Below are 72,089 nucleotides of genomic sequence, written 5' to 3'. Positions count from 1 at the left end.
TAATAATGTATATATGCTACCTATTATTATATTATAGCTTTATTATTATTATTATTATCTCCCAACATCAGATGAATGAGGCCTCTAAATGAATGATAATACCCCTAACAAATTGAAATAAGACCTAAGTTGTTCTCTGAGTGTATGGTGCCCCCTGTCGGCAGTATGTTTGAGGATAAAATTCAAGTTTTTCAGCCCAGTATTTCTCTAGTTCTTTGTCAGTGATTATTGTGTAACCAATTCAGACGAAATATTACATTATACCATCTTGAAAAGGAAAATTCCTTTATTGTAGGTTTCTGTTCATAAGAACAATGTAGAATGTATAACTGTCAGTTTATTCTCATAACAATTAGGCCTATAATTGTCATATTTACATTGCGATGCCGTTGAATAGAGGAGCGTCAGTGATGACATGCAAGCCATCTCTTTTTAAACTGAGCTACTGTTCGTGTTTCTATCAGTGTTTCCTGTAGTATTGTCTGTATTCTACTATTAATAGAACGAATAGTAATATAGGAGTATTTATAGGAGGGCGCGACACGGAACTTCCGTCTCCCCTTCTCCACTTCAACCGCACATTTCCTCTGCACGTTCAGTAGCACTTGGCCTATAGACGCAGTTAACTGTTTGAGTGAATGAGAAAAACTGTATGACACACACATACAGTAGCCTAGGGTAGTCCATAGGTCTACTAAAATCAACAAGAATTGACATTTAAGGAGGGTCAAATGAATAATAATTTTCCTTAAGAAATTTGCCACAAATTAAATTGAACAGTAGCGCCCAACATGTCATAGGACTTACACGCTTTTTTGTTGACGAATGGCTAACAGAAACTGAAGGCATAACTTTCCATAAATTACGCAAATATTGTCTTCACACGAGCTAGTACAGATGAACACTTTGTTATTGTATGGACATATTTTATGCGTGAGAGAGATGCCTTGGTTGGGGACAAATTGTCCCGTATCACCGTGAAAGGGTTAATTAAACACCACAGCTCAGGCTGGGAAGTTTGGGAGGATGGGTGCTTGGACGCCAAATCCCTTTGGCAGCAGACAGCCCTTTGTCCAGCAACCGGCGCCTGTCGCCTGCCTGCCGGCCACACAGCCTCCCCACACCCGCGCACAATGGCAGGGGGAGCAGGGGGAGATCCCGCGAGCCACGGTTCTTCTAATTAGAGCACTCCTTCTTGTTTCTTTTCTTTTCTTTCTGCAGCAATAATCACAAAACTCTCATTCTATTATGGGGCCATTGTTGCCCACTCTGTTATCTTCAATTAAAAGAGTGAGCTACTCGACCTCGCACTCTCGGATAACAAACTATTTGTCTAAATCAATCAGTCAATGACTGATCAATAGGCTCATTTAGCAGACTCATGGATCGCAACTAATGATTGTTGGCAGTTCGGGGTAAAAAGGCCAAGACTATTCACAACTTTGTTCACTGATCAGTGTAGGCTACTATTTTTCTATTGTTTCTACAAAATACATGAACGGAATCTCTACCGGGCCTGGTGTAACGAAATTAAATAATATGTGTGCACGAGTTAATTAAAAGTGTGTGCCTGATTCAAAAGAGCACAAGAGAAGCCTAAACCGAGATAACTCAAAATCTCTTGCTCATCTTAATTAGGGTACAATTATGTATACGGTTATATACGGTTATTCATGTCATGTTTTTGCTTTGTAAAAAAACAACAAAAAAACAGCTACAGTAATTGAATATTCAGTTTTGACCACATTTTCACATGCATTCCCATGGGTATGAGCAATTGTCGTTCTTCCTGATATCAACCAATCAACCCAGCATGACTCATGATGTTTAGACAGACTCCTTTCACTAAAAGCAGGGCCAGACAATGACATGATGATGCTAATCTATTTGTCCATCACAGTTGAGATATGTGTTCTGTGTGCTTCTGTAGATTCACTGATGTTTACCCAGAGGCGGCTGGTGCCACCTTAATTGGGGAGGAGAGGCTCATAGTAATGGCTGGAACAGAATAAATTGAATGGTATCCAACACATCAAACACATGGTTTCCATGGTTTTGATGCCATAGCCTATAGAATAGCTTTAGTGTATCAACAAAAAAATGCATTGGTCTCGTTCCCCGCTCAGACATTGCATGCATCAACCAATGTTTGCGTGGGATTGCCATAACAAAACGATGTGATTAGCAGATACTTAAAATACCTATCCAGGCGTTGTAAGATCTGGCATGTGTCAGCAACACCTGGGCATAGGAAAGCACCCATTATCTGTTGTCTGTTCCACTGAATAGCAGATAATTAGGGGAGACTGGTCACAAAGTAACATGTTCAGTCTTTAGCATAATTATGAAAAGATCATTTGAGTTAGATTCATAATATTTTTATACAAACAACATATACCATTTAACACTGTAACTGCAAGGTGCATGTGTAAACAACAGGCCATAGATATAGAGGACTAATCTTTGTATCTGTGCCATTGGACAGCGCCATTTTAAAGTAATACATCTTCTTTTGCTGATTGCTCCCAACTCAACTTTCCACAACTGATATAATCTGAATTATATTATGTTACAGAACTAGTAGCCTATTCACTTCTAGCCACTGGTGATTAGCTGGTGATTTTCTGGTGATTAGCGGTCTGTTACACAGACAACAGACAAGTTATTGATTAACTTGCAAAAGTAAACTTAAAAACTTTTTTTTAACAAACATCAAGATTCCAATCAGTTTAAATTAAGTACACAAGCTGGTAATTATCTTGGGGGCAAGAGGAGTCCCTCCTCCATCCTATCTCGTGCCCCATGCCTTGGCTATCTCAGAACGTGAGCTGGGTGAGAAACAGGACAACCCACCACTGGAGGAGTGGAGACAGATCTCCTGGCAGAGATAAAAAGCAAGGAAGCAGATATCAGCCCAGAATAGACCAGCAAGGAGGGAGAGAGCCTTCGCTGTAAGCTACTAAACATTTCCTTGGAAGCTCTCACCTACTCTGCGGTCTGAAAAGACACATGCCATGACCTTTCACTATATATATATATACACACAGTACCAGTCAACATTTTGGGCACACCTACTCATTCAAGGGTTTTTCATTATTTTTGCTATTTTCTACATTGTAGAATAATAGTGAAGACATCAAAACTATGAAATAACACATATGGAATCATGTAGTAAGCAAAAAAGTGTTTAACAAATCAAAATATCTTTTATTTTTGAGATTCTTCAAAGTAGCCACCCTTTGCCTTGATGACGGCATTCACACTCTTGGCATTCTCTCAACCAGCTTCATGAAGTAGTCACCTGGAATGCATTTCAATTAACAGGTGGCCTTGTTAAAATTAATTTGTGGAATTTCTTACCTTAATGTGTTTGAGTCAATCAGTTGTGTTGTGACAAGGTAGAGGTGGTATACAGAAGATAGCCCTATTTGGTAAAATACTAAGTCCATATTAGGACCTCTCTCCGGTCAGGAGACTGAAGCAGCACCTCATGGCAGAGGTGTAATGCCCATTCTGTGACTCATGGGATGTGGTATTTTGTATTGACCAGGGACAGTTTAAAGGAGACTGCGTGAATCAGTCCTTCATGGTCAAATTGCTGCAAAGAAACCACTACTAAAGGACACAAATAAGAAATAGAGACTTGCTTGGGCCAAGAAACACGAGCAATGGATATTAGACCGGTGGAAATCTGACCTTTGGTTTGATTTTTGGTTCTGACAGCCATGTCTTTGTGAGACGCAGAGTAGGTGAACGGATGATCTCCACATGTGTGGTTCCCACCGTGAAGCATGGAGGAGGAGGTGTGATGGTGTGGGGTGGTGACACTCTCTGTGATTTTTAGCTACCACAGCATTCTGAAGCGATACACAATCCCATCTGGTTTGTGCTTAGTGGGATTATCATTTGTTTTTCAACAGGACAAATAGACAAGGGCTATTTGACCAAGGAGAGTGATGGAGTGCTGTGTCAGATGACCTGGCCTCCACAATCACCCAACCTCAGCCCAACTGAGATGGTTTGGGATGAGTTGGACCGCAGAGTTAAGGAAAAGCAGCCAACAGGTGCTCAGCATATGTGGGAACTCATTCAAGACTGTTGGAAAAGCATTCCTCATGAAGCTAGATGAGAGAATGTCAAGGGTGTGCAAAGCTGTCATCAAGGCAAAGGGTGGCTACTTTGAAAAATCTCAAATATAAAATATATTTTGGTTTGTTTAACACTTTTTTGGTTACTACATTATTCCATATGTGTTATTTCATAGTTTTGAAGTCTTCACTAATATTCTACAATGTAGAAAATAGTAAAAATAAAGAAAAACACTTGAATGAGTAAGTGTGTCTAAAATTTTGACTGGTACTGTATATTTTTTCTCTAATTGATAATAGCATATATGCCTGCTATTTACGCATGGAACACATGCTATTTTACGCAAGGCAAATACTTTTTAAGCCTGGCACAAATGCTTGGATTTCAACGTTCTTGGTAGTACAGAACTTCATGCCTGCCTCACAGTCAGTAAAGTTTGTAGAGAATGAGGGAAGTAGAATTGTTTGTTTACTCTACTGGTCAATGTTTGACAGGCACTGTTTCACAATAGAAAGGTGCCTGTCTCTCTCTAAGTTACAACTGTTTTATTTCTGCTTCTAGGGCTTCACAGTTGAATAGAAAGCAAATAAGGCCCCATGGAGAGTGCATTCGCAAGCCATCTCCCCCTCCTGGCCACAGATTTATGAAATTAAGTAAACTCCACAGAAACTTCAAAATGGAATTTGCTATATTTCTGTCCTTTGTAGGTCCCCTGTAATTCTTACACCATTACCACTATGTTTATTGGCATAAAATATAATCACATCTTAATATAACCATAAATATCCTATACACTTCATTATTATCACCTGCGTACACATAATGTGGTCTGGAGCTGCCTCTGGCTCTGGCTTTCTGCTTGTTCTTGGCCTTCTGAGTGGACCTGCGCAAAACACTTTTAAAGTACCACTATTCACCACTAGATGTCACAACTACTTACCTTTGAAAAACAACCAGTTTTTTGGGGAAATATCAGTATGAGATCAAATAATTATTTTACCTCCTAGTGAAGCATTCTTCCTTGATATGTCACAAAAGCTAAAAAAAAACAACAACAAAAGAAAACAAAAATAAGCATCTTAGGTACATGTTATAAATATTAATCAGAAGTTATGAATTCTAACACATTAGTGATGGGTCCAATTCATTCAAACTTTTCCAGTACTGAGAGTTAAAGCCTTGAAATTAAAGAAGAGTACATCGACCTAATAATGTGTCTGTGTGTGTGTGTGTGTGTGTGTGTGTGTGTGTGTGTGTGTGTGTGTGTGTGTGTGTGTGTGTGTGTGTGTGTGTGTGTGTGTGTGTGTGTGTGTGTGTGTGTGTGTGTGTGTGTGTGTGTGTGTGTGTGTGTGTGTGTGTGTGTGTGTGGCCTTCAGATTGAGGGCCTGACAAAAACTAGGGAAAAGCAATTGGCTAGGTAGTGCTCTGTTTCAGCTGTCGTGGGCAGCCTATCTGTTTGGAGGAGGTGCTTTCCTTGAGTGCCATGCATACAGGGACCTTTGAAATGTTTGGATCCTTTTTTTGTAAATTTAATTGGTGGATTCAAATTTAAAATGTGTGTGTGTGTATGCACCCAACAGTATGTATAGCCATACTTATTGACAAGGATGCCTGAAGGAGGCCCTGAGCAAAGACTACCTGCCATGTTTTGTTATGTAACACCTGCTACGTTGTTAATGTACAGACAACTATACTTGAAAAGGACAGTGGTGAAAAAACTACTCAACTGTCATACTTGAGTAAAAATAAAAGTCACCCAGTAAAATACTACCTGAGTAAAAGTCTAAAAGTATCTGGTATTAATGTAGTAAAAAGTACTAAATGTTCAAATTTGAGTAAAAGTAAATTCCTTATATTATGCAATCCATACCTCACACATTTTTTTTACGGACAGAGGTGCACATCCCAGTCGTTAGTGAGTCGTTAGTGAGTCGTTAGTGAGTCCGCCAGATAAGAGGCAGTAGGGATGACAATGCTCTATATTGATACCGTAATTCTGTCCTGCCTCAGCATTCAAAATGTAACAAGCACTTTTTGGTGTCAGGGAAAATGTATGGGAGTAAAAAGTACATATTTTCTATTACTAGGCAAGTCAGTTAAGAACAAATTCTTCTTTTCAATGTCAGCCTAGGAACAGTGCCTTGTTCAGGGGCAGAATGACAGATTTGTACCTTATCAGCTCAGGGATTTGATCTTGCGAACTTTTGGTTACTAGCCCAACACTCTAACCACTAGGCTACGCTGCCACCCCAAAGTAAAACAGTAAACTAAAGTACAGGAACCCAAACAAACGACTTATGTAGTACTTTAAAGTATTTTTACTTAAGTATTTTACACCACTGGAAAAATATGTGTATAAACTAAAATATTACAATAGGGAAACCAGTAAATCAATGATAAATCAAACAATGTTATAAAGATATGTGAGCTTTGAACCCAAGGTTGTGTCCCAAATGGCACCCTATTCCCTACATTGTGACTATGGGCCATGGTCTAAAGAAGTGCACTATATAGGGAATAGGGTGCCACTTGGGACGCAAGTCCAACTCTCAGACACATGCTCCATGCATCCTGTAGGACCTGTAGGGTAGACAGAGTAGACGTCCAAAGCGTCCTTTGATCTCCTGGGTCCTCGAGGACATATTTAAGAAGACACTGCAGAAGAGGGTTGAGGGATTTTCAGATCTGACCCGGGAGAAATCATTTGCTCCTAGCACGCAGCGCCCCTGGTCCTGACACAGAGATGAACATAGGAGATTCATTTAGACTAACAGAGTTTGTCATGATGAACGGAGGGAGCGCAGGGCCTAGCTGACTAAACCAGACAGCTCTTCTAAAAACATACAATCCTCTCACACAACCCCGGGTTAAGCAAAGAGAGAAACAGTCACAACGGCTGACGGGGAGATAGTTCACACGCAGACACAGACATAGGGCTTGATTCAATCAGATTCACGCTAGCCAACACCCACATAGCTGGTGTTTTGACGGGTTAGAGGTGGAACCGCGTTAGAGCTGTCAAATCCACAAGCGGCTCCCGGCATAGCTATCGCGGACATTGGCTGCACGGTCGCATTAGTACACCCTTAGAACAAGAGGTGCTATCTAGAACCTAAAAGGATTCTTTGGCTGTTCCCATTTTGAGAACCCTTTAAAGAACCATTTTGGGTTCCATGTAGATCCCTTTCCCCAGAGGGTTCTACATGGAACCTAAACGACTTTTACCTGGAACCAAAAAGGGTTCTACCTGGAACTAAAAACGGTTCTCCTATGGGGACAGTCAAAGAACCCTTTTGGAACCCTTTTTTCAGAGGTGGAAAAAGTAGCCAATTGTCATACTAGAAAATGACTTAAGTATAAGTGAAAGTCACCCAGTAAAATACTACTTGAGAATAAGTCTAAAAGTATTTGGTTTTAAATATACTTAAGTATAAAAAATACATGTAATTGCTAAAATATACTTAAATATCAAAAGTAAAAGTGTAAATCATTTATAATTCCTTATATTAAGAACATTTACAGATAGCCAGGAGCACACTCCAAGACTCAGACATAATTTACAAATTAAGCATTTGTGCTTAGTGAGTCCGCCAGATCAGAGGCAGTAGGGAGGACCGGGGATGTTCTCTTGATAAGTGTGTGAATTGGACCATTTTCCTGTCCTGCTAAGCACTCAAAATGTAACAAGTTTTTGGGTGTCAGGGAAAATGTATTGAGTAAAAGCACATTATTTTATTTTGGAATGCAGTAAAGTAAAAGTAAAAGTAGTCAAAAAAATAAATAGTAAAGTACAGATACCCCAAAAAATTTGTTAAGAAGTACTTTAAAGTATTTTTACTAAAGTACTTTACACCATTGACTTTTTTTGGAATTCCATGCAGCTGTGTTTAAAAGTTCGAACACTGGAATGTGTGATATAATCTAGGCCTACACCTTGATTAGGTTGATAGAAATCCTCATTATTTTGTTTAATGATTTTCAATTTGAGCATAATTATTTATATATAGCCTAGGCCTATTATTTATATATATTATTCATATACATTCTTTATATATAGCCTACACTTTATATATAGTCTAGGCCTCACCACGATAAATCCACGATAATTGATCATTTCAATAAGCATTTTTCTACGGCTGGCCATGCTTTCCACCTGGCTACCCCTACCCTGGTCAACAGCTCTGCACCCCCCACAGCAACTTGCCCAAGCCTCCCCATTTCTCCTTCACCCAAATCCAGATAGCTGATGTTCTGAAACAGTTGCAAAATCTGGACCCCTACAAATCAGCTGGGCTAGACAATCTGGACCCTCTCTTTCTAAAATTATCTGCCGAAATTGTTGCAACCCCTATTACTTGCCTGTTCAACCTCTCTTTCGTATCGTCTGAGTTCCCCAAAGATTGGAAAGCTGCCGTGGTCATCCCCCTCTTCAAAGGGGGAGACACTCTAGACCCAAACTGTTACAGACCTATATCTATCCTACCCTGCCTTCCAAGATCTTCGAAAGCCAAGTTAACAAACAGATCACCGACCATTTCGAATCCCACCGTACCTTCTCCGACTCTGTCAATCACTGCATTCTTATCGGCAGACTCGACAGCCTTGGGTTCTCAAATGACTGCCTCGCCTGGTTCACCAACTATTTCTCAGACAGAGTTAAGTGTGTCAAATCGGAGGGCCTGTTGTCCGGACCTCTGGCAGTCTCTATGGGGGTGCCACAGGGTTCAATTCTCGGGCCGACTCTTTTCTCTGTATACATCAATGATGTCGCTCTTGCTGCTGGTGATTCCCTGATCCACCTCTACGCAGACGACACCCTTCTGCATACTTCCGGCCCTTCTTTGGACACTGTGTTAACAAACCTCCAGCCAAACTTCAATGCCATACAATACTCCTTCCGTGGCCTCCAACTGTTTTTAAATGCAAGTAAAACTAAATGCATGCTCCTCAACCGATCGCTGCCCGCACCTGCCTACCCATCTAGCATCACTACTCTGGACGGTTCTGACTTAGTATATGTGGACAACTACAAATACCTAGGTGTCTGGTTAGACTCTAAACTCTCCTTCCAGACTCACATTAAGCATCTCCAATCCAAAATTAAATCTAGAATCAGCTTCCTATTTCGCAACAAAGCATCCTTCACTCATGCTGCCAAACATACCCTCGTAAAACTGACTATCCTACCGATCCTTGACTTCGGCGATGTCATTTACAAAATAGCCTCCAACACTCTACTCAGCAAATTGGATGCAGTCTATCACAGTGCCATCCATTTTGTCACCAAAGCCCCATATACTACCCACCACTGTCACGTCCTGACCAGTATAAGGGTTATTTGTTATTGTAGTTTGGTCAGGACGAGGCAGAGGGTATTTGTTTTATGTGGTTCGGGGTGGTGGTTTTGTAGAAGGGTATTTGATTTATGTATTCCGGGGTTTTTGGGCACTGTTCTATATTAATGTATTTCTATGTTTAGTCTAGTTAGTTGTATTTCTATGTTTAGGTTAATGGGGGTTTGGACTCTCAATTGGAGGCAGGTGCTTTCTCGTTGCCTCTGATTGAGAGTCCTATATATGGGTATGTGTTTGGTTTAGTGTTTTGTGGGAGATTGTCTCTTGTTTTGCGTGTCTATGCCTGACAAGACTGTTTTGTTGATCGGTCGTTCTTTTGTTTGTTATTTTGGTGTTCTCTTTGATTTAAAATAAACTACAAGATGAGCATCCACATTCCTGCTGCGTTTTGGTCCTCCATTCCAGACGACAACCGTGACAACCACTGCGACCTGTATGCTCTCATTGGCTGGCCCTCGCTTCATATTCGTCGCCAAACCCACTGGCTCCAGGTCATCTATAAGTCTATGCTAGGTAAAGCCCCACCTTATCTCAGCTCGCTGGTCACCATAGCAGCACCCAGCCGTAGCACGCGCTCCAGCAGGTATATCTCACTGGTCACCCCCAAAGCCAACTCCCTCTTTGGCCACCTTTCCTTCCAGTTCTCTGCTGCCAATGACTGGAACAAATTGCAAAAATCCCTGAAGCTGGAGACTCATATCTCCCTCACTAACTTTAAGCATCAGCTGTCAGAGCAGCTTACAGATCATTGCACCTGTACATAGCCCATCTGTAAATTTCCCACCCAACTACCTCATCCCCATATTGTTATTTTGTTGTTGCTCTTTTGCACCCCAGTATCTCTACTTGCACATTCATCTTCTGCAGATCTATCACTCCAGTGTTTAATTGCTCAATTGTAATTATTTCGCCACTATGGCCTATTTATTGCCTTACCTCCCTAATCTTACTTCATTTGCACACACTGCATATAGACTCTTCTATTGTGTTATTGACTGTACGTTTGTTTATCCTATGTGTAACTCTGTTTTGTTTGTGTCACACTGCTTTGCTTTATCTTTTCCAGGTCGCAGTTGTAAATGAGAACTTGTTCTCAACTGGCCTATCTGGTTAAATAAAGGTGAAATAAAACAATTAAAATACTTTCTCGTTCTGAACTTCTAACGCAAGTGGAACTGGTATTACTTCGTTACAATCACAAGAGCAGCTGCTCACCAATGTGACAGCTCCAATGCAGTTACACCTCTGACACCGCCAAAACATCAGCTCTGTGGGTGTTGGCTATCACCGGTTAATGCTTTATCTGATTGAATCCGGGCCATATACAGAACGACAGAAGTTTAAAAAGATATTGGTTCACTGTGTTAGTACATAAACATACACACATAGTTCTATTCAATAGCTTGCATGTTGTCATGCACTTATATGCACCCATGCAAACGCACATTCACGTGTTCACACACATCTCACAACACGTCATCCCTGCACACTGATGGGGTATCAATGTCACCAGTACGCTTACAGTGTGGGCGTCCCATGTTGCTTTCTTCCCTGTCTAGTGTCTGTCTCCTCTAGTCCAGGTGTTTCTGTGTATCGACGACTCTCAACGCTTCTCTTCCCTCGAGAACAAAGGCTAAGTACCCGGGAAGTCTTTTGACATACATTTTAGATGACCACTGACAAGTTAATCGCACCTAATAAAAATGGAGGGAACCAGCTAAGTGTTGCATGACAAATGGCCTCCCTTATGCCATGTATATAGAGCAGAGAGCAACACAAAGAAGAGAGGGGTTAGGAAAGTAGTCCCATCACCCAAAGGCTAACCAGAACCAAACCATATTCAATTACTATACTAAAAGAAATGCAGGGTGCGTCCCAAATCACACCCAATTCCCTATTTAGCCCCCATAGAATGACAATGCCCCCATCCACAGGGCACGAGTGGTCACTGAATGGTTTGATGAGCATGAAAATGATGTAAACCAAATGCCATGGCTGGCATATGGGAGATTCTCGAGCGATGCCTGAGACAGCGTTTTCCACCACCATCAACAAAACACCAAATTATGGAATTTCTGGTGGAAGAATGGTGTCACATCTCTCCAATAGAGTTCCAGACACTAGTAGAATCTATGACAAGGCGCATTGAAGCTGTTCTGGCTCGTGGTGGCCCAATGATGTTAAGGAAAAGGACAAGGAAGATGTGTGTTTTAAAAGGAGTCTAAGGAAGGGGCCGTCAAGTTAAAGGGGGATTCTGGGATGCTGGAGGCTCCCTGGGAGGTCCAAGCAGCACGGCACGCACACACAGCGTGTGGAGCTGGCCTAGCCCCACAGCTTCTGTAATGTCGGACGGCCAAACTAGGTCCCATGTCTCCCCTGTCACATGGCTGGGGATCAGAGAGCGGTGGACAGGAGGAGGTGTTACAGTGTGTGTGTGTGTCACAGTGTGTGTGTTGTGTAAGTAAGTGTGTGTCGTGTTAGTGAGACTATGAGGCTTGCTTGACCGGATCCTGAATGGGACAGCACTTGATGTCTACATACTGACCACGAGTGAGAGCCGAGAGAGCTACTAAACTGGACTAAACACACCAATTAACCCTGACACTAATGTTTCGTAGCACTGCCATGAACTGAGCGCTAACAGTCCAAAACCCATCTCACGTCAAAGCTTGAAGGGCTTACCTCAGAAGAACAGAGGCCATGGCACTTTTGACTTTTCTAGTAATAACACTGGCTAAGGATCTTATGATGGTGATGTAATAGAGTACTGATGGCAATACCACCAAACGTGAATGGTTTCACAGAGACATGTACAGTTGTGCTTGTTTGTATAGCGGATTATATGAGTGGTTCTGTTGAGTGACCTTTCGCTTTTTCTCTCGCAGCTTAGATGTAGGCCTCTTTACACTTCAGAGACTACCTAACTAAAATCAGCTTCATGAGTTACGTGATCAGTCTGCTCATTCGGTTCACAATCAACATTGAGCTGCTCCAACTAGAACAAAGGATTGCAAGTAACAGGATACCAATATATTCAACATTTTCTCTCCCTACACAGATTGGCCATGATCAGAGCCATATATTTATTATTATAAACCGGGTGGCTTGAGCCCTGAATGCTGATTGGCTGAAAGCTATGGTATATCAGACCGTATACCACGAGTATGACCAAATATTACTTTTTACTGTTCGAATTCCGTGGGTAACCAGTTAATAGTAGCAATACGGAGCCTCAGGGTTTGGGGTGTACGGCCAATATACCACGGCTGACTGCTGTATCTAGGCACTCCGCGTTGCATCGTGCGTAAGAACAGCCCTTAGTCGTGGTATATTGGCCATATACCACACCCTTCGTGTCTTATTGCTTAAATATATATTGAATGAAATACATTGCGCTGGCAGAGATGTAACGTGGTCATTTGTACAAGTCCAGTACCTCCACATTCAGATAGGAATGTGAACCTTGCCTCTCCACTGCCTCTGCCTGAGTCTGAAGCTAAACAACCTAGTGGGTCTCAACTGAGATTTGTAGCACGACACCCTCGGCTAGCTGACAGCCAGGGCTCAGTGTTTCATTCGCTTTGGACAGCTCTGAACCACGTGTATAAACTGTCCATTTGCCTTGACAGAAGGCCAGAAGATGTCAACTGCACTTGAGTTACTTTCCCCATGTGGGGTGAGCCCCAGTTACTGCTCTTATCCAAATGTTTCCCCATACTGGTCGTCAATGGCTCTGTTTTGGTTTGTGATTTGTATGTAAGCAGGGCTATTCAGCGCCTGTGCAAATGTCAAGGCAGTAGCTTCATTATTAAATATTGTCAATGGGAATGACAACTTCTGAGAAGTATATGAAAACATAGGAATTATATGATGATTTATTATACAGCAGGGATCATCAACTAGATTAAGCTGTGGGACGATTATTTCCTGAGCGGATGGTCGGGGGGCCGGAACATAATTAAAAATAATTTGTAGACTGCAAATGAACCGCAAGAAGCCAAAACAGATTTAAAATTTGACTAAAACATCATAATTTCAAACCTTGCTTGCATTTGTATACGATCATTTGTCTTTTGTCTATTATGCGTGGGAATAATTGAGAACAAATTTCCAAAAAGTAAATCCCTTGGAACTGATTTCTTTCTTACCCCATAATTTACATAAGTATTCAGACCCTTTACTGAGTAATTTGTTGAAGCACCTTTGTGTCACGACTTCCGCCGAAGTCGGCTCCTCTACTTGTTGGGGCGGCGTGCGGCGATCGACGTCACCGGCTTTCTAGCCATCGCTGCTCCATTTTTCTATTATCCATTTGTCTTGTCTTGTTTCCATACACACCTGGTTATCATTTCCCCAATCAATCTACTTGTAATAAACCTTCTGTTTCCCATCAAGATTTGTGTGTAATTGTTTCATGTTTTTCGTGGTGTTTGATTTACGCGCTTTACTTTGGTTATGTTCTGTGGTTTTGAGCGCATTTTTATTTATGTAGTGCTCTCGTATTTTGGAACTATAATAAAGTGCGCTTGGTTACATTTCGCTTCTCTCCTGCACCTTCCGGACCTTGGCAGCCGGAGCAGGCTAGAACGACAAGGCCCTCATCGACCACTATCGATGCAGCCTACGAGAGGACGTCCGATGTGAGTTGGCCTGCAGGGATGCCACCATTTTCTTTGACCGACTGGTGAATTTGTCCATCCGGTTGGATAACCTGCTGGTCACCTGCGGACGTCCAGAGGGTGCTCTGTTGGTTCCATCATCCAGCACCCCCCCCTCCGGTGCCCATGGAGCTTGGAGGGGCTGCGCATAGGGAGACTGGAGGAGGATCCATCACGTGCGACATCTGTGGCCGCAGAGGACACACTGCCGGTCGGTGCCGTGTTGTTTCCTCTGGGAGTCGAGGCAACAGGCAGGGCACTCTGGCGTCACCCCAGGTGAGTTTGCACCACACTCATCCAGAGTCCTCTGTTGATCAACTGTTTGTGCCTGTTTGTTTCCCTGAGTTTTCCCCACATTCCCAGCACAAGGTGCTCCTCGATTCAGGCGCAGCTGGGAATTTTATAGACAGAGCATTAGCCATTAGGTTAGGGATCCCCATTTTTCCTATAGTTAGACCCTTCCGGGTACATGCTCTAGATAGTCGACCATTAGGGTCCGGGCTAATCAAGGAGGCCACCATCTCCTCGGCTATGGTTATGCAGGGGAGTCATGAGGAGAGAATTAGTTTCTTCCTCATTGACTCTCCTGCGTTTCCTGTGGTACTAGGCCTTCCTTGGTTGGCTCTGCATAACCCCACTATTTCCTGGCAACAGAGGGCTCTCACGGGGTGGTCGCGAGAGTGCCCAGGGAGGTGTATAGGGGTATCTGTTGGTGCTACCACGGTGGAAAGTCCAGACCAGGTCTCCACCGTGCACATCCCCACAGAATATGCCGATTTAGCTCTCGCCTTCTGTAAAAAGAAGGTGACTCAATTACCACCTCATTGACGGGGGGATTGTGCGATAAATCTCCTGGCAGACGCTGTGCTTCCCAGGAGTCACGTGTATCCCCTGTCGCAAGCAGAGACGGTGGCTATGGATACATATGTCTCTGAATCCCTGCGTCAGGGGTACATTCGGCCCTCTACTTCACCCGCCTCCTCGAGTTTCTTTTTCATGAAGAAGAAGGATGGAGGTTTACGCCCATGCATTGACTATAGAGGTCTCAATCAAATTACGGTGAGGTACAGTTACCCACTACCTCTTATCACCATGGCGATTGAGTCAATGCATGGGGCGCGCTTCTTCACAAAACTGGATCTCAGGAGTGCGTATAACCTGGTGCGTATCCGGGAGGGAGACGAGTGGAAGACAGCATTCAGTACCACCACAGGGCATTATGAGTACCTCGTCATGCCGTACGGGTTGATGAATGCTCCATCAGTTTTCCAATCCTTTGTAGACGAGATTTTTAGGGACCTGCACGGGCAGGGTGTAGTGGTGTATATCGATGACATTCTGATTTACTCCGCTACACGCGCCGAGCATGTGTCCCTGGTGTGCAGGGTGCTTCGACTGTTGGAGCATGACCTGTACCTCAAGACTGAGAAATGTCTGTTCTTTCAGCAGGCCGTCTCCTTCCTAGGGTATCACATTTCCACATCAGGTGTGGCGATGGAGACGGACCGCATTGCAGCCGTGCGTAATTGGCCGACTCCCACCACGGTAAAGGAGGTACAGCGATTTTTAGGGTTTTCCAATTATTACCGGAGATTTTTCCGGGGTTTTGGTCAGATTGCTGCGCCCATTACCTCACTGCTGAAGCAGGGTCCTGTAAGGTTGTGGTGGACGGCTGAGGCGGACAGGGCTTTTGGGCAACTAAGAGCTCTGTTTACTTCGGCTCCAGTGCTGGCCCATCCGGATCCCTCTTTGGCATTCATAGTGGAGGTGGACGCGTCCGAGGCTGGGATAGGAGCCGTGCTCTCACAGGATACGGGCACACCACCGAAACTCCGCCCCTGTGCTTTCTTCTCGAAGAAGCTCAGCCCAGCGGAGTGTAACTATGATGTGGGGGACCGGGAGTTGTTGGCTGTGGTTAAAGTGTTGAAAGCGTGGAGACATTGGCTCGAGGGGGCTAAACACCCTTTTCTCATCTGGACTGACCCCCGCAACCTGGAGTACATCCGGGCAGCGAGGAGACTGAATCCTCGTCAGGCAAAGTGGGCCATGTTCTTTACCCGTTTGGTGTTTACCCATCCTACAGACCAGGTTCCCAGAATAAGAAGGCAGACGCACTGTCCCGGCTGTATGACACAGAGAAGCGAGCCATGGATCAGACTCCCATACTCCCGGCTTCCTGCCTGGTAGCACCGGTCGTGTGGGATCTGGATGCGGACATTGAGCAGGCGTTGCGTCCAGAGCTCGCTCCCCTATAGTGTCCCGTTGGGCGTAAGTACGTTCCGTCTGCTGTCCGTGACCAGTTGATCTCTTGGGCCCACACATCTCCCTCCTCTGGTCATCCGGGGATCGGTCGGACGGTGCGCTGTCTGACTGGGAAGTACTGGTGGCCCACTTTGGCTAAGGACGTGAGGGTTTATGTCTCCTCCTGCTCGGTGTGTGCCCAGTGTAAGGCTCCGAGACACCTGCCCAGAGGTAAGCTACATCCCTTACCCGTTCCACAACGACCTTGGTCACATCTGTCCGTGGATTTCCGAACGGATCTTCCTCCCTCACAGGGAAATACCACGACCCTGGTCGTTGTGGATCGTTTTTCTAAGTCCTGTCGTCTCTTCCCTCTGCCTGGTCTCCCTATGGCCCTACAGACTGCGGAGGCCCTGTTTACACACGTCTTCCGGCACTACGGGGTGCCTTAGGATATATTGTCGGATCGGGGTCCCCAGTTCACATCAAGAGTTTGGAAGTCATTCATGGAACGTTTGGGGATCTCGATTAGCCTTACCTCAGGTTTTCACCCCGAGAGTAATGGGCAGGTAGAGAGAGTTAACCAGGATGTGGGCAGGTTTCTGCGGTCATATTGCCAGGACTGGCCGGGGGAGTGGGCAGTGTTTGTGCCCTGGGCCGAGATGGCACAGAACTCGCTTCGCCACTCCTCCATTAACCTCTCCCCCTTTCAGTGCGTACTGGGGTACCAGCCGGTTCTGGCACCGTGGCATCAGGGTCAGACCGAGACTCCTGCAGTGGATGACTGGTTTAGGCGCGCAGAGGAGACATGGGAGGCTGTCTGTGTCCATCTGCAGCGAGCCGCGTGTCGCCAGAAAGCCAGCGCAGACCGTCACTGCATTGAGAACCCGGTGTTTGCACCGGGGGACCGGGTCTGGCTGTTGACCTGTAACCTGCCCCTCCGCCTGCCCTGCCAGAAGCTGGGTCCGCGGTTTGTGGGGCCATTTAAAGTCCTGAGGAGGGTGAACGAGGTATGTTATAGATTACAGCTTCCCTCTGATTATCGTATTAACCCCTCGTTCCATGTGTCTCTCCTCAGGCCGGTGGTGGCTGGTCCGCTCCAGGAATCTGAGGTGCGGGAGGTCCCTCCGCCCCCTTTGGACATTGATGGAGCCCCAGCGTATATCGTTCGTTCCATCCTGGATTTGAGGCGTTGGGTGGGGGGCCTTCAGTACCTCGTGGAGTGGGAGGGGTACGGGCCGGAGGAGAGGTGCTGGGTTCCGGTTGCAGATGTTTTGGATCCTGAACTGCTGCGGGAGTTTCACCGTCGCCGGCCGGATCGCCCTGTACCTCGTCCTCCGGGTCGTCCTCGAGGCCGGTGTCGGTGCGCCGCTGGAGCCGCGCGTCAAGGGGGGGTACTGTCACGACTTCTCCCGAAGTCGGCTCCTCTCCTTGTTCGGGCGGTGTTCGGTGATCGACGTCACCGGCTTTCTAGCCATCGCTGCTCCATTTTCCTATTTTCCATTTGTCTTGTCTTGTTTCCATACACACCTGGTTATCATTTCCCCAATCAATCTACTTGTATTTAACCCTCTGTTTCCCTTCATGTTTTGTGTGCAATTGTTTCATGTTTTTCGTGGTGTTTGATTTACTCGCTTTCCGTGGTTTTGAGCGCATTTTTATTTATGTAGTGCTCTCGCATTTTGGAACTATAATAAAGTGCGCTTGGTTACATTTCGCTTCTCTCCTGCACCTGACTTCGCCTCTCATACACCCGATATTGACACTTTGGCAGTGATTACAGCCTTGACTCTTTTTGGGTGTGACGGTACAAGCATTGCACACCTGTATTTGGGGAGTTTCTCCCTTTCTTCTCTGCAGATCCTCTCAAGCTCTGTCAGGTTGGATGGGGAGCGTCGCTGCACAGCTATTTTCAGGTCTCTCCAGAGATGTGCGATCGGGTTCAAGTCCGGGCTCTGGCTGGGCCACTCAAGGACATTCAGAGACTTGTCCCAAAGCCACTCCTACGTTGTCTTGGCTGTGTGCTTAGGGTTGTTGTACTGAGCACTCTGGAGCAGGTTTTCATCAAATCAAATCAAACTTTATTTGTCACATGCGCCGAATACAACAAGTGTAGACCTTACCGTGAAATACTTACTTACAAGCCCTTAAACAACAGTGCAGTTCAAGAAGAGTTAAGAAAAGATTTACCAAATAAACTAAAGTAAAAAATAAAAAATAATTACAAGTAACACAATAACATAACAATAACGAGGTTAAATACAGGGGGTACCGGTACCTAGTCAGTGTGCGGGGGTACAGGTTAGATGAGGTCATTTCTACATGTAGGTAAGGGTGAAGTGACTATGCATAGATAATAAACAGCGAGTAGTAGCAGTGTACAAAACAAATGGAGGGGGGGGGGGGGGTGTCAATGTAAATAGTCCGGTGGCCATTTGATTAATTGTTCAGCAGTCTTATGGCTTGGGGGTAGAAGCTGTTAAGGAGCCTCTTAGTCCTAGACCTGGCGCTCCGGTACCGCTTGCCATGCGGTAGCAGAGAAAACAGTCTATGACTTGGGTGACTGGAGTCTCTGACAATTTTATGGGCTTTCCTCTGACACCGCCTATTATATAGGTCCTGGACGGCAGGAAGCTTGGCCCCAGTGATGTACTGGGCTGTATGCACTACCCTCTGTAGCGCCTTATGTTCAGATGCCGAGCAGTTGCCATACCGGGAGGTGATGCAACCAGTCAGGATGCTCTTGATTGTGCAGCTGTAGAACTTTTTGTGGATCTGGGGAACCATGCCAAATCTTTTCAGTCTCCTGAGGGGGAAAAGGTTTTGTCATGCGTTCTTCACGACTGTCTTGGTGTGTTTGTACGATGATAGTTTGTTGGTGATGTGGACACCAAGGAACTTAAAACTCTCGACCCGCTCCACTACAGCCACTTCGATGTTAATGGGGGCCTGTTCGGCCCGCCTTTTCCTGTAGTCCACGTTCAGCTCCTTTGTCTTGCTCACATTGCGGGAAAGGTTGTTGTCCTGGCACCACACTGCCAGTTCTCTGACCTCCTCCGTATAGGCTGTCTCATCATTGTCGGTGTTCAGGCCTATCACTGTTGTGTCGTCAGCAAACTTAATGATGGTGTTGGAGTCGTGTTTGGCTACGAAGTCATGGGTGAACAGGGAGTACAGGAGGGGACTAAGTATACACTCCTGAGGGGCCCCAGTGTTGAGGATCAGCATAGCAGATGTGTTGTTGCCTACCCTTACCACCTGGGGGAGGCCCATCAGGAAGTCCAGGATCCAGTTGCAGAGGGAGGTGTTTAGTCCCAGGGTCCTTAGCTTATTGATGAGCTTCATGGGCATTATGGTGTTGAACACTGAGCTGTAATCAATGAACAGCATTCTCACATAGTTGTTATTTTTGTCCAGGTGGGAAAGGGCAGTGTGAAGTGCAATTGAGATTGCGTCATCTGTGGATCTGTTGGGGTGGTATGCGAATTGGAGTGGGTCTAGGGTATCCGGGAGGATGCAGTTGATGTGAGCCATGACCAGCCTTTCAAAGCACTTTATGGCTACCGACGTGAGTGCTACGGGGAGGTAATCATTTAGACAGGTTACCTTCGCTTCCTTTGGCACAGGGACTATGGTGGTCTGCTTGAAACATGTAGGTATTACAGACTCGGTCAGGGAGAGTTTGAAAATGTCAGTGAAGACACTTGCCAGTTGGTCCACGCATGCTTTGAGTACACGTCCTGGTAATCCGTCTGGCCCCGCGACTTTGTGAATATTGACCTGTTTAAAGGTCTTGCTCACATCGGCTACCGAGAGCTTTATCACACAGTCATCCAGACCAACTGGTGCTCTCGTGCATGCTTCAGTGTTGCTTGCCTCAAAGCGAGCATAAAAGGAATTTCGCTAGTCTGGTAGGCTCACGTCACTGGGAAGCTCGTGTCTGGGTTTCCCTTTGTAGTCCGTAATAGTTTTCAAGCCCTGCCACATCCAACGAGCGTCAGAGCTGGTGTTGTAGGATTCAATCTTAATCCTGTTTGACGCTTTGCTTGTTTGATGGTTTGTCTGAGGGCATAGTGGGATTTCTTATAAGCGTCCAGATTAGTGTCCCGCTCCTTGAAAGCGGCAACTCTAGCCTTTAGCTCGATGTGGATGTTGCCTGCAATCCATGGCTTCTGGTTGGGATATATACGTACGGTTACTGTGGGGGCGATGTCGTCGATGCACTTACTGATGAAATCGATGACTGAGGTGGTATACTCCTCAATGCCATTGGATGAATCCCGGAACATATTCCAGTCTGTGCTAGCAAAACAGCCCTATAGCGTAACATCTGCGTCATCTGACCACTTTCGTATTGAGCGAGTCACTGGTACTTCCTGCTTTTGTTTTTGCTTGTAAGCAGGAATCAGGAGGTTAGAGTTATGGTCAGATTTGCCAAATGGAGGGCGGGGGAGAGCTTTGTATGTATCTCTGTGTGGAGTAAAGGTGGTCTAGAGTTTTTTTCTTCCTTCCTTCCTTCTACTTTTCTTCCTTTTTTCTTCCTTCTTCCAGTGCCCTGGCATGTGACATGCTGGTAAAAATTTGGTAAAACTGATTTAAGTTTGCCTACATTAAAGTCCTTCTTCTCCACAAAGAAAAACCCTGCGCTGGCAGGAAATGCAGATGGATGGACGGCCCCAGTAGCCAGAGACTCCTCTATGTACTCCTCCATAGCCTTGGTCTCCGGCCCGGATAGAGAATATAGCCGACCCCGAGATGGTGTGGTGCCTGGGAGAAGATCAATGGCACAATCATAAGGATGGTGCGGGGGTAGGGAAGTTACACGTGCCTTACTGAAAACTTCAAGTAGGTTATGGTACTCAGTGGGAATAACAAACATCCAAAGCCTTGCTGACATCCTGAGGAAGACGTCTGGGGGAAGGCTGTGCTGCTTGAAGACAGTGGGAATGACAAAATGGGCTGCAACCCATGATGGAGCTTGTAGTCCAGTCAATAACAGGGTTATGTTTTTGGAGCCAGGAAACCCCCAAGACAACAGGAACATGGGGAGATGCAATGAGGAGGAACTGTATGGTCTCACTGTGGTTACCGGAAATTCGCATTTGAATGGGCACAGTACAATGGGTGACTGCACCTATTGAGCGGCCATCCAGTGCCCTGGCATCCATGGGAACCGAGAGAGGTTGAATGGGAATACCTAGATCAGAAGCAAAAGTAGCATCCATAAAACTTTCATCTGCCCCACAGCACAAGCACAAAGAAAGGTGTGCGGATGATGGGAATTGGGGAACTCCCAGTCTGACTGATCAAAGTCCCCACCAGAGACAAGGGTTTCCTAACAGGGCAGGTAGCTATGTAATGTCCTGCCCCTCCACAGTACAGACAACAGTTTGAATTCAGCCTACGTGAGTGTTCCCCAACCGATAACCTAGCTCTTCCCAATTGCATAGGCTCAGGAGAATCCAACTCACCCGTTGTTGATAATTCACGAGGGAGCTCAGGTGGCTTCGAATCCTCTCGGGAAAACTGGCTTCGTGATCTTCCGGATTTCTTCGAAGGTGAGTGAGCCATAGCGGGTGAACCAGTGTGCCCGAGGCCAGACCTCTCACTCCTGCGTTCCCTTAAGTGTCCATAAATCTTAATGGGTAGGGTGATGAGGGAGTCGAGATCTACCGGAAATTCCCGAGCAGCTAGCTCAAAAATAAGCGAGCACTGAGAAAGAAAGCCCCGACAGGTACCAGGATCTCCAGAATATCGCTCCGGAGGAGGTAAGCAGGGTTCTCGGGGAACCGGGGTAGGCTGTACCAACTCACTACTAAAAGGAACAAATGCACTGGGAGGTTGGGGTCTCTCAGGGATGGCAGACAACCTATGAGTTAACTCCTTAATTAGCTCCATAGTAGCCTTAAACCCTTGGTTGTGGCGTTCTGTCAGAGAACGAAGCCCTTCCAGAAGGTCCTGTAACAGCTCCTCATGTCTCCCAATGGTGGTTCCCTGCAGGGAGACAGTCTGGCGAAGTCTGCTGGGTCTGTCATGGCCAGTTTGTACTATCATGATAGAAGGCGAGACCCAGATGCAGACACAAGAGGCAGATGGTGGGAGCTTAAGATGCTTAATAATCCAAAAAGGAGTAGGCAAGAGAATGGTCGTGGACAGGCAAAAGGTCAAAACCAGATCAGAGTCCAGGAGGTACAGAGTGGCAGACAGGCTCGAGGTCAAGGCAGGCAGAATGGTCAGGCAGGCGGGTACAGAGTCCAGAACAGGCAAGGGTCAAAACCGGGAGGACTAGAAAAAGGAGAATAGCAAAGGCAGGAGTATGGGGAAAAACTGCTGGTTGACTTGAAACATACAAGACAAACTGGCACAGAGAGACAGGAAACACAGGGATAAATACACTGGGGAAAACAAGCGACACCTGGAGGGGGTGGAGACATTAACAAGGACAGGTGAAACAGATCAGGGTGTGACAGTCTGAGTACTTTCTGAATGCACTGTATTTTAACCCCCCCCCCACCCCCCAAAATATTGTGTGGCCAAATAAAACCACCCGCTGTCCAAATTCCACCTGTGGGTCACCAGTTGGGAAACACTGTTATACAGTATAATCATCTGCACTTCATATTCAATATTTGGGCTAATATTCACCGGAGAGAATACTGGAGTTTGTAATTTGTCACTTGGCAAAATATCTATAAATGCACCCTAAAGTGAATAGAATTGTCAGAAATTGGGGGGAAAAAGAAAGCTAACTTCTTATAATTGTCAACCTCATTATCTGTGATAACCTTTGACTGCATTTAAAATGTTTTTCAACAAAGCACAACTTATACATTAATTGGCCTTTGGGGATTTATGCTCGTTTAATCCAACCACACATTTATTTGGACTAAACTTTACCTCCCAAATTAAGGATACTTAATTTTTGACATTCAAACAACCTAATAGTTTGTGTCACTTAAAATGGAAATAAACAAAAATATTTTAAAGTCTTCTTTGAAAAAAATAGTAGGGTTAAAGTTTATTTTTAGGCTGTTGTTTCAAGGTAGACCAGCCTGCTTGTGGTTGGACTGAAACCAGAGAAGGCTGGTGGGAGGAGCTATAGGAGGACGGGCTCATTGTAAAGACTGGAATGGATTGAATGGAACAGTATCAAATCAAATCAAAGTTTATTTGTCACGTGCGCCGAATACAACAGGTGTAGACCTTACAGTGAAATGCTTACTTACAGGCTCTAACCAATAGTTCAAAAAAGCTATTAGGTGAACAATAGGTAGGTAAAGAAATAAAACAACAGTAAAAAGACAGGCTATATACAGTAGCGAGGCTATAAAAGTAGCGAGGCTACATACAGACACCGGTTATTCAGGCTGATTGAGGTAGTATGTTAATGTAGATATGGTTAAAGTGACTATGCATATATAATGAACAGAGAGTAGCAGTAGCGTAAAGCATATGGAACATTTTTTTATTCCATTCAAGCCATTACAGTGAGCAGGTCCTGCTATAGCTCCTCCCACCAGCCCCCTCAGATTGAAACACCCCCTAGAGCGCCAAGAAGTGTTAGGGTTATAAATAAAATAAAAAATGAAATAAAATAAAAATCAGAAGATATTGATTATATGAATAATACCATTTGATACTAGTTGGTACATTACCTAATGGAACTGCACACACAATCCATTATAGAAGGTCTACCAAACTGAACAGTCAAGGGACACTTGAGCTGTGACAATTGGGACATGGTGTGTGTGTCTCTGTGACATCATTAACATTTAACAATGAACATTTAAAGTTAACGTGATGTAACAGGGGCGTAACATTAGCCCCCTCTACAGTTAATCTGCCCCATGTTTGGGCAGTGTGCTGGCCACTTCCGGTTTCCCATGATGCACCATGGCCATAGAGTGGAGCCTGGGGGAAAGAGAGACGGATCTATAGAGAGAGAATAGTCACTTTCACTTCCTGTGTGAGCAGCCAAACAGAACCATGGGTGGCTAATTTAGGCAAACCCCTGGTTCTGACTGGCTGCTCACACAGGAAGTGTAAGTGACTATTCTCTCCCTGTAGATCCAGCTGGTCCGACCGGCTCTCTATCCCGCAGACTGGCCAGCGGAGGGGAAAGGATCAGTCCAATTGGACTCTGAGCAATGGTGGGTGGTGGGCACACATACAGTATACAGTACATCAGGGTAAGTGGGGGAAATAGCCTCTGTGTGCTAGCTAGCACTGTGCTAACTGCTAAACTAATAGGCATCTGAGGACTGTAGTAGTAATAAGAACAAATCCACCACTCTATCTCCGCCATTTTGACTGCGCACAAATTAGCAACGAGAGGCACAGGCTGCAAGATTGAACAGTCTGTAAAAGGATTTCAACTAATTAATTATGTAATCCTTGATTTAGAAAAATATGACATATGCACACCTTATGGAGTGTGGCTTTAAAGAGAAAGAAGACAGCAATGAGAGAGGGTGTGAGAGAGAGAGAGAGAGAGAGAGAGAGAGAGAGATGGGGGAACACGTCGTCCCCCTCTTTTGTTGTTTATTAGACCCCACTCTCTCACCCACTGCCAGTTACACAGGAAAATGTTTTCCCAGGGAAAGAAAAACCCTGGCTCCCTCTGACATAAATCAGGCAGTGGACTACTCTGTATGCTGTGACACCAACGCTCACCCTAGTTATACAATATCACAAAGACACAACTCCAGCTAAATATGCATTGTCCTATTTTAACCCCACACCCCAATATAAGTCCATGTCACAAAACATAAAAACTATTCTGAAGCCATAAGAGGCTGAGTGGTGTCAAACCTCTAAATAATACAATGTATGTATGGCAATATATCAGAGAGGGGAAAGGTCAACTAAATTAGTGTAAACAAGTCATTACAGAGCTCAGTCTACTTCCATACAGTCAGATGGAATAAATGGAGGGAACATGTACACTCATACAACATTGTATAAATGTTAAGAACATCAAAGAGTTTAGGGTAAAATTGGCACATATATGAAAATATCCCATTGTTATGTACTGCATTTGTCATGTCAAATTCGTTAGAGATGCGTAACTGGTTCTGAATAAGCATCAACCAACAATATCATATACAGTTAGTGTATATCCATCCAATCACGATAATGACTAAAACATCTGCTATTCTAATTGCTGAAAATCGAAGAAAAAAATACACATCCTTCAAAACACAGTAGGGTTTTAAGTATTTGCACGAAGCCTAGGTTTTTCTGCTATAAATAAATAATCATGTGTAGGTAAAATAGTGGTATACCTCCATGAAGCAAACTATTATATTCTATGGACGCTCATAGAAATGTCATACTTACATCCTGAATTTTTTGCGAATACCGCACTTCGTGCTTGTCTACTCAAGGCCAAAGGTCAATGACATGTTCATTCATCATACATGTCTTTTAAAAAACAGCTTCTGGTTTATTTTGATATCGAAATAACGAATTAAAATGGTTCAAAATAGACTATACAAATACGACTTGTGAAAACAAGCTGATGTATGTATTGGAATTAATGTTTTGGCAACTGATGTTGTCATTATCAAACCAAAATTATGACATTAGCAAGATTTACTAATGGACCCATCAAAGCCATAGGTAACCTATTGACACGTGAATTAAAGGAAATGTCTATATATTTTTGCCTAGTATTTCTCATAAACATCAATATAGTATAACTTCTAAACCAACAAACACTATTAGTTTCGGGCCAGAGACCAAAACGCCAAGGAATCGATGTATATAATATGGGAGTTTTTAACGATGCTTGAACGTTGTCCCCTCAGCAACACCCAGCCCTGCACCAGCCCACCGCAACTCCACTGGACTCCTGTTCCTAATTTCTACACCACGTGACGGTGGGAGTGAGTCAAATTTAAACTCCTTCAGAAACCCATCTCAATTCAGCTCCTATAAAAAAAATCTACCATTTTATAGCAGAAGCATCTTCTATACCACGGCGAATGAGGTTTGTCCTTGTGGGACTAAGATTGCCTGAAGAAAAGCACAGCTAAAAGGGAGTACAGAGCAGAGGTCAAGTTCGTGTGAAGGGCAGAGCAATAACGTGGAGGTAAGAACGTCTACTTTTACATCACGTGTTATGTTTGTGAGGGCCAGTTACACAGAATTGAGTATGTGCCTTTGGTCATTTTACATTTTGCATATTTGTTGTTGGTCAATGGTCATACCATTGCTTTTTCACTTTCATGAGGTAGGTTAATATATATTTACGATGATTTTGTGTAAACTTAACATAGCCTATGCGTTAACACAGCCTGGCGTGTTTATATGATGCAATGAATTTAGGGTCAATATTTACATGTTTTCCTAAATATGTTCTTCCCGCGCAAATGACTGATGTTTGGAGGACTGCGTTCGATCTCGGATGGACTGTATGTTCAATATAGAACAAAAGGCCTTCATGGGAACTCAAGAGGCTTTGGCCTTCTGGCGCCACATAACCATGAAAGATTACTGTCCCATTCAGCAAATTGGTTGATATAGCGATATGAGATGGAAGACCATAGAAAACGGACTATTCTGTATGTTTGTTCCCTGACAAAAAAAAACGTCAATATTAATTCTATTGATTAATCATACAATAAAGATGACAGGCCTATCGAAAAAATGCATGTGTGCGTTCAATTATATTAGCCTATGATAATTACCCTATTAGTAAGCTATTAGTAATTGTAGTAGGCTATGTTCACAATAAAGAAATATTAAAACTATTATTCGTACAGTTTTTGTTCATTCATAAGTTAAATGGACGAACAAAAAACGAAAATCACCCCATCGACAAAGTAAATAAATTAAAGGCAAGGTATTACATTTCTGGCTATGATTTCAACAAACTGACAAATACAGTCAGCCTAGATGCAATTTATTATCCTCAAAATGATACCAAAATCAAGCCATTTGTTAATTAGAATGCATATGAAAATCTATATTATGAGCCAACAAATCATCAATAGGTCTCTAAAACCTGACATTAACCGATACAATACATCACCCATGTCCAAACATTCAACAGACTCAAACAAGGACCACTGTCGTTTGATCATTCGATGCCTCCTCACCAGTCATATTTTGACAAAAAAATATTGAAAGGGTTGAAAACATTGGGGGAAATGACAAACGGTCGCGGGAAGGACATTTAGGCTGTTCTCGTTCATTTGGTCATGTCACCAGTTGATATAAGTCAAACTCTCCCCGACCAACCCGCCACTTCTATTGTTGATTTATTGGTCTTTCAGCCTCGTGCTTCGACCCATTTACTCCAAAACCACAACCATATTTCACCTGAAAATGTATGAGCGTTTTAGTGTCATTCTTTGACGGCTATTGCTGTTTTGAATGGAAACATGGTGTGCGAAATAACGGTCCAGAAATACCATCTATAACTGAACCAGACGAAGGGTAGGCTATAGGCTAGTCCACTCGTCTTCACTGCTGTCCTCAGAGGTCAGTTGCTGTTTTGAAAGAAAAACATGGCCTGCGAAATAACGATAAAGAAATAAAATCTATAGCCTAACTGAACCAGACGATGGGTAGGCTATAGGCTAGTCCACTCGTCTTCATTGTGGCCCTGGAACAGAGGAGCCTCAGTTCGACCCCAACAATCCCGATTTGGACATGGTTCACCTCACAGGTAACCCAGATCCTCACAGTGACACCTGATTGACAAAGACCCAGAGCAGATGCATCAATGATCAAGTTGTGCTCTTCTGAGTTGGTTGAACAAATAATATCTAGTAGCAAAGGTCTATCGGGTAAATTATTTATTATTCTCAGAATAGTTTATTAATGAAGCCTATAGGTGTACTATATTATGCATATTAATAGCCTATAGGCCCTATCAAACTCTGCAGCTATATCTATTTATAGGCAACACATAGCATGGGGTTAGTATTTTTAATGATGTAACCAATAGACAGTGGGATGGCGAGGGAGATGAGGTTGTATTCATGTCATACACCACCACTATTAGTCCAATAGACGTTGGTGGAGAGATTCTGTCTCCAGAGGAGCAGTGCATCGCGCTGTAAAGTATTCTCGTTGGAAGGGGAGAGACGTCAGGTCTGCAACGGTGAGAGGGAGGGAGAGGGGTGGAACGAGCCAAATAATTCACTCGTCCCGGTGTTTTAACAATTCAAGGGGTTGAGCAAATTCTTTTTTGTGTTTCCAAGAAAAAATCGCGCACCAAGTTCGTTCTCTCTAAAGCTCAAACCGCACTGCTAACGCGCAGAGTAGGCTACAGTTCAGTTCACGAGCTGTTGAATCACACCAAGGCAGGGTTAACACGGGCGCTCACGCGTGACCGGGAGTTTACTCGAGAACCGTTATACCGGAGAAAGATAAGCAAGTCTATTAAAATGAGATGTTGGACGACTTGCCCTAACTCAATGGAACGTAACTTTCTGCTATTTCTTTCGTGAAGACAGAAAATTACCATTTGGAAAATAAATGGATTCAAGCTTTTAATATTTCATGAGGTAATATAATAACGTTATTGCCTATCTTCAGTGTAATCTGCCGGTCTACATGCTTTGTAAACAAGCTCAGGCATAGTGGAGTCAATCTGAAAACGGCGTAGTTGGATAGGCTCAGCTTCTTTAATGCGATTAGTGTTAGGATATACTTTCTACTTTCTTTTTTTCACGCGTTATTTGACTGGCATTGATAGTGATGGTGAACGTGATAACGCGGTGTCTGTAGCCTATTTCAACAATAAAAGCTAAAGCAGTAAACCGTTGTTGTATGTTGCGGTATAATATTATGGAGATTAATAAGAGTATATGGTCACACGGTCCATAAAAAATGAAATTATAACTGATATGAACATGTAGCCTATAGTCAAATATGAAAGTCACAATTTCTATTCATTTCACCTATACTCAAAGAAGTTATAGGCTAAATTATTATTATTTTCACAATATGATTTTTAAGTTACTGTAAATATGACGAAAATCACAACAAGTTAAGAACAGATATTTACATAATTTAAAAAAAATGCCAGGAGCCCTTGTCTGAGATTGTACTTTTCTTTATGGAGAGTATCCTAGATGCTGTGTAGAAATGACATTAAATGTCATATTAAACACCAGAAGACCAGTCTGTTACATGTTTCAGGGCCCTGTGAAGGTATTCAGAGCTTATTGACATTAAAGTTATGAGAACTATGGATGCAAGGACTGACCATCCATTATATTAAAATGATAGTTTTAACCATGTTTTGAGGCTATACAGTGTTTGTTTACATTCACATTGTTTAGAAACATTGGAGTAAAAAAAGTTTTTATTTTAGGTTCTGATGGGGTAAGACAGTTGAACTAAGCTCATGAGGCATTTGTAAGTTATATTAGTCAAGAATTAATGGGTGCATTAAGTCCAAAATTGATGTAGCAACTATGGATTCAAGCTTTAGTATAGAACGTTAAACAAACAACAATTCTATCTGTTCTGTTTAAGATTAAAAAGACAGTCTACTTATTAGAGTTATTATCCTTAAATAATGTTACAAATATTATTATTAGTATCATTAACCATTAATAATGATAATAGTAATGCAAATACTATCAATCTTATTCATATATTTTTTATACAGACCGACTGCCAGATAATGATTTTAGAATATGCTTTTAGATTTATATGATCACAAATTCCAAACAAATAATGTTATCTACATATGGGAGTCTAAGTAATGTCCTTTTCATTTACATTAATATAAGAAATACCAAAATACAAAGCACCCGAACAATGATGTGGGATGTCGCTAAAATGTGGACAATAATTCATATTTTATTTTTTATTTGTTCTAAACATTACATCCTGAGATGTTCTGTTAGGTGGGATACTTACATTTGTAGCCAATAAATCAACTAAACAACTGATTTAAACAGCCCTAATTTTGCGGAGGGAATCCAACATTAGAGAGCTGTTTTCCAGGTGAGAGATTTTACAGCACCATACTCACTTACTACTTTGGTACCATTACATTTTTGTTGTGATAGGTCAGTTTCACATCCAGAATTATTTGCGCTAATGGTGGGCTAACAAGCCCAAAGCTCCGTGATGTGATTCTACTGACGTAGCTGAGTTGTACCTGCCAGAGACATACAACAACAAAGATGCAATGTGCTGATGCACAGTCAGACAACCCCCATCTCTCTGCAACACAACACCAGATGCATGAGACTGGTTTTTGCACAAAATGGCAGGTCAGGTTTGAATTTATGGCAGCTGTCTCAATAACATGCATCATATCTATATTTCAGACTGGGAGGCAAAACACAGACACACAGACAGATACAGGCAAAGACACACACACACACACACACACACACACACACACACACACACACACACACACACACACACACACACACACACACACACACACACACACACACACACACACACACACACACACACACACACACACACACACACACACACACAGACAGACAAATACGACACAAAATGTACTGAGATATAGATACAGTTCATTGCATGCTCTCCCCTCCATTTACTGTCATGGTATTGCTCCTCATAAAAAACTCAGGAGTTGCCTAAAAGCAACAGTTGCTAATTGAGTTTGGCCAGCCCCCAGCATATCAGACTTACCACTGAGAATAGCCTCCCTACTGCACCCAGGGTACACACACACACACACACACACACACACACACACACACACACACACACACACACACACACACACACACACACACACACACACACACACACACACACACACACACACACACACACACACACACACACACACACACACACACACACACACACACAGGACAATCTGCCATGAATAGTTTAGTGGATTATATGTCTGGGAGTGACACAGATATAAACAGAGGGCTAGCTCAGTGTGTTTAGTTAAACAGGGTAAGTGAAAGGGCCCTGTTCAGGAGGGTAAAAAAGTACCACGGCTGATTTGCAGCGCACCTTATCTTTATTCGCTTTAGCAAATGTCTGCGTTGGTTTACAGTTGTAGCCCCTTCTCTTTCATCCTAAGAGAGAGCACTCTAATTGTTTACATGCCTGAGATTAAGGGGGGGCCGGGGTGAGTGTAAAACTCTCCGAAATGTACACTGTAGACCTTTATATGTACTTCCAAAATGGCACCCTATTCCCCATATAGTGCAGTACTTTTGAAAAGGGCCCATAGGACTAGTAGTGCATTATATAGGGAATCAGGTGCCATTTGGGACGTAGAGCTACAGTTTGAGTCTGTATGGTAGGTAAAATGGCTGGGGGAATGGTTGCTATGGGAGAGGAGAGGGCATTGTGAAACTGAACTGTATGGAGCAGACGAGGCTATACCAGGCTGTCTGTGTGTCTGTGTCTCTCATGAAAGATGTTTGTCTTTGAGATGGGCTTAGAGCCGTGAGAAAGCGAAGCTTAGCTGGTGACCTGGACTATTGGAATGAACAGTGTTTAGGAGCTGTTACATAAAACCATCCCGCCGTAATGCTATAAGAGTAAATATTTAATCCAACTCTTCTGACGAACAATTCATCTTGACCCTGTGTGCTTAGTATTGTGGTCTCCAAGTATGCAGATTGAGTAATTAGCTTATGTCTAGAGTTTCTTATGATTTACAAGTTAATATGAAAATATATATTAGGAATTTTGTCATTTTATTTATCAAACTTAACATCAGAGAATCAAAATGGCGATGGTACCAAAATAACAGAAATAGAAGTATTCAATATGGCTGCTGGTCCACCCATCACAGAGCGCAGAGTTGAATGGGATTGTCATTCTAGGAATTCTAATTCTATGGCCAGAATGTTGCTTGAATATTTATGATTACCTAATAGTTGTGTATTTATGATGACCTAACAATCACAACAGTGTAGTTGTATGTGGGAATAACTTCACTTGAATGGGTCCAGTAATTTGAATTCTATGTGTGGAACAACCAAGTTTGCTCACTACTATTCCATCTTTTCACATGAGTGGAGAGCAGAGCTGAGGGTACAGTATGCAGTAAACGATTCAGACGCAGGTCCTCCTGTAAACACACATGGAACCTCACTGCCAACCTAGATCAGCTCTATTTGGTATGAATGAGGGCCCATCATCATATTTGGGTCATTGTGACCAAATTCCCCCAATGGCACATGGCCCTTGCTGCAGTGATCCACCTTGAAATGACTTTGCCTACACAATTCAAAAGATATTTCTATTAACAATAGTTAGTAGCTTGGGGACAAAACAGTGACCTGGTTTCCAAGAATGGAAAAATGAATGCAGTGCAAGAATGAGGCATTGACTTCTGTGTCCTTGAGGTTTCCCTGTAAGGTTTGATACTAAATCATTGTATCTACCAGAAATGTTTAGAAATGCATCTTTCAATATAAATAGTAATTCATAATTTAAAAAAAAACATTTTCTGTAAATAACAGAGACACATTAAAGTAGACTTGTCTTTTACACAGACATGAATTCCAATGAAGAACGTCATTCAAGGTGTGGGATGACGACAATTAATGATCTGATCAGTATATTTTTACTGTGTCCACTTTAGTTCATAAGTTTAGTTTTTTCCTCCCATTGGTCATTCTACAAATGTTCATTAGAAATATTGAATTAATTAGAAGCTTTCCAGTAAAATGTGTTCAATTTCCTTACAGTATTAATAGGGATTATTATTGTAGAAATACAAAATGAATAGCAATTGCTATACAAGTAAATTATATAAATGTACTTAATGTCAATTAGTAGTTGAAAAAGTAAATAATAGCTAAATATTTAGTCATGATGAAATATTAGACTACTTTTTTTTTGGGGGGGGGGGGTCAACTTTGTAGCTTGAAGGGATGTTACATTTTGTTCGTGCACAGTGTATTTCGTTGGAACATATTTTGTCCAGTCCATTTTATGGGAATGTGATATATTGAAGTATTTTAAGAGACCGTGTAGTATTGGTTTAGAGTCTGTCTGTGTATTGTAAGTCTGTTATTATCTGTAGAGATGCTTTGTTTTATTTTAGTATTATAGTAAATCTGTGTCACAGATATTCTATTACATTACTATTTAAGTTCTATATAACTTCTATATGTAATTCTATGGTCCATGTATTGTAAGTCTGTGTATTGTAAGTCTGTGTATTGAACTGAAGCCATTGTTCATCTCATAGAGATGCTCCAGGAGAAGGCCTCAGCTGTGACGGATGACAGTGTGACTGGGGTCCAGCCTGGAGGGCCTCCAGACCTCAGCCCTGACTCCTCACACTTGGGCCTGCCTACAACTCCCAGCACCCCCCAGGGCAATGAGCCAGACCAGGTAATCATGGGTATTGTAGGCTCTCAACACAGAGCCAGAACCACAACTGCAATGGTATTGTATGTTCAGAAGTTTCTTATTCTTGGAAATGGCCAAATGGGTATGTGTCTTTGCTCTCGATTTCAATAAATGTTGACTTGACTTGACAAAATGATTGGCCGTATTAAATCGTGGGTGTTTTTATTTCTAGTCGGTGGATACCCTATCAATTGGGAATGATTTATTGAGAATGAACTGGTTTAACTTAAAAAACGCAGATGGTATAATCTGAGTTGTCTATAAGCCCACAACAGGTTGCCAACCCTCATGGCCGTCTCTACCTTTCTCTATTTAGAATATTGAGAACATCAAGGTTGTTCTTCATGAGAGGGAGCTGTGGAAGAAGTTCCATGAGGCGGGAACAGAGATGATCATAACGAAAGCAGGCAGGTGAGTACCTACAGTTCATATATCACAGCAATACAAGGGCTATACCATATTAGTAGACTAGCACTACACATTATATACTATACTACACTATGCTAAACTGTACTAGACTGATCTGAGACTCTCCAAAAATATGGGTTACTTTTGCTAATTGCGTAGCTGCTTTCAATAGTGTTAAAATGTAGTCATTACAGCACCTCCATTTTGAGCAGCTATGACCATCTGTTGGAGCTAAGTCAACCAATTACACCATGCTACAGATATGGCACCCTGGGTCTCAGGTAGTGGTAGAGTCGTCATGTCTGCCCCAGTGAATATCTAATTGAAAACACAAACCCACAGCCCTGCTCTGTGTGTTAGATTGAATGCCGCCCCGTGGATTAGACAGTCTGGCCCTTAACCTGGACTTTAACCAGAAGATGACAAGATGCTTTCTAACCAACCTCCGCCCACCCCTCATTCCTCACAGGGGCTTTTTTCCCCAGTCCAAAATGTAAAAGGTCACCACAATTTTTCTTTAATGCCGCATCACTGTGAAAGATGGGCTTTCCCTTGTCCAGCTGATAAAGTGTGCTGAGAATTCCTTAAAACCTTTGAAGGGCCCGGCCTCAGAGTGACGCTTAGCTACGCAGCTCCGCCAGCTGCACTCAGCTGGAAAACCTGACTGACTGACTAGGCTTATCCAGTCAGTCAGCCTGAGAAGCCAGAGAAAAGCAGGGCGGCGTCCCAAATGGCACCCTGTTCCCTTTATAGTGCACTACTTCTGACTCGAGCCCATGGTGAGCATGAATAGGGTGCCATATGGGACGCACACCAGGTTTATGTTGCTCGGTAATGGAGCAGGGGCAGCTACAGTACGTAATTCAATAATTCTAAGAATGAACTCTGTCTGAACTGATGTATAACATGTTATTGAACATAAACATTTATTGTAAATTTAACCAGTTGTAGGCCACAACACAGTGGGCGAGAGTTGGTTTTGTTGAGAATGCTATAGATAAACTATAGGTGCCAAAATCGTAATCTGAATCTCTATGCAAAAATGATGAGTAAATATAGCAAGGCTGCTTCACTGCTACACCAGCTCCAGCTAGAATTTTGCTCTACATTTTGCTCTCTAACAGACATATTGTTGTTCAAGTTGCAGCTGAGACTGCCAAAACAATTCAATGCCAATTTATCCCAACAGAGACTTTTTCATAGGGCAATCTGGAAGGAGCATCAAGCAGTAGTGCTAGGTGCCGCTAGATGCTAAAGGATCTGATGAGCTAGCAGGTTTTAATCAGTCTCAGTACATGAAGGATGAATGAATGAACAAATTAATAAATGAATGAATGAAGGTTCTCAGGAACATTTTCCCTTGGAAGGGACGACAGTGAGAGGTCAACACCCTATAGAGGGTGGGCAGTGTCCGGTCAGCACTCCTTGGAAGGGGCAGAGTGGCAGGGCTAGGAAGAAGTTATGGCTGTGTCTTTAGACTAGACCATGGCTTGGGAAACATACTGCCAGTTCAGCCCTTCAGCCTCTTACAGTGCAGCTTGGCCCTTCAGCCTCTTACAGTGCAGCTTGGCCCTTCAGCTTCTTACAGTGTAGCTTGGCCCTCTTACAGTGTAGTTTGGCCCTTCAGCCTCTTACAGTGTAGCTTGGCCCTCTTACAGTGTAGCTTGGCCCTTCAGCCTCATACAGTGCAGCTTGGCCCGTCAGCCTCTTACAGTGTAGCTTGGCCCTTCAGCCTCATACAGTGTAGCTTGGCCCTTCAACCTCTTACAGTGTAGCTTGGCCCTTCAGCCTCATACAGTGTAGCTTGGCCCTTCAGCCTCTTACAGTGTAGCTTGGCCCTTCAGCCTCTTACAGTGTAGCTTGGCCCTTCAGCCTCATACAGTGTAGCTTGGCCCTTCAGCCTCATACAGTGCAGCTTGGCCCTTCAGCCTCATACAGTGTAGCTTGGCCCTTCAGCCTCTTACAGTGTAGCTTGGCCCTTCAGCCTCTTACAGTGTAGCTTGGCCCTTCAGCCTCATACAGTGTAGCTTGGCCCTTCAGCCTCATACAGTGTAGCTTGGCCCTTCAGCCTCATACAGTGTAGCTTGGCCCTTCAGCCTCATACAGTGTAGCTTGGCCCTTCAACCTCTTACAGTGTAGCTTGGCCCTTCAACCTCTTACAGTGTAGCTTGGCCCTTCAGTCTCATACAGTGCATTCAGTGAACTCCTGACTGAGGAACGTAGATGTAGTTTGTTATTGTGAGTGCCACAGTCTCAGTCTTAATCCTTGCTCTTTAACATACGCAGGCAGTGCTCCAACTCTCCCCTCTCTCCCTATCTGTACACACGGTGCTCCTTCTCGCCTCTCTTTCTCTCTGTACACAGTCCGTCAGTGGGAGAGGTGGTGGAGGGGTGATTAGAGGACCCCGGCGCCCGCTTTCAGCAGCGTCTAGCGGGGCCTGGAACGCTCCATCATCCCCCTGCCGCTCCTTTTGATCTCCCTCAGTGCTGGAGGTTCCCAGAGACTGGATGGGAGTCCCAAATGGTACCCTATTCCCCATGTAGTGCACTACTTTTGACCAGAGCCCTATGGGCCTTGGTCAAAAGTAGTACATTATAAATTAAATAGTGTACCATTTGGGACAGAGCCTGGATAGATCCCTGGACTTGAGGGCCTCGGAGGCAGGGAGGCTCATAGTGCTGAGCTGCTAGGAAAACAGCTGGCTCACGCCACACAAACACACACCCACACACTGACACTGATATCATACACATTCTCCATCTCCATTTCTCATTCTCTCCAGTCCTCTACACATACAAACAGTCTCTCAGACACGCACGTGAACAGAAAACGCATGCCTTGGGAACATGTGGCAATCAGCTGGTCCTGACTGCTCCTGAGTTTTGACAGGCACTCGCTCTAACAAATGAATCCCTATTCTATTGTTCATGCATTGTCATATTCTGTTTTGGATGACACAAAGGCATGTTTCCGAGTAAAGTTCTGCAAGTCCTTCAAGGGGATGGACAGTACAACTTGGATATGGCTGTTTGGCAGCTTTGCCATGGAAACCACAGCATCTGTCATCAGGCAGGGCTGAGGTGGCTGAGCAATTGAGGTCCCCGATTAGCCATTAGACATGCTATGTGATCCAGTGTGGGCCCCTCGCAGAGCTGTGCTGTGTTACCCCTTCATGGAGCTGAGTCTTTTGGTAATGGACTCAGCTAGGGAGATGGTAATTCTAGGGCCCGATCGAACAATGTTTCCACAGTAACTGAGGGGTTACTGTTCACCACTATTTCAATCGAGTCATGTCTTTGTGGGAAAATGGAATCATGGATGTGCTGAAAAGCCAGTAGCAATAATGGCAGGCTGGGTTACATAGAAATAGCCTTATATCCTTGTAGAGACCTCCTGATCTATTGACACAGGCCTCAATATGGGCCTGGTTGGATGGTGTGAGTGGGGCTGGGATGAGCTGCAGGTCTGTTTTGGATGTTCCCCTCAGATTAAAATGTCTTTCTGTGAGCCTGACACCAGGACTGATCTCCTCACTGATTGGATTTGGAGCCTGAGAGAGACGGAGAGAGATTACCTGCCTTCAATCCCCTCTACCATACGGGGCAGGTTGAGTATTTACAGTAATGTGATCCATGAACAAAACTTTAGCTAGGGCTCCTGTCAGGCCAGAAAGATCTGGGATGGGTCCTTTGAAGCCTTGTACGTTAGCAACAGATAGAGGCTGAGTCCCAAATGGCACCCTATTCCCTACATAGTGCACTACCTTTGATGTACCCAGAGCCTTGGCCTGCTTAGGGGGCCAGCTATCTGCCCGCTCTTACACTCATCTATTCAGAGAGCATGTCACTGTCAGCCTTTCACAAGTGTGTCTCACACTCCCACTATTTTAACCGGTTGTCAGGAGAAGGGGAAGCAGCAGATCAACTGTACTGGAGTACAGACCCTTTGACCGACCCTACTCTCAGGGGGTGATGCGGTACGATGACAAGTCAGATGTACAAAGTGCTGTCCGATCCGAACCGCCATTAAAAAGCACTTAGGGGTTTATAAGGGGTGCTGCAGATCCCTTTGCAACTTTTTGCTTTGCAGATGGGATGAAAAAGAGAGCCGTTTCACAGGGAAGAGGTCATGGAAGGTAGGGCTATTCATGTGTTTTATGGCCTTGTCTGCTATATTAGCATATTCTGTCTATCATTCCCGAGTCTCTCTCTCTGAGACGGATGAGAGCAGAGAGCTCTTTTTATGGTGGTGCTGCCGATGCACTCTCAAAAACCATCAGGTGAAATGTAGGAACATGCCACTGGGCACACCACGCCATTTCAACGTGGAAATGTGGGTAGTATTTGGTTGAAATGTTGGATCAATTAAATTTCAACCTTTATTCACCCACTCAAAAAGACAGCCATACGTTTGTTGAATTCCCAATGTGTTATCACTATGCTTTCAACCATCTAAAAGCACAACCAAATTCCAATGGAAAAATAATGTCATATTTTCCGTCGCTGTTATCTAAATGTATTATCACTGCGCTTTCAACCATTTAAAAGCACAGAAAGTTCAAATAGGAATACAATGTCAGATATTTTGTATTTATACAACTTAATGTATTATCACTATATTTAATCTAATAGCACAACCAAATTACCTGGATTGCAGTTGAGATTACATAAGAAGTACATCAATACTGATGGAGATTCTGCACAGATTAATATAGAAACTGTGTCAGGCTCCACAGACCTGCTATCTTTCTATGATACATTTTACTAGGCAAGCCAGTTAAGAACAAATTCTTATTTACAATGACAGCCTACCCTGGCCAACACCACCCTATGGGACTCCCAATCACAGCCAGGATTTGAACCAGGTACTGTAGTGACACCTCCTGCACTGTTTTAGACCACTGCGCCACCCGTAAGAACACAAGACGACATTTATAGTTACTGTAGACTAACCTCAAAATGTGGCCATGGATATGTTACTTGTTTTAAGGTTGAATGAAAACTGTTACATTAGTTTGTAAGATAGCTTTAACTTTAGTCTGTATTACTGAATTACAAAAGTAATATTGAATTGTGTTTGGTGGACAACACCACCAAATATCAACATTTTATGGATATCTAATGCTTGGATAGTGGATAGTTTCATCTGAGCCACTGGCTTAATCTTATTCTTTAACTTTTATTTTTGATTGAGTTGGAGACGTGAATCCAACATATCATTTGTTAATTTATTGACAAGTTAATAGGCTATTTACTGTATTACAAAAGTGAAAGGGCCCGATTCCGATTTAGGAACACCTTTCCTACACACTGCTCAGTAGTTAGTATTCAGACTTACCTTGTGTAGGTGTGTAACAGGATTTGCAGGCGTGGTTCACTTGTGTGCGCTGAATAAATGGAATTAAACCGCTGAAAACCCTCCCACTTGCTGGCCAACAGATTTTCTTGTGGAGTTTTCATTCAATAGGGTTTTCAGTACATTTACCTTAAGTCATCTTTTTAAATACAGTGTACCTTTTAGTTTTAATTTTATTCACAGACTCACTAGAATATATCCAGAGAACGGGTTCAGAATATTAGAGATCATGAAAGAAAGTCATCTAAATATATGCATGTTCTTCTACGTTTCGGCACCAATTGGTAAATAAAAGAATACTCTGATCTTATAGATTATTTAGGGTTAGGAAGTATTTAGGAATCATAAAAACAGGATAGGAGAGCATTTATGCACGAAAGAAAAAAGACAGTGGTTAGATTAATTCTGAAAATGTTCACATTCAGTTCTTCAACCCATGGTAATGTTGGAAGATTAGTGTACATAGAATTATAATAGGGAGAATAGTGTAGAATTGTAGGCCATACCCTCATCTATTGTCTGCACTAACCATGGAATTGTGTGATGACACAGCCAAGTATTGCACCATGCATCAGGTTCAAACTGTTACGGCTTGGTCTGCGTTTTACTCCATAACAATTTAATTAGCCTACATGTCTTTAAAAAAGAATATATACATATATATATATATATTATCAACTGTTACCAATGATCCTCAGCAACAACCACACGGCTGTAAACAAAACAATGTAATTAAATGGAATGATAAAGGGAAGTAACAGTAAATTACCCAGTAAGTGGGTAATATTTAACCTGATAGAAATAGGAAACAGAGAATGTTGGGTAGCCTATAATTAAGACATTTGAGAGTGCCCATCCCTGCAAGTTAAAATGTCTTACAATTTAAATTCTACATTTCATAATCTTTAGTGTGGGAAAGTTGGTATGTTGATATCTTTCAGTTTGCTGCCATATGACTGGTTTCACATTTGTTTCCAGCGATTATAAGGTAAAATATATCATTTATATTTACAATTCTCTGATTCAAACGGATTACTAATTTACCTAGTTCTTATCAATTGCTCTCATCAAGTTGTAAATTCCAGTGCATGGAGAATGGTGTTATTTGTATCGGAAAAAAATGATGTTTTTTCCACTTGGAACCGATATGTTGGCTAGACATTATTTATGGTTTCTTTGCACGTAAATGTGGTGGAATTATGAGGGAATTAAGTCAAGGTCAGAATATGTCTTATCAGACACACCTTTGCCACACCTTCATTTATTCGATCCCCACCCAAATAATATTGGGGGAATAGCATGCTATTCTCATGCTTAAGTTCAATGTCAGTATACGCATAGAGAGAAAAGGGCATAAAAAGGGAATTATCTTCCATTTACACGCGCTTAACTCAAGTTGGAATCGGCCCCATATTGAATTGTGTTTGGTTGTCAATGCAACCAAATATCAGCATTTTAAGGAAATGTATATTTTGTGCCACTGACTTAGTCTGGTTTTAATTCCAGTTTGTCTACAAATTAATTGATTTGTTGGATTCACATCTCCATCTCAACCAAGAATCAAATTGAAAGAATAGGACTAAATTAAATCAAACTTTATGTAAAGTGCATTTAATTTTTGACTTGATTTCAAATCAAATCTAATTGTATTTGTCACATGCGCCGATTACAACAGGTGTAGACCTTACTGTGAATTGCTTACTTACAAGCCCTTATCCAACAATGCAGTTTAAAGTGTTAACAAAGTTCAAAAAGAAGAAAATAGAAAAATAACAAATAATTAAAGATCACCAATAAAATAACAGTAGTGAGGCTATATACAGGGGGTACTGCTACAGAGTCAATGTGCGGGGGTACAGGTTAGTCGAGGTAATTGAGGTAATATGTACATGTAGGTAGAAGTAAAGTGACTATGCATAGATAATAAACAGAGAGTAGCAGCATTCTAAAAATGGGGTTGGGGGGGGGGGGGGTGCAAATAGTCCGGGTAGCCATTTGATTAGCTGGTCAGGAGTCTAATGGCTTGGGGGTAGAAGCATTTTGGACCTAGACTTGGTGCTCCGGTACTGCTTGCCATGCGGTAGCAGAGAGAACAGTCTATGACTAGGGTGGCTGGAGTCTGACAATTTTTAGGGCCTTCCTGCCTTTTGTCGTATTCTTTAAGTTAGATTTTTGGTTGAGGTGGACATGTGAATCCAACATATCAATGATTAATTTGTAGAGAAACTGGAATTAAAGCCAGACTAAGTCAGCGGTACAGATGGACCTATCCAAGCAGAAGATACGTCTCCTTTAAATGTTGATATTTGGTTGCGTTGACAACCAAAGACAATTCAATATCCAGTTTGTCTACAAATGAATAATTGATATGTTGGAGTCACTTCTAATCATTAATATGTTGGATTCACGTCTTCATCTCAACCAAAAATAAAAGTTATAAAATAGGACTAAATCTAGTCTAATCAAACTTTACATGCACTTTAAAAAAAAATACGATTTGATTTAGTCCAATTCTTTAACTTTTATTTTTGGTTGAGATGGAGACGTGAATCTAACATATTAATGATTCAATTGAAGATTACATTTGAAATCAACTAAAGCTTGAAACTCTAGGCCTATATGTATTAGATATTTAAGCAATAAGGCCCATGCAGAGTGCCTGGACACAGCCCTTAGCCGTGGTATATTGGCCATATACCAACAACTCCAGAGATGCCTCATTGCTATAATAAACTGGTTACCAACGTAATTAGAACAGTAAAAATAAATGTTTTGTCATACCCATGGTATACGGTCTGTTATACCACACCTTTCAGCCAATCAGCATTCAGGGCTCGAACCACCCAGTTTATAATTTTAGTTGAACCCTGGGTTGAATTTAAACAAAAGCTGTTGATGACTTTGCAAATGCTATATAGGCCTAAATAGTGTAATTGATGATATACAGTATGACTTATAAAGTATGGTTACATTTAATTTGCTCTGTTAAAGCTATCCCTTGGAATGACTTTGGTAGCAACAGTGAATATATTTAGTTATTTAGAGATCTCTCAGTATTCATTCTCATGATAGCACATTGGTAGTAGCCAGTGACACATATCAAAGCTAAACAGGGCTGGGCTTGGTTAAAACCCTGGATGGGAGACCAAATGAATAGCAGTAGATACATTAACTCTCCAGTAGGAGGTACTACCCAGCTTATAGTCTTCTTTCTGATAGTGGATATAATGTTTCAAACTTACAAATTCAACATATTTGATACAAGGTTTGTCTATGTTGATCATTGGTTACAATAATGACAATACTGTGGTTGAATTTCCACCCTCAAAACATACTTTTACATTGATAACTTTTTTCAAATCCAATGTATTTTCCACGTAGATTCCACATCACAATACGTTGACAAATAACGTTGATTCAACCAGTTTGTGGTTACATACCTCCCTCAACTCTGTGATCTCCTGTGACCTCTCTAGCTCCTTACTCGTCCCAATCAGTCTCTAAGCCTGGCTTGAGCCGCTTTCTGAGTGCTAATCATCCGTTCATCTGCCGCGGGGAGAACACTTTCCGTGCTGATGCTACACTCAGGGCTGGCTAAAACCCTCCTGCAAGCCGGAGAAGAGCCTCTTATGCATGTTTACCCTTTGCCTTCAGCCCCATGGAGAGACACCTTGGGGCTAAAGCCGATTTTCATTAGCTCATCTGAAGAGGGAAATATTTTCCAGTGTAAGGTAGCTAGGTGAGGGAAGGTACTTAGGTGCTCAAAAAGCTTGGGTGACATCATTGCCCAAAGCGCCTTATCACCTTGATTCCCGTTCAACATCCCTCAAAGCTCCAAGGTGTGAGGACAGCACGAAGACATAAGGCATTAAATTAACCTCCGTATTTACGGGTCTTACGATACTAAAGGTGCTTAGAAGCTAATGGCAGGTCTTTCCAAATTGGATCAGGATGAGGTGACTTTGTCACCAATAACTAAACACCTGCTGACCCAATTCGTGTTTGAGTGAGTTGGGGAGCGAGCATTAGGTCTAGTGGGTGAAATCATCATTAGGGGATGTCTAATTTAATGTAAGACCCTTCTCTTGTTTTCCTTCACAGGAGGATGTTCCCCAGCTACAAGGTTAAAGTGACGGGCATGAACCCGAAAACTAAGTACATCCTCCTCACAGACATTGTCCCCGCCGACGACCATCGCTACAAGTTCTGTGACAACAAGTGGTGAGTTTAGTCAGAGACACATTTAAAAAAATGTGATCCTTTATTTAACTTGGAAGACCTTTGAGATAAGGAATCTACTTTATGATGGAAACCTGGTCACCAAGACAGCAGCTATACAGTCAATACAAACATTTACAGTTAAAGTCGGAAGTTTACATATACCTTAGCCAAATACATTTAAACTCAGTTTTTCACAATTCCTGACATTTGATCCTAGTAAAAATTCCCTGTCTTAGGTCATTTAGGATCACCACTTTATTTAAGAATGTGAAATGTCTGTCACGGTCGTGATAATGGACGGACCAAGGCGCAGCATGTGTTGAGTTCCACATCTTTATTAAAAGTGAAACTTCTCAACAAAAACAATAAACAAGCAACGAAACGTGAAGTAACGTAGTGCAACAAGCACATACACAAACAATATCCCACAAAAGCAGGTGGGAACAGAGACACCTTAAGTATGATCCCCAATTAGAGACAAGGATAATCAGCTGCCTCTAATTGGGAACCATACTCAATCCCAAACATAGAAATTAATCGACTAGAACACCCCCTAGTCACACCCTGCCCTACAACACCATAGAGAACCAAGGTACCTAACCTATGGTCAGGGCGTGACAATGTCAGAATAATAGTAGAGAGAATGATTTATTTCAGCTTTAATTTCTCTCATCACATTCCCAGTGGATCAGAAGTTTACATACACTCAATTAGTATTTTGTAGCATTGCCTTTAAATTGTTTAACTTGGGTCAAATGTTTCGGGTAGCCTTCCACAAGCTCCCCACAATAAGTTGGGTGAATTTTGGTCCATTCCTCCTGAGAAAGCTCCTGTAACTGAGTCAGGTTTATAGGCCTCCTTGCTCGCACACACTTTTTCAGTTCTGCCCACTAATTTTCTACAGGATTGAGGTCAGGACTTTGTGATGGCCACTCCAATACCTTGACTTTGTTGTCCTTAAGCCATTTTGCCACAACTTTGGAAGTATGCTTGGGGTCATTATCCATTTGGAAGACCCATTGGCGACCAAGATTTAACTTCTGATGCCTTGAGATGGTGCTTCAATATATCCACATAATTTTCCTTCCTCATGAAGCCATCTATTTTGTGCCATCTACCAGTCCCTCCTGCAGCAAAGCACCCCCACAACATGATGCTGCCACCCCCGTGCTGCACGTTTGGGATTGTGTTCTTGGGCTTGCAAGCCTCCCCCTTTTTCCTCCAAACATAACGATGGTCATTATGGCCAAACAGTTCTATTTTTGTTTCATCAGACCAGAGGACATTTCTCCAAAAAGTAAAATCTTTGTCCCAATGTGCAGTGGCAAACCGTAGTCTGGCTTTTTGGCAGTTTTGGAGCAGTGGCTTCTTTCTTGCTGAGCGGCCTTTCAAGTTATGTCGATGTAGGACTCATTTTACTGTGAATATAGATACTTTTGTGCCTGTTTCCTCCAGCATCTTCACAAGGTCCTTTGCTGTTGTTCTGGGATTGATTTGCACTTTTCGCACCAAAGTACGTTCATCTCTAGGAGACAGAACGCGTCTCCTTTCTGAGCGGTATGACGGCTGCGTGGTCCCATTGTGTTTATACTTGCGTACTATTGTTTGTAGAGATGAACGTGGAACCTGCAGGCGTTTGAAAATTGCTCCCAAGGATGCACCAGACTTGTGGAGGTCTACAATTTTTTTCTGAGGTCTTGGCTGATTTATTTTGATTTTCCCATAATGTCAAGCAAAGAGGCACTGAGTTTGAAGGTAGGCCTTGAAATACATCCACAGGTACACCTCCAATTGAGTCAGATTATGTCAATTAGCCTATCAGAAGCTTCTAAAGCCATGACATCATTTTTGGGAATTTTCCAAGCTGTTTAATGGCACAGTCAACTTAGTATGTAAACTTCTGACCCACTGGAATTGTGATACAGTGAATTATAAGTGAAATGATCTGTCTGTAAACAATTGTTGGAAAAATGACTTGTGTCATGCACAAAGTAGATGTCCTTACCGACTTGCCAAAACTATAGTTTGTTAACAAGAAATTTGTAGAGTGGTTGAAAAAATAGTTTTAATGACTCCAACCTAAGTGTATGTAAACTTCCGACTTCAACTGTACATATTAAAAACAGACAATACGGCAATACACACAACAGACCAGTAAAGAAAATATACATAGACAATTGTAAAATCCTTCCAAAAACCTTGTCAGAATGGTTCTTCCAGTTTGCAGTATTTCTCAAGTTCTTCTCTAAGCTCAGGGCTTAGATGAGTAACATCCTTAATGGTTGTTATGAGAAATCCACCTACTCGTCTCTGTCTCAGATGCTGCTTGGCTTTAGACCTCAGGAGTCAGGGACGTTTTGAAATGGATAGGGGGTCAAGAAATGGGGAGGTTAGGGAGGGTGGGGAGGGAGCAGTGAGCTTAAGGAAGGTGAAAGTAGCTATTATCTTCTCAACCCCACAGCTTCACCCCCACAACTCAGCAGAGGCCTTCCTCTCACCATAGGAAAACAATCACCAACGCTGTAGAGCAGACAGTAACGGTGGGTGCAAATGAGAGAGACATTTAACACTCTCAGACAGTTTTATCTGCTTGAGGTGATGCTGCCTCCCACATACAGTATACACACAGACACGCAGTACACACACACACACACACACACACACACACACACACACACACACACACACACACACACACACACACACACACACACACACACACACACACACACACACACACACACACACACACACACACACACACACACACACACACACACACACACACACACACACACACACACACACACACACACATCCCAGGCAGAGGGCCCTTTCCTCGGCAGGCTCTTGAACAAACACTTTACATGCTGTGACATCATTATGCAAACCAAATTAATGGAAGGGTACAAATTACCATGTTTTCTGCATTATATTCTTTATTTAAACCCCCCCACCCCTTACAAATGTCATGTTGGATAATGTAACGTTGTTTCATGTGGAATCATACAGCACCAAAAAGGGTTGTAACCATAGTGGATCCCTTTTTTTGTGCTATATAGAACCCTTTTTTGAAGGTTCTATAAAGAACCATGCTAATACAGTTCTAAATGGAAGCTTTATGTTCCTATAAAGATCCCTTTCCTATAAAGCACTATAAAAGGTTCTATATAGCAGAATCCTTTTTGGTGTTATGATTACAACCCTTAATGGTTCCTTATGGAACCTATATGGAGAAAGGTTTTTTATAGAACCATTCTCAATCTCAAAAGTTCTCCAAATAACCTTTTGAAGAACCATACAGGGTTATTTTTTTCTGGTTAGCCATATTATAGGTTTTAAACTTGTGTTCATTGACAAGCTTAATCAGGTGTGCTAGCTCTGGAATGGCAGGGTGTCCTTAAGGAGAGAATTGAGAACCACTGACTTAAGCAACAGTTCTCAATTGACACAAGGCCATACATGAGTCTTTCACAAAACACTGTCATTGGCCATAGTCATTTTCAATATGGCATAGCAAAAAAGATGAGATAAACTGTAATCACACTCGGTTTTACAAAAAGAGCAGTGCTCAAACCACACCCCAAAATATTGTAATGATCCATTTTAATTATCACTAAAAGAGGAAAGAACCCTTTTTTGACTCTGCAAACTACAAATAACCATTTAACGTCTTGAAGGGTTCTTTGGGTCAGTATGGTTCCACATAGAACCATCACCTTTCACAAAGAACCCTTGAGGAACCCTTATTTTTGTGTGTGTATTGGTTAACAACATTTTCTTTGTGTTCAAGACCAACGTGTGATGTCCATCTCCTACTCATCTGTTAATTCGTTCATTTGTATAGATTCATTGATGGAATGGAGAGCTGGAGTATGAGTCCAGGCTCTTGCTGCCTTCAGTCATGGAAGGCCTAAATTGAGTCTGTTGTGGTTGAATAATGAGGAAAACTGTCAGTTTCATCATTGCTCTTGTGAAAAGGAGCGCCTGGCTGCAGAGAAAAATCACCACTTCTCAGAACGAGAGAGAGAGAGGACACAAAAACAATATGATGATCATCGAAATCTTTAGTACTGTAATATTTTTAGTGACAAGTCTGTCCACAGACAGCTTTGTTGTTATTGAGGTCATGTTATAATATGCCATGCCATGCATGCTCCTTTGTTCTTTTAGAGCACAGCAAGAGCAGTGCCTCATGTCTCAGCCGCTGCGCTAACTAAACTGTAGCTGCGGATTGTCATTAGCAAGCTGCCTGCTGGGCTGTACCCGCTGTCCTTCCAGTGACCCTATACTTTGGGTGATGCCGGTTTTGACTAGATGGGATACAGCTTATGTCAGAATTGACTAGAAAGAGGGCCTCCTGAGTGGCGTGGTGGGATAAGGCACTGCATCACAGTGCTATCTGTGCCACCAGAGATTCTGGGTTCAAGTCCAGGCTCTGTTGACACCGGCCATAACCAGGAGACCGATGGGCCCAGTGTTGTCCTGGTTAGGGGAAGGCTGGCAGGGATGTCCTTGTCCCATTGTGCACTAGTGACTCCTGTGGCATACTGACAGTCACCAGGTGTACAGTATTTGCTCTGACACATTGGTGTGGCTGGCTTCTGGGTTAAGTGGGTGTTGTGTTTCAGAGGATTCTTGACCTTTGCCTCTCCCGAGTCCGTACAGGAGTGTAACTACCAATTGGATACCATGAAAAAGGGGTAAAATAATAGACTTTTCGTAACAGGGTAGGAGAACTTACGCAGCAGGTTAGGAGAATTAGGTTAAGGTTAGGGTTAGCTAAAATGCAAAACAAAATCTACTTTTGAAGTCAATTTGACATAAACTGTATTCCTCTAGCCATGACCAGTGATGCCACCACAGCCTGCATCTGCCACTGCCCACCGGAGCGTTATCAACCATTAGCACTGTCGGCTGTGCAAATGACAAAACAACCATATCCAGGGTAGGGTATTATACTGAAACCAGAACCCTAGTCACGCCAAGAAAAATCTACGTCCCAAATGGCACCCTAATCGCAGGGCCCATAGTCAGAAGTAGTGCACTATGTAGGGAATAGGGTACCATTTGAGACTCAGACAAAGCCTCCATAAAATGCCCCACCGTGCTTTGCTTTCTCCAGCAGCCATGTTATATTTTTTTTTAACAGCCATTTGTTCCAGATCTTTGTGGGATGGCCTGGGAGGGCCTGGAATCCCAGCGTGGGGTTCTGGATTCTCTCAGCGACACCTCGGAGGAGCGTAATTAACAGTGATGTTACGGTTGAAGCAACCACCAGCACCTCCAGTCTGGGAGAATGGTTCCTATAGCCCATAGTGTGAGGGCTGAAACGGCTGCAATTTTTTATGATTACTGACTGTAGCTACATGTGTTTGGTGTAAAAAGTTATCCTTCATTCTCAGTGGCCTATCAGTGAGCCTGAATGGAGTCGTGTGGCTGCTAGAAGATTTGGCCATGCTGTGACAATATGGTTTGGTAGATCACAGGGCTGCTGGGTTGTATATGGCTGCAATCATCTCTTGGCAGAGTAATGGCCGTTGGTTGCTGCTAGCCAAGGGGTCTTTATGAGGATGATGATGTTGCACCTTAATGTGTCTCTTCATCTCCCTCTCTCCTTCCCACTCTCGTTCTTCTCTCTTCTCCTCCTTTTTCTACTCAGGATGGTGGCAGGCAAGGCGGAGCCGGCCATGCCAGGGAGGCTCTATGTCCATCCAGACTCCCCAGCTACAGGAGCCCACTGGATGAGGCAGCTGGTGTCTTTCCAGAAGCTAAAACTCACCAACAACCACCTGGACCCTTTTGGGCATGTGAGTGACCCTCAGTCTACCCACCTACAGCATCCCAGCACACAGGCTAACATTCACTCAAATCAGTGGCGGTTGGTGCCATTTAAGATGAGGGAGGATTATATATATATTTTTAATGAGCACAGCCTTATTTCTATTACAGCATATTGGATTACTGTCATTCATATTCCATTCACCCAGTTCAATGTAACAGTGATCGGTTTAGGGTACTACATGATACTCAAATTTTCCCTGTACCCTTCATGACGTAGGTGCACAGGTTGAGAGATATTTGAGTAATCAAGGTGACAGACAGTGACACATGCAATACTGTCTTGCCTGCATCTAGCTGATCTAGGGTGTAATCATTAGTCCAACAGTTGCAAATTACAGTTTCTGTTGGACAAATTCAGGTATGTTTATCACTGTTTCATTCCGTTTGCTTCCATTTAAGAAACCTTTTTAAACAGAATCGGTGCAATGAATACACCCCTGATCACACGCAAACAGTTCACTTTCATAGCACACGTGACACACCTTTTCCCTTCGCTTGTGGACTTCAGTGCACAGCACATCAGCTGTCTGACACCAGATGAAAAAACCTTCATATCATGACTGCTAAACTGCTACACACAGCCAACATCATTGTCACGTCATAGTCAACTAGAACTACAAGAACTAATGCGTTAGTAAACCCAGTGTATAGTAAGAAAGTAGTTTAGCAGTTACACCAGCAGTGGCAATACATTTATAAAACCAAAAGCTTACCTTGACTTGGAAGAGTTCCAGTGTTGGATAGCCATAGCGATAGCCAGCTAGCTGACATAGCATCCTTCTCTGTTTGAGTAGGTTAAACTAGCTAGCTGCATTTGCTAGCTAAGTGAAATAAAAATAAAAAATACAACCAAATATAGCTCTCTCTCTCTCGCTTCTCCTTAATTTTGGAAGAAATTAATTTGTTCAAAACTGTTCAACTATCGTCTTTCTCTTTGAGGAAACTACTCACCACATTTTATGCACTGCACTGCAGTGCTAGCTAGCTGTAGCTTATGATTCAGTAATAGATTCATTCTCTGATCCTTTGATTGGGTGGACAACATGTCAGTTCATGCTGCAAGAGCTCTGATAGGTTGGAGGACATCCTCCGGAAGTTGTCATAATTACTGTGTAAAGAGGTGAGAACCACGAGCCTCTTAAGTTTTGTATTGAAGTCAATGTACCCAGAGGAGGACAGAAGCTAGCTGGCCTCCGGTGCCGTGTTTTTTCAATATTAATTATTAACCTATCATCATTAATATAATATTTTATTTACAATGTACTAATAAAACTAACGGTTCTTTTTCTTTTCTCGTTTTTGGAAAAAAGTAAACATCCAGAGAGCCTCTGTATTGCCCAACCCTCCCCCCTAAAGAAAAATCTGGCTCCCAAAAATTAAAAGAAAGACAGGAGAGAGAAAAGAAAGGGAGACAATATGTCACCCAATTTTTCACAAAGGAAGGTGAGTGTAGTCCGTGAGTGGTGGAAATGAACCTGTTACCTTAGTCCATTTGCTCCCCGAACATTAGTTACTTAATATCTTCACAGAAAATTCTGAGTGTTTACATTTCGCTCCTCTTTTAGCCGACATTTAATCAATGCAGGCAAACTTTTAGCAAGCTATTCATACTAAATAAGTTGTCCCCGCCCCTGCCTGGTGCCAGGCCCAACAGATGCAGCTTCAGGCTCAGCAGCCCTGTCACCCCATCCCCATACCCCTGAACCAGCCCTACTCCCAACTAAAGGAGGTCAGCATTCAAATCAAATCAAATCAAATTTATTTTTATATAGCCCTTCGTACATCAGCTGATATTCTCAAAGTGCTGTACAGAAACCCAGCCTAAAACCCCAAACAGCAAGCAAAGCATGTGAAAGAAGCACGGTGGCTAGGAAAAACTCCCTAGGAAAAACTCCCTAGAAAGGCCAAAAACCTAGGAAGAAACCTAGAGAGGAACCAGGCTATGAGGGGTGGCCAGTCCTCTTCTGGCTGTGCAGGGTGGATATTATAACAGAACATGGTCAAGATGTTAAAATGTTCATAAATGACCAGCATGGTCAAATAATAATAATCATAGTAGTTGTCGAGGGTGCAACAAGCACGTCCGGTGAACAGGTCAGGGTTCCATAGCCGCAGGCAGAACAGTTGAAACTGGAGCAGCAGCACGGCCAGGTGGACTGGGGACAGCAAGGAGTCATCATACCAGGTATTCCTGAGGCATGGTCCTAGGGCTCAGGTCCTCCGAGAGAAAGACAGAAAGAGAGAAAGAGAGAATTAGAGAGAGCATATTTAAATACACACAGGACACCGGATAAGACAAGAGAAATACTCCAGATGTAACAGACTGACCCTAGCCCCCCGACACATAAACTACTGCAGTATAAATACTGGAGGCTGAGACAGGAGGGATCATTGTGTTGTGTTGAATGACATGTCAGTTGGCATAATTGCAGGTACTGCAATGCATTGAGGACAAGAATGTGATTCTCCAGTCAGGAAAAATCTCACTTGACACAGAGGCAGCCAATATCAGAGCCTTAAAGGAAGAGATGCAGGATCTTAGAGATGGATGGGAGTCTCTCCTGTCTGAGGCAACACTGATTGCTACGCAAATGGATGTTGCACCTCAATTTAGCAAGGAACACAGCCGCCAGAGGAAAAGGAAGATATTCCATGATGAGACCTCTCAACACTGTTTTTTACTGCTATGGACATCATAAGTGACTTGGACACTAGGTTCCACAACACTGCAAAAATTGTAGAATCATTTTCTGCTGTTCTGACAGTTGGGCATATTAGTGAGGATAAAGTCCCTTCTGTGTGCCAACCACTGATCATGAAGTATTCCAGAGATCTTACACCTGAGTTTCAAAATGAAATAAGACACCTGAACACTGTATATGCTGTCCCTTTCCCCCCAACTTGTTCCCTCTTGATCTCCTGAATCCAATTTGTAAGATGCAGCTGCAAAGCATTTTTGGAGAAGTGTGCATTGCTTTACGTATATTTTGCACACTGCATGTTGCTGGTGGCGAGAGAGCTTTAAGTAAGCTAAAAACTATTTGAGGTCTACTATGTCCCAGGACAGGCTTTGCAGTCTTGCCATGCTGTCCATTGAAGGTCAGTTAGCTAGAACGCTGGACTTGCTTATTTTCTAGTTGGTATGTATACTTAGTTCAAAAATCTGCTGCTGATTTGATTATTTTGTTTGTTATATTATTCTATAGATGATAATGTTTTTATTTGAAGAGGTTAATGTATATTTAAGTTATATTTATTTTACGTTATTCATTAATGATAAGAGAATTCTCCATTCAAGAATTTTACCATTAACATTACATTTATACTGTAAAATATGGCCTTTAGCAAATTTTTTATAGAGGGTATCAGTCTTGCATGAAATAGTGAATTCCACTGTATGCAGAATGTTGTGTGCATGTCTGCACAGTGTTATATTTTTACAGCTCACTGTCAGTAAATATTGGACTACAAGAGAGTTGCAAGTCTGCAAAGGTAGAGTTATTTAAAGCTTTGAATGTGTTGATTGGGTTCTGAAGGTGTGTGGTTACAGCAATTGCGCAGGGTTGGTATGGCCTGTGGTGGTGTGGCCCAATGTGGTATCTTTTCATTGGGCCCAAAATCCCTGGCGGCGTTCCTGCCTCCGGCTACACCATGGTGCTGCCCTACAGAGTGCTGCAGAGGCTACTGTAGACCTTCATTGCAAAACAGTGTGCTTTAATCAATTATTTGGTGGCGTGAATAAATTTAGTATAGTTTTATCTAAAATGACTAACTTTAATGTTTCACTATTTAGATTTTCAAGAAATTCACTAAGGAGGATGGTCCTCCCCTTCCTCCTCTGAGGAGCCTCCACTGATCAAATATACTAAAAGTACATGTACAGTTGAAGTCGGAAGTTTACATACACCTTAGCCAAATACATTTCAACTCAGTTTTTCACAATTCCTGACATTTAATCCTAGTAAAAATTCCCCGTCTTAGGTCAGTTAGGATCACCACTTTATTTTAAGATTGTGAAATGTCAGAATAATAGTAAGAGAATGATTTATTTCAGCTTTAATTTCTTTCATCACATTCCCAGTGGGTGAGAAGTTTACATACACTCAATTAGTATTTTGTAGCATTGCCTTTAAATTGTCTAACTTGGGTCAAACGTTTTGGGTAACCCCCACAAGCTTCCCACAATAAGTTGGGTGAATTTTGTCCCATTCCTCCTGACAGAGCTGGTGTAACTGAGTCAGGTTTGTAGGCCTCCTTGCTCGCACACACTTTTTCAGTTCTGCCCACTAATTTTCTATAGGATTGAGGTCAGGGCTTTGTGATGGCACTCCAACACCTTGACTTTGTTGTCCTTAAGCCATTTTGCCACAACTTTGGAAGTACGCTTGGGGTCATTGTCCATTTGGAAGACGCATTTGCGACAAAGCTTTAACTTCCTGACTGATGTCTTGAGATGTTGCTTCAATATATCCACATAATTTTCCTGCCTCATGATGCCATCTGTTTTGTGATTTTTACCAGTCCCTCCTGCAGCAAAGCACCCCCACAACATGATGCTGCCACCCCCGTGCTTCACGGTTGGGATGGTGTTCTTCGGCTTGCAAGCCTCCCCCTTTTTCCTCCAAACATAACGATGGTCATTATGGCCAAACAGTTCTATTTTTGTTTCATCAGACCAGAGGACATTTCTTCAAAAAGTACCATCTTTGTCCCCATATGTAGTTGCAAACTGTAGTCTGGCTTTTTTATGGCGGTTTTGGAGCAGTGGCTTCTTCCTTGCTGAGCGGCCTTTCAGGTTATGTCGATATAGGACTCGTTTTACTGTGGATATAGATACTTTTGTGCCTGTTTCCTCCAGCATCTTCACAAGGTCCTTTGCTGTTGTTCTGGGATTGATTTGCACTTTTCGCACCAAAGTACGTTCATCTCTAAGAGACAGAATGCGTCTCCTTCCTGAGAGGTATGTCGGCTGCGTGGTCCCATGGTGTTTATACTTGCATACTATTGTTTGTACAGATGAACGTGGTACCTTCAGGCGTTTGGAAATTGCTCCCAAGGATGAACCAGACTTGTGGAGGTCTACAATTTTTTTTTTTTAGGTCTTGGCTGATTTATTTTTATTTTTCCCATGATGTCAAGCAAAGAGACACTGAGTTTGAAGGTAGGCCTTGAAATACATCCACAGGTACACCTCCAATTGACTCAAATTATGTAAATTAGCCTATCAGAAGTTTCTAAAGCCATGACATCATTTTGGGGAATTTTCCAAGCTGTTTAAAGGCACAGTCAACATAGTGTATGTAAACTTCTGACCCACTGGAATTGTGACACAGTGAATTATAAGTGAAATAATCTGTCTGTAAACAATTGTTGGAAAAATGACTTGTGTCATGCACAAAATAGATATCCTAACCAACTTGCCAAAACTATAGTTTGTTAACAAGAAATTTGTGGAGTGGTTGAAAAAATGGTTTTAATGACTCCAACCTAAGTGTATGTAAACTTCCGACTTCAACTGTAACAGTACACAACTAAAATATGGGTGTATGCTGGACAATTGCCCAATAACAACAGGTACTTTGGCCATGTGACCTCACACTTGGCCCTTAAAGCCACTTAGTTCTTTGTCACAGAGCGAAGTACTCTGCCTGTGACATCACTTGGCCCTGCTGATACAACTGATCAACAGCTTGACTGCTCTGAATAATGTCAACAACGTCTATAAACTTTAAGCTCAATTAACTGTAAAGGAATAGAGAGAGAGTGAGAGAGAGAGGGGGATGGTTAGCTACTGAGGCCTCACAATGTAGGTCAATCCACATCCCAGGAAGGCACTGGGTCATTTCACACAATATAGCTTCTCACTTCTCCTGGCCATGTAAAACAAGAGAGGTGACTGGATACGGCTCATTTAGTAAAAACTACACAGTGGATGAGAGTTCAATAGACTGGTGTTAAAACAACAGCAGGATAGAGCGTTTTTTTAACAAGAGACTGAGTCATGAAGCTGTCTTTATGGAAAGAGAGGGAGATAGGAGAGGGAAACAGGGGAAGAGGGAGAGAGGAGAGAGGGGGAAGGAGTCGAGAAAAGGTGGCCAGAGTGGAAAAGGAACAGAGGGTGAAAGAGGGAGTGAAGAGGAGGGAGTGACAGAGAGAGAAGAGAGGGAAAGAGAGAGAAAGCATACGAGAGAAAGTGAGTGTCTTGCCACAGAGGGAAGTGAGAAGTGTGACGGTGGCGGCAGTGCTGCCCAGAGGAACTCTGAGCAGGCTTGTCCAAAGCCATTCCGTCAGAAGGAGAACTCATTAGGTTCATAACCTCTGGGATCAGCGGCGGGGCCCGCTGTCAGGTTGAGTCCGCCGCCTGGATAGTGATAAGGGCGAGTAATGAGGACAGAGAGAGAGAGAGGGGCCAGGTCTTACTAAGTCCTGCTGATGGCCATAGAACAGCCCACGCCAGCAGGGGAGCCAGAGAGCCTCTCCTCCCTGCCCTGCATAGCACTGGATCCACCACCAACCTGACCCACTAAACCAGGGGTGTCAAGCATACGGCCCATGGGGGGTTAAATCCAGCTCGCTAATAATCACTGAAATGAAAGCTAGACAGTCAGGGAGCATTGAAAATATTTTAAATGCAGCCCTCCGGACCTCATTGAAGACCGAATGCGTCCCCCGGTGAAAAATGACTTTGACACCACTGCTCTTAACTGACCCACGGCCGAAATAAAACAGCCTGTGAAGTGAGCTAATGACAGTCAATGACAGACTCTGTTGTTTGTGCATTTGAGAGTGTGTCTTTTCAAGTGTGTTTATGTATGTGAGAGTATGCGGTCTGCATGACTGTGTGTGCAAGTATGTGGGTCAGCATGGCTGCTAGTCCAGTCCAGAGCAGGATGGCCGTCAGCTTGATTCAACCCAGGGGTCTCATATCAATGACAGACCTTCCCCTTTCTGACCATCCCCCACAAACTCTGCCCTTCCCTTCCCTTTGCTGCTGACCTGCTCAGCATCAGCAGTAAAAACACTATCACTGATCTGGGATCTGGGCTCCCACTGACCCATGCTACTGTTGACCAAGAGATGGTCCAAGGAATCACTCCTGAAATGCTGTCACTTCCCAGCTGTCACTGAGTGAGGCAGTGTGTCTTGGTTTATAAACCAGTTAGCAAACTGTCTGGGGCTGGCATTTTCACCCACAAGATCAAAGAGAGAATGCATGATTTGGTTCTGGGTTGATCCAAGGAAGGCTTGTCCTGCTCAATGCAACCAGACAGCACAGAGAGAGTCAGACTCCTTCCTGCACTTCCTCCAGACAGACACTGGCCAGACTAGCAGACTAGACAAAGGTCATCACCAGAGAGTCTCCAGTCAACCAACCAGTAGCTTATCTCTATCCGTTATCTGCCTCAGGTCACCACAGTCTCTAGGCAGCCAATGAACCAATTGCTTATCTCTGTCTGAACCTTGCCTCAGCAAAAGGGGGCAAAGGCATGTGAGCATTGGGCTGTTCAGGGTGCAACTATGACCCCGGCTGCCTGTGCCCTGATAGCACAGGAGGCTGCTGAGGGGAGGACGGCTCATAGTAATGGCTGGAATGGAGTGAATGGAATGCTATCAAACACATGGAAACCATGCGTTTGATGTTCTTTTTTCTTTTTTATTTCATCTTTATTTAACCAGGTAGGCCAGTTGAGAACAAGCTCTCATTTACAACTGAGACCTGGCCAAGATAAAGCAAAGCAGTGCGACAAAAACAACAACACAGAGTTACATATAAACAAACGTACAGTTAATAACACAATAGAAAAATCTATGTACAGTGTGTGCAAATGTAGAAGATTAGGGAGGTAAGACAATAAATAGGCCATAGAGGCGAAATAATTACAATTTAGCATTAACATTAGAGTGATAGACGTGCAGATGATGATGTGCAAGGAGATACTGGGGTGCAAAAGAGCAAAAAGATAAATAACAATATGGGGATGAGGTAGTTGGGTGTGCTATTTACAGATTGGCTGTGATCGTTAAGCTGCTCTGACAGCTGATGCTTAAAGTTAGAGAGGGAGATATAAGTCTCCAGCTTCAGTGATTTTTGCAGTTCGTTCCAGTCATTAGCAGCAGAGAACTGGAAGGAAAGGCGGCCAAAGGAGGTGTTAGCTTTGGGGATGACCAGTGAAATATACCTGCTGGAGCGTGTCCTACGGGTGGGTGTTGCTATGGTGATCAGTGAGCTGAGATAAGGCAGCGCTTTACCTAGCAAATACTTATAGATGACCTGGAGCCAGTGGGTTTGGAGGCAAATATGTAGCGATGCGTTCAATGAGTTCAATACCATTCAATTTATACTGTTCCATCCATTACTATGAGCCCATCCTCCCCAATTATGGTGAACCAGCCCGCCTGTGCTTGATAGTCTTAACCCCTCTCTGTGGTAGCCTCCTGGAGGGGCTCGCCTGTTAAGACAATGCCCTGGTACTACTGGGCCGTGAGTCTAGAATGTAGGAGAGGAGGGGAGGTGGGAGTGGGGGAGAGCCTGATGCTCATCGGCCCTGACAGAGCTGCACTGGAGATAACCCTTGCTCCAACCCTGCTGACACTCCAGTGAGCATGTGGCTAGGCTACTGGGCTACTCTGAGCAGACTGGTGCCGATGTGCTGACTTAGCCCCCCCTCCCCAACCTAAACATTGAGCACGCACCATACGTGCTGATTGATGCACTATACAGTTGCAACTCTTGTGTGACAAAGGGGTGCCCACTTTTCAGTATCAACACATTGAACTACAGTATATTGACAAATTTCCACGTTGTATGGACAAAGTTTGGCATTGTATGCCCACTAATGCTGACTCCAATAGCAATGTCTTCCCTGTGGCTCAGTTGGTAGAGCATGGTGTGTGCAATGCCAGGGTTGTGGATTCCATTCCCACGGAGGGGGTACAAAAAATAAATACAATTTTTTTTTAAATGCGTGAAATGAAATGTATGCAGTCGCTCTGGATAAGAGCGTCTGCTAAATGTCGTAAATGTAAATGTAATTAAAATAGGCCTACCTGCTAAAAAGGCTAGCCATGGAAAACCTGAGCATCTTAAGCACCCCATTTACACTATGAGTCTATTCAAGTCAATACAATTACATCACTTGGAATTTAACATCTAGGCCAGGGACAACCATTCATTTAAAGGAGGAAAAACTAGCCTTAAAAAATAAATAAAAACATCTTAAAAAGTCTTAAACCTGTGGTGGTGTCTGGTCATTCACTGGTGCCACTAAGAGGACAGTGTGCTGTGATCGACTCAGCTGTCGTTCGTCTGACCCTGTACTTTCCATCTTTCCCCCTGATAGATCATCCTGAACTCGATGCACAAGTACCAGCCTCGGCTCCACATCGTCAAGGCCGACGAGAACAACGCCTTTGGGTCTAAGAACACAGCCTACTGCACTCACGTGTTTCACGAGACAGCCTTCATCTCTGTCACCTCCTACCAGAACCATAAGGTACAGTATAAGTGCCACCCATGTAGTTGTCCACCTGCTATCTGATGTTCAACGTCTGCTGCACACACAGTCTGACTCGTTCTGACTCGTTTCTAATGTCAGTAATACGAGAGCGTCTTCAAAACACTATCTATCTGCAGGAGAAATGTTCCAAATCATAGAAAGACTATTTTTGACTGAACCTAGCTGCACATTTCATGATGAGTCTCAAGTGCAGTGACAAGAAATGTTGCTGTCTTCTCAGATAACTCAGTTGAAGATCGAGAACAACCCGTTTGCCAAGGGTTTCCGTGGCAGCGATGAAGGGGACCTGCGTGTCTCCAGACTCCAGGGGTATGTTCCGTATGTTTATGGGAATGTGCCACACAATAAAAAGTATATGGAATACTTACTTTATCATGGAAACAATTCTTCTTTTGGGACAGTACATCATTCATTGGAACCATTTGTTCCTTTTGGAACTTGTTCCATTTCTTCCTTTATCTGTGCTTGCTTCCTTAAATACTTCACTCTCTCACTGCTAAGTAGAATCTGTAACGCAAGTATTGGGAAGTAGTGAACTACATTTAGTTCAACTAGTGATTTCATTATATTTTGCAGTAGCTTGGTCGTAGTTGAACTAAATTCAAATCTTGGTAGTGTTTTACCATGTAGTGGTGTAGCTAACTACTGGAACTATAGACAACTTTTTTAACAAAAATAAAATATCGGTGAAGTAGGCAAGAATTGACTTTTTTTTTTTTTTTACATCAGACCTGCCTAATTCTCACTTTTTGTGTTTAATAGGTTAAATTACACATTCTGTTAACATCTGGCTCCACAGTGAACTGTTCTTGCAATTTGTAGTCTATGACATTTCAGATTTAGAAGTAGTTTGGATGTAATTAACCACTTTTTCTAAGTAAATTTAGTTAAGTAAGCTATATTTTTCTTAAGGGTAGCTTTCATGTAGCTCAACTTCTTCCAGTATGAAGTAATTAGTAGCTTGATAAACGATATTTTCAGAGTAGCTTCCCCAACACTAACATTAACGCTAATCCTTCTGTTCTTGTTTTCCCTTCTTCCTCTCCGTAGAAAAGACTACCCAGTGATTTCTAAGAACATGGTTCGCCAGAGGCTCCTCTCCTCACATGGTCACCGGACGGGGAAGCTGGGAGCTGGGGTACACCTGTCGGGTCACCCCCAGGTCCTGTCCCACTACCAGTACGAGGGTGGGGTGCCCCTGGGGAACTCAGACCACCAGGAACACATCTCCAATTCCTTCCCTCCAAGCCGAGAGCCCAGCCTGCTCTACCACTGCTTCAAACACAGAGGTGGGTTAGCTACAGACCTACCTGAACATCTCCACACCTGTCAATCACAGAAAATGGCCAGTCCTCATTAGTCTTTCAGAAAACTTTGTTGTCTTGCAACACATCTTTTGGTGCTACACATCAATATCACACAATATAAATGGCTTTGTACACAGTTCCAAACAATATGAAGAAGCATCATAGGTCAGCAGGGTGATACATTGAGTTTTTACACTCAGTGATGATGATTTAATCTTCATTTCTTTACAGATAACACCAGGCACTTGGAACTGGGTTGTAAACGGCCATATCTGGACACAGCGCTTCCAGCAGTCTCAGAGGAACACTACTTCCGTTCTCCTCCCACCTACGAGCCTCCACTGCTGTCCCACCCCTATTGTGGTGAGGCCATGAGCTCCAGGGAGGCCTGTATGTACGGAGGGATGGAGGGAGAGAACGGCCACGGGGCTGTGGGTGCTGACGACCTGGCTCCCGCCTCTCTGAACTGCAACATGTGGGCGTCGGTGCAGCCTTACCCGCGGTACAGCGTGCAGACAGTGGAGGCTGTCCCCTACCAGCCCTTCACTGCTCACTTCCCCAGTACTGCCACCGCCACCTCCGTGGTGCCCCACCACACCCCCACCGGACCCCCACGCCCCCAGTCCGACATAGGAATTTACAGTCCAGCCACAGCACAGCGAGGCCTGGCTACCATCCCCTCGTCGTCCTCCATCTCGTCTTCCTCTCCACCGGTTCCTGGTTCCAGGGGTAGCAGGCCGGTGGTCCATCCTCCTCTGTACCACAGGAAGCCTGGGCCTGGGTCTCCTCTCCGGCCTTACAGGGAGTTCTCGGCCTTCCCAACACAGGGAACCCCCCCATCCATCCGGGACCCGTCCTACCAGTACCAGATGGGGCAGAGCAGTGTAGGGGCCCACTGGAATGATAGCTAGGGCTAGGGAGTGCTGTGTGGCTCCTGAGGCAGCGGCGATGTCCACCCATCCGGTCAGTTCAGAATCAGCCAACCAGCCAACTTTGAACTGCCTGTGAGGCATCTGAAATGAGATTATGTTGAAACACAGCCATGATGACCATGATGAAGCCATAGTAGTTTAGCATGAGGAGAAGCAGATCAGAGTGACCAAACTCCAATAGAAGCCTACATCTGCCTAAAAGCTCTGCGCCTTCAGATCCATGTTATCCTGACTGGAGGAGCATTGTGACTGTGATGATGATAATGAGTATTCCAGAGGAAGAACCCCTCTATAGAATTATGCAAAAGCATGCCATATAATGGCTTAAAAAAAATATCAAAAACGTTCAATGTCAAACAATGCCAAAAGGAGATGTGTTCAGCAAAGTGAAAAATATCCATTATGCCTTTGAAGTAGTGTGTTTATGGTTAAGATGGACACGTACCAGTAATGAATTGATTAACGTTTCTAAGAAAACCATTTAAATGCTAAACTTGATCATATTATTATCAGCAAATGAGGGAGTGGGACATGGATGTGTATGTGTAAAGAGATTTAAGTAACAGGCCAAGTGTTTTGTTGAAACTTTGAGTAAAGCCTTCATTTCATTTTGCCATCTCTGCTTGTATTGAGATACTTTGCCAGTTAGAAATCTGTTGAACTTGTAAACATGGGCTGCAGGTGAGCTACACAACAAGCCCTCCCATGCAGTCCATTTGAGCAGAGCTTAAGTGTGTGTAGTTCTAGATCTCATCTTCAGCCATACTCCTCTGCTAGCCATATTGTAAGCTAGCGTGACACCACTAAGCATGAAGCCAAACGGCCCTTAGTTAGCGGTAACCTAAGTCTTTGAACCACAATAGGGCAGTAATCACATAGCACTTTGGCTCCAAACCTGCGGTCCGTTCCGAAGCAGCGTTCCCGCCTGTTGAAGTGAGACTTCAGAGAAGGTCCCTGGCCAACCAGATGGGAGCTTAATGAATCGTTGTTAAGCCAACGCTAGTGCAGAACACAGAGCTCCGCACAAATCCCAGCCCCAAATGACTGTGTTGGAAAAATCCTTACAAGACTGCAAATGTAAAACAGCCCGAGTGGGGCAGGCGAGGAGCCACATTGTGAAGTCAAGCTGAGCTGAACTGAAGCAGGGATGACTGGGTAACATACAGCCCGGCCTGTCTGACCTTGATAAGTAGGAATGGGTAATAATAGAACAATATGGTGGGTCTATTACCTGGCAGACCCACGTTATCTCTTCATTATTACATTTTTTTTCTCGATATAACTTCTTTGAATATTTTTTTCTCCCAAACATGAGGAAATAAATATTTGAATGCCTCCCATTGTTGCTTTGCGGATGTATTGTACTGGTAATAACAATGGTAATGGTTATTACCTTGGCTATCTTGGATTCAGTCTGAATTTAACTTCCGTCTATCCTCCACTAGCACTTACTTGTCATTGGTGATCTAAGACACATAGGCTCTCATCAATCATTACGGGTGGCAGGTAGCCTAGCAGGTTAGAGCGTTGGCCCCACAGAAATATAAATTATATTTCTATTGTTGGGCCAGTCACCAAAAGGTCGCTAGTTCGAATCCTCTAGCCCGACAAGGTGAAACATCTTTCGATGTGCCCTTGAGCAAGGCACTTAACCCTAATTGCTCCAGGGTCGCCGTTGATAATGGAAAATCCTGACCATGACCCCACTCACCGAGGGTGTCTCGGGGAGAGGTGGGATATGCAAAAAAACACATTTCCAATTCACAGTTGTACATTTGTGTAATAGGACAAATAAGCACCCACCAAATTATTATTATTAAAAACCAATCAACGACATTATTAAACATAAACAACAACTACACCCTCCTAAATGGCATCAAACCATGAACATTGACTGGGTTAGTTAGTTATCTGTCAAGTGAAATAATTTGTGTGTGTGTGTGTGTGTGTGTGTGTGTGTGTGTGTGTGTGTGTGTGTGTGTGTGTGTGTGTGTGTGTGTGTGTGTGTGTGTGTGTGTGTGTGTGTCAGGGCAGTGTGGCTGTACAGTACAGTATGTAGATGAATGGGTGAGGTGCAGGACGACATCCCAGGGCATACATACATACCGGTACTGTAGCCCTCTGCTTTCTCACACACAGCAATCATTAGGGTCCTGAGTTATGGTTCTGCCCTGGCTCTTGTCAGTGCCTCCTCTCTCTCTCTCTTCCTTGTTCTCTCTCTCTTGCCTTCATTCTTTCTCTCGCCCTCATTCTCTTTCTCTGTCTCTAGGAGAACTTCCCCACTCCAACAAATCAATGTTCCGAGATCTAGGGTCTTCAAACAGGATGAAATGTCTACCATGTCAAACGGTGAGTGAGAACTTATAATGGCGATTAGACCTTTCTTTGCCTGATAAGAGAGGCGCTTATATTTTTGTAAACAGAGATCATGTTAGTATCTTGAACATGAATTATATTTGTACTTAAAATGACAGTGGCTATGCATGTATTTTCCCATATGCTGTATGGGCAACTTAGGTTATGTATACACTTTTACTGGTGTGACAAACATCCCACAATACATACACCACAGATAAAATAAATAAAGATAATTTCCTCTCTGAAATGGATGTAGAAATTATTGGATGTGGGGCCTTGCAGTGTGTCTACACAAGAGAACCTAACCATTCTGGGTACAAATCATCATTTTACCATAAGAAATATTTACACTAATATACAATATAAAATATCTGGTCTAATTGGGCTTCTGAGTGGTGCAGCGGTCTAAGGCACTGCATCTCAGTGCTAGAGGTGTCACTATAGACCCTGGTTCGATTCCAGGCTGTATCACAACCAGCTGTGATTGGGAGTCCCATAGGGCGGCACACAATTGGCCCAGCGTTGTCCAGGTTAGGGTTGGGCAGGGGCAACTGACTTGCCTAGTTATATAAAGGTTAAATAAAAATATATAATTAATTAAGAGACATATGTACGACATAGAGCATCATACAAATCACATGTATGACAAAAATTAGATACAGGATATCATTCAGCAATAATGCCTGAGGGGGTGTGGTATATGGCCAATATACATACCACGGTCAAGGGCTGTTCTTACGCACGATGCAACGCAGAGTGCCTGGATACAACCATTAGCTGTGGTATATTGGCCATATATAACAAACCCCCGACGTGCATTATTGCTATTATAAACTGGTTTCCAACCTAATTAGAGCAGTAAAAATAAATTTTTGTCATACCCGTGGTATACGGACTGATGTACCAAGGCTGTTAACCAATCAGCATTCAGGGCTCGAACCACCCAGTTTATAATTAATAATAAACCATGTGTATTGTAATATACACAAGTGTGTTCTTCTCACATGTGCAGACCAGGAGGAAATATGGTTAGGATGGCTGTGTATGTGTGGAGGATATGGGGGTTGTGAAGTTGAGGATTTAGACTGACCTCCATGTGTCTATGGAGGATGTCCAACTGAATGCAGGTGGTTCTACTGGGCGGGACAATAGGTCTGGAGTATTGAGCAGAATTGGACGATTTTATAATCAGAAAACTAAGTAATTCCGACTTAGTCAAGAGTCATTTGACGGCAAAATCATTTTCTATTGTTTTGATTGTATACGATGGCTGAGAGGCCAACGATGGCTAACAGAAACCGTGCTATGGTGTGAGAGGTGAGGACAAAGAAATAAAAGCATCATGTGGTTTGAAACAAAAAAACTGTAAAACAGGAGACACCCAAAAGCCACTCTTAAGAACCTACTGGGAAAAAAGGTTAATTCTCATTCTTAAATTTATGATGACCTTTTTTCGGCTGTAGCTAGCTCGAATAGAGCATAAAAAGACAGACGTAGCAGTAGACCTACATTTATACTAACTTTCCACATAAAACGCAGTCTATCTCTTTTATAAAGAAGCCAGGTTTAAGCCCCTTGCAGAGCACAGTGTATCCTCACTCTAGAGCTGCGGAGGTATGGCAGTGTATCTAAACTCAGCAAAAAAAGAAACGTCCCTTTTTCAGGACCCTTTCTTTCAAAGATAATTTGTAAAAATCGAAATAACTTCACAGATCTTCATTGTAAAGGGTTTAAACACTGTTTCCCATGCTTGTTCAATGAACCATAAACAATTAATGAACATGCACCTGTGGAACGGTCTTTAAGACACTAACAGCTTACAGACGGTAGGCAATTAAGGTCACAGTTATGAAAACTTAGGACACTAAAGAGGCCTTTCTACTGAGTCAGTGAGATGCCTACGACAGCGCTACAGGGAGACAGGACGGACAGCTGATCGTCCTCGCAGTATCGGATCGGTACATCTGAACATCACACCTGTGGGACAGGTACAGGATGGCAACAACAACTGCCCGAGTTACACCAGGAAAGCACAATCCTTCCATCAGTGCTCAGACTGTCCGCAATAGGCTGAGAGAGGCTGGACTGAGGGCTTGTAGGCCTGTTGTAAGGCAGGTCCTCACCAGACATCACCGGCAACAACATCTCCTATGGGCACAAACCCACCGTCGCTGGACCAGACAGGACTGGCAAAAAGTGCTCTTCACTGACAAGTCGCGGTTTTGTCTCACCAGGGGTGATGGTCGGATTAGCGTTTATCGTCGAAGGAATGAGCGTTACACTGAGGCCTGTACTTTGGAGTGGGATCGATTTGGAGGTGGAGCGTCCGTCATCGGTCACAGCATCATTGGACTGACCTTGTTGTCATTGCAGGCAATCTCAACGCTGTGCGTTACAGGGAAGACATCCTCCTCCTTCATGTGGTACCCTTCCTGCTGGCTCATCTTGACATGACCCTCCAGCATGACAATGCCTCCAGCCATACTGCTCGTTCTGTGCGTGATTTCTTGCAAGACAGGAATGTCAGTGTTCTGCCATGGCCAGCGAAGAGCCCGGATCTCAATCCCATTGAGCACGTCTGGGACCTGTTGGATCGAGGGGTGAGGGCTAGGGACATTCCCCCCAGAAATGTCCGGGAACTTGCAGGTGCCTTGGTGGAAGAGTGGGGTAACATCTCACAGCTAGAACTGGCAAATCTGGTGCAGTCCATGAGGAGGAGATGCACTGCAGTACTTAATGCAGCTGGTGGCCACACCAGATACTGACTGTTACTTTTGATTTTTACCCCCCCCCCCCCTTTATTCAGGGTCACATTATTGCATTTCTGTTAGTCACATGCCTGTGGAACTTGTTCAGTTTATGTCTCAGTTGTTGAATCTTATGTTCATACAAATATTTACACATGTTAAGTTTGCTGAAAATAAACGCAGTTGACAGTGAGAGGACGTTTCTTTTTTTGCTGAGTTCGTGTCTCCGTCCCAAATGGAATCCTATTCCCATTATAGTGCACTACCTTTCAAAAGTCATTTAGGATGCAACCTATCCGTGAGAACCTGACAGGGGGCCTAGGGTTCCATCTGGAACTCATTGGTGCTGAGATCTGGCTGTGCCGGTGCCTCTTTCCCCTGCCTCTCTACGCTCCACGCTGCCCTTTCTTTCCCATACCGCTGTCATCCCATAATCCCGTCTGAGAGCTGCCTGGTGGTACGTTCCAAATGGCACCCGATTCCCTATATAGTGCCCTACTTTTGACCAGAGCCATATGGGTCCTGGTCAAAAGTAGGGCACTTCATAGGGAATAGGGTGATATTTTGAACACACACCTGGCCTGGGTGGTACCCACTCTGACCCACTCTGATGGGCTTAACTGGGCTGCCTTGTAAAAAATCTCTGACTCCTTCTCTCCTTCAGCCCAGCCCAGCACTCTGAAAACACGCTTTAAATAGTGGAGGGGGGATTTAATAACAAGTCCATTACGGTCTTTCTGGTGCCCTGTAAATAGTCAATTAGTGGATGATTCTGATTTGATCCACATGCAGAGAGATCCGCTGGCGGGGGAGGAGGGAGGGAGGAGAGAAGAGGACGGTGGGAGGAGTGTGTGTGCAGCATGGTTTGGCGTGTTTCCCTCAAGCCACTGCCATTGGAGCTGGTGGGGTGAGATAGAGATATCCCTGCCCTGACCACCAGGTAGGGTAGGGAGGTAGAACCTGTAGGAGGCCAGTAGAGTATTGGCGTTGGGGCATCATCCCACATCCTCCTCTAACTCATCTAGCTACCCATTTTGAGGTCAACCTAATACACCACACAGAGGGAACCCTGGAAACTCTCAATTCTTCCTTCTGAAGGGTGTATGGAGGTCTGTTGGGAGTGTATGTATGTATGTATGTGATGTGTGTGTGCTGATGGGGGGGGGGGGCTGCGGCGGGTTCAACTCTCTGGTGGTGGGACACTTAACTGTGGCGGTGTCCCTTGATCAAAGGTAGGGCCTACATCTGGTGGGCTCCACTAAACCCCACTGTATGAAACTGGGCTCCCACTTTAATAAGTGGCTTTGGATAAAAGCATCAGTAAAAATTAACAATTATATTGTGAGTGCTCCCTGGATTAGGGCGTTAGGGATGAAATGGGGGGTGTGGATTAAGTGTTTTATCCAGCAGATTAAGTAAGAGTTCCGCGAGCTTTGTTGAGATCGCTGAGTTGTCGCTGTGCAACGTGAGTAGAATGATGGTGATGGTGATGGCAGTGGAACACAGAACAAACAAGCTCTAGAACTTTTAAGAACTAAGATTGAAACCCTCTGCTTTAGCATTACGGCTCAATCTAATTGGCCCTAAAACCAATCAGAGCACAGCACTTATAACGTGGTAGAAGCGGGTTGCCATCCAAATCCATAGTTACCTCAGCTCAGTGAAATATGCACGTTGTTGGAGGGAGCAAACAGAACAGGATCTCATTATGGGCTGTTGTGGTGGAAGGAGGCTCTGAACTGCTTTGATGATGCAGATGCATGGTCTGAAAATGACCTCATCTTTCTCCGCATAGCTCTGATTAAAGCCAGTGTTTATCGAAGTGAATGTATTGTGTGTGTGTTGGAATATGTGTGTGATGTTGCACGAGTATACACTGTGTGGGTGAGACATTCATTATCAGAGGTTTGCGTGTCCAGCATTCTTCTCCTCCTCCCTCCTCCAATTTTTTGCCAAGGCTGAGTCTCCTTAGCCAATCAGCACCTCTCTTATTGTCTCCCGACCCTCTCCTCCCTCCTCCTCTATCCCTGCTCCAGCCACGAAAACAGCAGTGTCTCTGAGCCTGAGCAGTGGGCACAAGGAACACAACAAACATGGCCAATGATAGTGTTTAAGTCTATAGTTCTCTCTCTCACAAACGCACGCACACACACACACACTCACATACCACACACACAAAACTAGAGGTGGGAATTGCCAGGGACCTCACGATACAATATTATCCCTATACTTAGGTGCAGATATGGTATGTATTGCGATTCTCACAATTCTATATGTATTGCAATTCGATACTGTGAATTAAATGCGTTTTGATGTTCCAAACATATTGCTCACTATATGTCTGCTGCAGAGAGACAAGAGACAGCATGAGAACGCGTTTTGGACAGTCTGGGAAATAAAAGTGCTGAAAACCTGTTGGCTCACTATTTAAAAAAGAAGATGGAGAACAAGCTTTTGGGTCAGGTACAGCCGATTAGCGCTAGCTAACGCTACCTACAGTTGCAAAAAAATTGTTTACTTGAAATCAAATATCAATATAATATCGTCCAAAAATAATATTGCGATATGTAACTGTATCGATTTTCCACCCATTGCTACACAAAACAATAATACATTCCCAGAAAAAAACCTACACAAGTACCCCCAACTTGAGGGACACATACACTTCCGTTCAAAAGTTTGGGGTCACTTAGAAATGTCCGTGTTTTCCATGAAAACATACATGAAATGCATTGTAAAATGAATAGGAAATATAGTCAAGACGTTGACAAGGTTATAAATAATGATTTTTAATTGAAATAATAAATGTGTCCTTCAATTTGCAGCAATTACAGCCTTGCAGACCTTTGGCATTCTAGTTGTCAATTTGTTGAGGTAATCTGAAGAGATTTCACCCCATGCTTCCTGAAGCACCTCCCACAAGATGGATTGGCTTGATGGGCACTTCTTACGTACCATACGGTCAAGCTGCTCCCACAACAGCTCAATAGGGTTGAGATCCGGTGACTGTGCTGGCCACTCCATTATAGACAGAATACCAGCTGACTGCTTCTTCCCTAAATAGTTCTTGGATAGTTTGGAGCTGTGCTTTGGGTCATTGTCCTGTTGAAGGAGGAAATTGGCTCCAATTAAGCGCCGTCCGCAGGGTATGGCATGACGTTGCAAAATGGAGTGATAGCCTTCCTTCTTCAAGATCCCTTTTACCCTGTACAAATCTCCCACTTTACCACCACCAAAGCACCCCCAGACCATCACATTGCCTCCACCATGCTTCACAGATGGTGTCAAGCACTCCTCCAGCATCTTTCATTTTTTTCTGCATCTCATGAATGTTCTTCTTTGTGATCCGAACACCTCAAACTTAGATTCGTCTGTCCATAACACTTTTTCCCAATCTTCCTCTGTCCAGTGTCTGTGTTTTTTTGGCCATCTTAATCTTTACTTTTTATTGGCCAGTCTGAGATATGGCTTTTTCTTTGCAACTCTGCCTCTTCACTGTTGACATTGAGACTGGTGTATTTTGGGTACTATTTAATGAAGCTGCCAGTTGAGGACTTGTGAGGCGTCTGTTTCTCAAACTAGACACTCTAATGTACTTGTAGTCTTGCTCAGTTGTGCACCGGGGCCTCCCACTCCTCTTTCTATTCTGGCTAGAGCCAGTTTGCGCTGTTCTGTGAAGGAAGTAGTACACAGCGTTCTACGAGATCTTCAGTTTCTTGGCAATTTCTCGCATGAATTAGCCTTCATTTCCAGAACAAGAATAGACTGACGAGTTTCAGAAGAAAGTTCTTTGTTTCTGGCCATTTTGAGCCTGTAATCGAACCCACTTATGCTGATGCTCCAAATACTCAACTAGTCTAAAGAAGGCCAGTTTTATTGCTTCTTTAATCAGTACAACAGTTTTCAGCTGTGCTAACATAATTGCAAAAGGGTCTCTAATGATCAATTAGCCTTTTAAAATTATAAACTTGGATTAGCTAACACAATGTGTCATTGGAACACAGGAGTGATGGTTGCGGATGATGGGCCTCTGTACGCCTACATAGATATTCCATAAAACAATCTGTCGTTTCCAGCTACAATAGTCATTTACAACATTAACAATGTCTTAGCTGTATTTCTGATCAATTTGATGTTTTTTTAAATGGACCAAAAATGTGCTTTTCTTTAAAAAACAAGGTCATTTCTAAGTGACCCCGAACTTTTGAACGGTAGTGTAGGTTGTTCCTAATTGGTGCAGAAGAGGTTAAAAGTAACAAAACAAAACGGTGATCATTAGAATAGAGAGGAAAAATAGGATGTTTTCTGCGGATAAGATAATGACTGTGTATAGTGCATTCTGAAAGTATTCTGACCCCTTGACTTTTTCCAGATTTTGTTACTTTACAGCTTTATTCTAAAATGGATTAAACAGTTTTTTCCCCCTCATTAATCTACACACAATACCCCATAATAATAGAACAAAAACGGTTTTAAATAAAAACTGAAATATGACATTTACATAAGTATTCAGAACCTTTACTCAGTACTTTGTTGAAGCACCTTTGGCAGCAATTACAGTCTTCTTGGGTATAACTCCTTCGCACATCTGTATTTGGGGAGTTTCTCCCATTCTCCTCTGCAGATCCTCTCAAGCTCTGTCAGGTTGGATGGGGAGCGTCGCTGCACAGCTATTTTCAGGTCTCTCCAGAGATGTTTGATCGGGTTCAATTCCGGGCTCTGGCTGGGCCACTCAAGGACATTCAGAGACTTGTCCCGAAGCCATTCCTGCGTTGTTTTGGCTGTGTGCTTCTCTCAAAGCTGGTTGAGAGAATACCAAGAGTGGGCAAAGCTGTCATCAAGGCAAAGGGTGGCTACTTTGAAGAATCGCAAAGATAAAGTTTAATTTGATTTGTTTAACACTTTTTTGGTTACTACATGATTCCATAGATTTTATCACAAGCACATACAGGTATCTGACAAAAGTAAGGAAACACCAATATAAAGTGTCTTAAAAGGGTGTTACAATGGATGCCAGTCATGGCTTATATTTCTATGGTTGGTTGCAGCTGTCACTTTGCCTTCTGCAGATTTCAAAATTTATTAGTGGGAAAAACGTACAGTTTGGAAAACAAATGCCTACTGCTGAAAAGAAAATACTAATCTGTCTGTAGAACCAATGGAAACATGATTTCTTAATCCGGCCCTGCTCATGGAGACAGTTTGAGCTACTCCAGGAAGTGACGTTGCAGGCTAGCTCAGTGCTGCCCTCTCTGAGAAACTCAAGTTGAAGGCCGATCGGGGTACTGCAGGCTGCCATTAGCAACCAAATGATCCTTAACTTCTTCTGTGTGCGATTTTTAAATGATCGGTTCGATAACATTTATCTTGTGTATTACAAGCACTTATTGGTAACATGATTGTGTAAATAGAAACAAATGTTTAGAATACAAAGATTGACCAGGAAGATTGACATTTTTCCGTTCACTATAAAGGGGATCCTGTTTTTTTGCTAACAATTCATGCAGTACTGCGGTCGGCCTTGAACTTCAGTGGCTTCAATAAGAGGGGGCAGTCGTTCTCCCCTGGGATAAGCAAACTATCTGCCATATATTCAATGTATATTATTAACTTTGGCTTCAATATCACAGTGACACACAAAGGCCATTTGGTCTAAGCCACGCCAGACAAGCATATAAACACGAGGGTTACTCTCGTCACTGAT

General features: G+C 43.3%; 1 protein-coding gene across 1 annotated transcript; it reads left to right on the top strand.

Moving 5' to 3' along the window:
• Positions 1 to 28,424: 28,424 nt before the first annotated feature.
• Positions 28,425 to 62,615, top strand: LOC106612866 (T-box transcription factor TBX4). The gene is made up of 9 exons (XM_014214455.3): positions 28,425 to 28,860; positions 33,531 to 33,676; positions 34,011 to 34,105; positions 43,560 to 43,679; positions 49,342 to 49,489; positions 58,865 to 59,017; positions 59,262 to 59,350; positions 60,092 to 60,330; positions 60,580 to 62,615. Exons 2-9 carry the CDS (start codon positions 33,533 to 33,535, stop codon positions 61,257 to 61,259), a joined length of 1,668 nt encoding a protein of 555 aa, XP_014069930.1. The 5' UTR covers positions 28,425 to 28,860; positions 33,531 to 33,532; the 3' UTR covers positions 61,260 to 62,615.
• The last annotated feature ends 9,474 nt before the right edge of the window (positions 62,616 to 72,089 follow it).

The sequence above is a fragment of the Salmo salar genome, chromosome 09, assembly GCF_965601325.2.
Source record: "Salmo salar chromosome 09, fSalSal1, whole genome shotgun sequence".
Classification (NCBI taxonomy): domain Eukaryota; kingdom Metazoa; phylum Chordata; class Actinopteri; order Salmoniformes; family Salmonidae; genus Salmo; species Salmo salar.
This window is presented reverse-complemented; position numbering and strand designations above follow the sequence as displayed.

What these genes read in the sequence shown, in the direction of transcription:
- LOC106612866 (XM_014214455.3), top strand. Translation starts at nt 33,533, where the DNA reads ATGCTCCAGGAGAAGGCCTCAGCTGTGACGGATGACAGTGTGACTGGG. An exon ending in AGGGCAATGAGCCAGACCAG is followed by an intron (nt 33,677 to 34,010) that starts GTAATCATGGGT and finishes TTCTCTATTTAG; the next exon opens with AATATTGAGAACATCAAGGT. An exon ending in CCTCCTACCAGAACCATAAG is followed by an intron (nt 59,018 to 59,261) that starts GTACAGTATAAG and finishes CTGTCTTCTCAG; the next exon opens with ATAACTCAGTTGAAGATCGA.